At 41.1% G+C, this 72,089-nt stretch overlaps 1 protein-coding gene and 1 non-coding gene across 2 annotated transcripts; both read right to left on the reverse strand.

The window, feature by feature from the left end:
• Positions 1-675: 675 nt before the first annotated feature.
• Positions 676-36,747, reverse strand: LOC145055771 (lipid phosphate phosphatase 2-like). The gene is made up of 7 exons (XM_079004165.1): positions 36,634-36,747; positions 36,469-36,556; positions 36,281-36,390; positions 36,077-36,170; positions 35,808-35,974; positions 1,031-1,088; positions 676-929 (listed from the first exon to the last, which is right to left on the reverse strand). Exons 1-7 carry the CDS (start codon positions 36,745-36,747, stop codon positions 676-678), a joined length of 885 nt encoding a protein of 294 aa, XP_078860291.1.
• Positions 36,748-52,266: 15,519 nt separating this feature from the next.
• On the reverse strand, positions 52,267-52,373 carry LOC145056051 (small nucleolar RNA R71). Its single transcript, XR_013685591.1, has one exon. It is a non-coding gene; the product is annotated as a small nucleolar RNA R71 (small nucleolar RNA).
• Between the last annotated feature and the right edge of the window lie 19,716 nt (positions 52,374-72,089).

Here is a 72,089-nt window from a genome sequence, read left to right on the forward strand (position 1 = left end):
ATGCAACAAGAAGATTGGAACTTTCTTAAAAAAGGAAACAAGAACCACTTTCATCTGATCTAAATAAAATTTAAAATAATTTGCATGATTGATTTTGCATTAGAAAACATTAAGGAAATCTAGTCATAGTGTGACATGAGAATCTAAACTGGCTCTCGATCTTTCGTATGTGTAAAAGACATAAATGCCCTCTTCAAAAATAGCCCCAGAAAGCAGTTTTTTTGAGTGAAAAGATAAAAATAAAATTTTAATTTGGAAACAAACCTCCCAGTTAAAGAGAGCAGTTGCAACCTTGCGTTCTCTTATGTATGGCTTTTCAGAATAATGAGAGACATGTAATTCAGCCAAACTTTTCAAAAAGTTAATGGTGTCTGGAAGACCCGTTACATCTCCATGAAGAATCTCAAACTCATCACAAACTCTACACAAATATATTGAAAACTCATCATCATGTTGAATTAATATGCTTATACACCTGTAATGAAAAAACAAGCTTACGAATTCTGAAAAAAGCTAGAATTATTATTAGCATCATTAGATGATTGTGGTGATCCTGTACGAAAACCAAGTTCATCTTGAGCATTACTATACCATTCTGGGATACTGATATCCATTTAGGCGATTTGATCTAAGGGTTAGAATCTGTAATGAGTCAAATTTTCCAAGTGTGTTAGGTTAAATTGGGCCTTTGAGCCCAATTGCAGGAATTCGAAGGGCAAAGACACAAGTCCCATCTGAAGTATAGTGTATGCCTACCCATGAATTGCAGATTTCAGTGTTGTTGTTCCGGTTGAGCTTTGGGCCATGAGGGACAGAATTGGAAAAAGCTAAAAGCGCTTGTTTATCTAAGTTTAAATCAGTTGAAGATAGAGGTAGAAGGAAAAGTATGAAGAAGATTGACTTAAAGCAGAGTTTCATGAGGAAATTTCCTGACATCAAAAACAGAACAAATTAGATGAGTAAAAGAGTAAAATCATATTAAATAATCTCACCTTGCCCCACTATCCTAAAACAAAAATATATATTAAACCATTCACACTCCCCGTTTCCGAATATTGGCTGCAACCTGAATGTATCTTGGCTGCAACCTGCACGTACATTAAACCATTCACACTCCTTGTTTGCGAATCATGTAGGAGTATAAAGCCTAATTTCCAACCTCTTTTGTTTACTGCACAACTATGAAGACAAAAGAATAATAAGAACCGAAAAACAGAGGGTAAATACTCAATCTTTGCACACTTTATTCATATTTGAGAAGGGCTATATATAGCCTTCTAGACACCCACGTGATGCATGAAAATAGCCATGCTAACTACTCTACCTAAAGACCAGGTACCACTAATGACTCATTCTTTAAACTCCACAAAATATACGGTCAAACTATATGGAGACTTATTCCAACTAATAATCTATCTACTAAGACAAAATAAATAAATCAAGATTAACCCAACACATCATTACTAGACTATGCTAAATCTGAAAATAAATGTGGGGCCCCCAACCTGTATACAAATCAAAACAACTAAATTAAATAAAATAATTTACCATCAATGTCATAAGGTGGTGGAAAGAATTGTAAGTAGCAAAAGGAAGCAACTTGTGACAACCAAAGTTGTTCCGTTACATTTCCCCGTTACCGTTAACGGAATATTCCAGTTTATAAAAGTTCCATTAATTAGAGGTCGTCAATTAAATAAACATTTCATTTTTTTATATTTAATATGTCGTTAAGTTGTGATAAAGGACAATAAAAACACATAACACACATTTCCATTTAATTGGAAAAAGTTAGTGTTTATTATTGCGACCACTAAATCGGGTGTGACCAAAAGCCCTGTATAACGGCAGTATTGGGTAGAATTCCACTGAGCTCCGACTCCCACCCATATATAAGGGGGAGTAAACTCCATTTGGAGCTTTTCCACCCTCTCTCTCTATACTCTCTCTCTAGACTCGTTTTCGACCCGAATCCGCAACCAAACGCTTTCAAATCATAAGTCCGCTTACCCTAGCTTATTCTAAACATATTGATTCATGTTTATAGCCCAAAAATCGGACTTAGAAGCTGTTAGAATGGAGTTTACGGCCTAAGCTCCTCCTTAGGCCGTAAACCCCTAAATAGAGGTCAAAATGACCCCAAAATGTCCCTAAAGGCTTGGAAATAAATTAAGGGAATTGCCTAGGAGTGTTTAAACATTTAATCACATGATTTTAGGGGGTAAAAGAGAGTTTACGGCCCAGGCATATGCCAAGGCCGTAAACACCTCTAATCCATGCTAAAATGCCCCCAAAACACTCCCAAACCACCCTTAGGCTTCATACATAATTTAGGGACTTGGTATTTTGGGTTTAGAACATTTAAACACAAGTAAATATGGGGTAACATGGAGTTTACAGCCCAATCAAGGGCCTAGGCCGTAAACACCCCTAAACATGCTAAAATGATAGTAAATGTCCCTTAAATGGCCTTAGACTATTTCTATAAAATGCTAGGAAGGTATTAGGGGCTTGAAACTTCACTTAACTCAAGGCATAGGAGTTTACGGCTATAAACTCCCTTAGGAGTTGTCCCTGGGCCGTAAACTCCCTAATGAAGCCCTTAAAGACCTTAAACTCACTCATGCCTTTTGGATTTGGACATAGAAAAATTCCACTAACAAGATAGAGCCTTAAAACACACTAGAACCCCCTCACCATGAGTTTATGGCCGTAAACTCATGGTGAGTAGTCCCTGGGCCGTAAACTAAGAGATAAGAGATTACTCTCGGAGAGTAAACTCCATTCCTAAGCCATACACACCCTTAAATGTTACCCGGGACACCCAAACACTTATCTAAAGTGTTTTCTGCTCCTTTGAGTGTGTATACTTGTTTAATTAGTAATAAATATACTAATTGTATGTGAACATATGTTATCATATGTTAAATAGGTCTTTGAGTGTGTTTGAGTCTTTACGTGACACCGAACGCCCAAACGGCACCTTCGTCAGACCTACTTGCAACAGGTGAGTTCATACCCTTGAATGAACCTTTTAAATGTTTTTACATGTTTTATAGCGGGGGATACTAGTTAAATATGCCAGTTATCACATCAATCACATGTGATTGATAACCCGCATTCACAAGGATTTACCACACTGTACACTGTTTTACCGAGTAGGATACTATAAATGGTTTTCAAAAAGATTTTCACTTGTTCAAGTTCTTACTTATACTGCTTTATCAAAGTTTCACTTCAAACTGATTTATGATAGGTTTCCAAAGAATTTCTAAAGGTTTTAGATCAAACTTATTTCACAAAGGAATACCAAGTCGTGATTTTCTTAATATATAAAGGTTTTTCCAAGGTTTTCACCGAAGTTCCCTTTTACAATGTATACTTTTACTTGTTTGTTACTGCTGCTTCGCTTTTACTTATTTTAAACTCCTACTTGATAACGCTTTCACTTCGTGATGCATTTATACCTGTTATTGTCTCTATTTCACTTATACTTGTAGACGCTTATACCTGATAGACGCTCTTACTTCACTTATTGTCGTCTCTACTTCGTGATACGCTTATACTTGTTCGACACTCCTACTTCACTTGCGACTGCTCCTACTTCACTTGTTAGACATTCCTACTTCACAAGAATCACTTCTACTTGATACACACTCAGTCGTAGTTAGATGTATGTCGGTACTTATATAGATGCATATAAATAATGATTGAAGGACTTTGGAAGCCTTGTCCGCCCTATTTCCTTTTCTTCGTTGAGATGTGGTCTGGTGGGATCGGATGGCCGTCCGAAGGTCGTTTGGTTCATATATACTATGTATATGAGTATGGACATACAGGAATTCTCTAGTCAGATCAGTTAAGAGTCTCTACCTCTAGTCTACACTTACATCAGAAACACACTACCCACTATTTGGAAGTCTCTACCCACTATTTGGGATGCATCTTCAGGACACAGCCTTCTCCGTCGTCTAGTTGGTAACCAAAATCTCCTGTAGGGAGAGCGGACATTGTGTGTATAGATCTATACGGGATTGACAACCCCGCACCCAGGCTGCTAGCTACATTCTCGGCCTACCAAGCCAACGGGTGACAAATGTCATATTTTGGACGCTTGTAGGGCGTCTGGTACTCTAGTCAGTACGGTTACGAGTATCCCGGGTTACCTTATAATTCATTGGCCTTAAGGTAACAGTATTTCGCCAGCAATTTACACTGTATGCTGGTAATTCATTTTCAGAGTCACACTGCTTTGACCATACAAGACGTATCTTTCATTTGATACTGTCTGGGGTCTGTCTTCTCTGTTTTGACCTTACAAGACGTATCTTTCATTTAATACTGTCTGGTGTCTGTATTCACTTTGACCTTACGAGACGTATCTTTCATTTGATACTGTCTGGGGTCTGTATTCATTGTTTTAGGCCTTACCAGCTATACCTTTCATTTGGTACCTTCTGGGGTCTAAGTCTCTACTTGTTAGACTGAACCATGCGTGTCGTTCGTTCGATACTCTCCTGGAGTCTATGATTCCTTTGCCTTAGTCAGCAGTCCTCACTGTTGAGGCATATGTTATTTCCCTGTTGTCTCTTGCTTTCTTTAATAATCAAATTCAGTATTTTGATAATGATAGTGATTAAGGGAAAACTGCTTTTTACCACATAACACTGACCAGTCTTAGTAGAAGACTACTCTGATAAAAGAAAATATAGGATTTTCTGGAAAGAACTCTAATACACAGTAAACACTTAAACTACTACTTTATAAAGTTATTTAAATAAATGTCACTAAATACTTATGAACTCACCAGCATTTGTAAAAATGTTGATACTCGCTTTTCAAATAACTTGTATTCTCAGGTCAGCAATTAGACAGGTACACCCCGGGAGCTGTTGATGAAGTTGGCTTAGTACCTTGCTGTACTTATTATAATTGTTTGTATACTTTGATTCACTGTAATGTAACTATGTAAAATTATTACTATTAATGCAATGTTTTGTTGTACTTTGATTACTATATGCATGTGTTGTGATACTTGACATGACGTCATCCACCCCAGAACGTTTCTGCTGTTCCGGTTTTGGGGTGTAACAGATTGGTATCAGAGCATTGTTTATAGTGAGCTAAGTATATCAATTCATAAAAGATATACAAACTATAAACACAAAGGGATAAAACACTCTGAGCAAGAATTATACTTTAAAATATAACCATATTTTACCAAAGTATAATAACATCCAGAATCTAAACACTTGAACAAAAGTATCACAAGAAGAACAAGAATAAAAGTCTTCGGATGTTGAGCACTACTGTCAAACCTAGGCAGTTATGTAATCGTAAGCTGGAATAAATGTAACCTGATCAACTACATTTATTCGAGATGCGATGAACGTGTGCTTGGGAGTGATAGTGGTGTTGCAACGGGTCAGAAACTTTCCAACTAGGAATGCTAGAGCCAAACATAAAAGTTAAAATAATATAGGAGTATTTTAGAACACTAAAAGATTCACACTAATCCCAGAATGATACTTAGAAGATAAGAAATAAACAAGAATTAAAATACCATAGGGGTATTTTAGAATCCATAAACAACCTTGCGTGAATAACTAAAAAGATCCTTATTGATATACCTACAACTACAGAGGGTGTACTCCCAAGGTTATATATAACAAGGATCCCATAGGCTAAGAATGTGTGGTTTCGCTCTATTTCCTTTTCCTTGTTTGGATGTGGATTCCGAGTAGTATCACATATTCGAAGGCCTATCGGATCTAAGTTATATATGATTTGTATACCCTGTGTAATCGTAGCTGGACTCGATATGGATCATCCAGTGAAATGTTAATAATCTCTTAGGATTCTTTAGACATTTCCATTCTCGCACGAACCCGGTAGAAAACCCTACCCTCTTCAGTGCTTGACAGAAGATTTGATTCCGACCCCGAAGAAGTTCATTGAGAAGATTTCCAGTTCAGAAATAAATGAACTGGTTTGGGACTATTGAATTCACCAAGTGCCTATATCTTTTAGGGACAGTGGTGAGAGATTCTCCTAAGCTTCCGAGATTCCAGTCATCTGTCATGGAGCGATGACACCTAGAGTCAGATCCGGAGGCAAGGCGGAGTAGTGATTCAATATGTCCATAAGAGGAGAGAACCCTAGGTAACTACCCGAAGGAAAGCAACACCGATTCTAGCCAAAGATACGAGGCAGACCGAGGGAGCCAGTACATGGAACCCGGGAATTGTCTTTTCCTCGTTTTCGACACACAATTACACCCATAAATTAATACAATTTAGTGAGTTAGTGGTTACACTACTCACGCTATGTGTTAGGTAAATCGTCATTTCCCGTTACCGGATGCACGATTAGAGCGGATCCCCGCACCTTTATTGAGAGTGTTTAGCCATGAGCTTTCATGAGCCTCTCTTTCCGCAGTTTCGTTCCGAACCGTTCTCAAATCTCTCCAGGCCGGAGAGTGAAACCTTTCCCCAGTATAAAGGTAACTTAGTAGGAACGACTCGCATCTTAGAGCCTTTTTCCGACACTCATACACCTACCTCGATTACCAAGACTACATGATAGGGATGTAGGTCGACACTCAGACAATCAGTACCCTAGGCACGGGAAAAATTTATGCCTAATACGTTAAGGATAGAAATGTCTAGGGTTAACCATCGTCTCTCATTGCCTTGTGTTCCTTTCTGTGTAGGAAAACCATGCCACCAAAGAAGCGTAGCCAGCCCACAAGCAAGAAACCTACTCTCTTATTCGTTAAAGCTACGTTCCAAGCTGCAGTCTCAGCAGTTGTAGCAGCTGTCATGGCTCACCTGAGTGCTAACAACGCCAATGTTAGCAAGGGCCCTATCGGGATTTCCGATCCTAGCAATGGACAGCAGAAACCAACACTTTCATACCCAGTCACCCAAGAACCTCACTCAAATCCACTAATGAGAAAACTCAAGATTGAGGAGGGAAGTACCTCGGCTCAAGGACCTTCCGAAGGGCAATGAGCTGAGACGACCAATGCTCCTGTAAATCCTCCCCTCCCGACTCCAAGAAGACCATACCTAGGAGACTTTCCCTATTGCAACAAGTGCAGCTACCATCATCATGGTGTCTGTCGGGAGCTCTATTGTGCTAGGTGCAACATGAAGGGACATACTGCTCGCGTATGCAGAACTCCAGTGGAGCGTATTGCATCAATCACCAATGTGACGATCAATCCAGTTTGTTGTCTATGTGGTGAGAGTGGACACTTCAAGAAGGATTGCCCAACTGAAGGAAACAACAAAGACACAGAAGGAGCCTGACTCTACTGCTTAGGGAGAAGCGTCATGTGACATCCCCAAAATCACGGCCATAAAAGACCGATTTTCATTTATGCTTTTAAATAATTTCAGAGTAAATCCTTTTGATTTGAAAGAGTTGCGGAATTTGTTCCCAAAACAAAACATGATAAAATAATATTTATCAAAGCATTTCATCAAGAGATGCATTTCATTATATAATCAAAACTCGGGATGTCATGTTCCGATACAGACCATAAAGCATAAACGATAACATTACAAGTCATTCAACAAATATATACATATATAGACTTGTAAACAAAACAACAAGATGATCCATCCATCTTACGCCCTTGTGCCACTTCCTGTAATACAAATAAAACTGAGTGGGTCAGGCTTGCGAGCCTGGTGAGCATATAGGGTTTTCAACCCACAATAAATAAGTTATATTTAATTTCACCAACCAATCACTATCCCGATTACCCATTCCCGTTATCCTCACTTTACGTCCCTAAAACAACAACTATCTCAAGGGACCTAATCTAGGATTTTCATCGGGACGGACATCACTGCGAAGGGGTTTCCTCAACAATAGATATCCTAAAGGCAACCATGAGGGGGATAGAGTACACCGGTGAACACATCGTTCACAACACCTACAGGTTATGAACCTGCTAGCGTTCCAGTGGACTGTCTAGAAGGAGTCCGTGGTCGTTATCCATACTCCGCTGAATAACTAGATCAACAACAACAACAACATCGAGGCCTCTCATCTGTTTATTACACACCAACTATCTACCCATGTTCTACCCAACATATTAGTAGATAAAAATATATATTTTCATACATAGTTTAAAACCTGTATATCATTTTCATTCAATACATATTCCATATAACATATGAGGCATACCACATAACACGTATTCCATAGAAAACAATTCAGATCTATGAGATGGAAAAAAGTGAATATCCATTCACGCATACAATCACAAAATATACACATAACAAGTATATCGCATAAAATACTTCATAGTTACTTGTTAGAAGAAAGTAACTACACCCTCACACATATAAACCACAATTTACTCAATACACTCAAATCGCACTTGTATTATTATCGTGTTTATGAAAGGTAGTATACACTCACTTGATCAGAAGACGATCGGACAACACTACGACTTGCAGAAGTAGTAATCCACAGCAGATCTGGAAGATCTCCACAAAAATCGAACTTCTCGCGGGCAGAGCTTCGGCTCGGGAACCGCACTTCTCGGGATCTTCAGGATCTCGGGACTTGCCTCGGGGCTAGAGAATAAAACCGGGGCTTCGGGGTATTTCTGGCACGCAAATCGAGGTAAAACGGGAGAGACAAGTGAAGAAATGAACAAAATAACCGGCTGCCCTCGCAAGCCTTTTATAGGGGCTGAGCCTCGCACATACGCGGGGCGTACAGGTCCGAAAAATGTCATCGCTTACGTATCCGAAGCCACTTGCTGCGATGTCGACACCTTCGGAGTACGCGGGGCGTACTCGAGTACGCGGCGCGTACCTTGGATCAGATCGATGACTCGCCTTCGGATAAGGCTTCCGAATTAAGATTTAAAAATAAATACAAATTAATTAATAAACTTCGGAAATTCATATCTTCTTCATACGAACTCCGTTTTCGACGTTCTTTATATCCACGGAAAGGTGAGACTACGCTCTACAACTTTTGTTTAGACTCCGTCGGCTAATTTTGAATTTATTTTTATTATTTATTTTTAATAGGCCGCGACAGAAAAACTTCGTTATAAATTTATAACTTCTTCGTTTGACGTCCGTTCTCGCCTAACTTTTTATCGCTTCGATACCAACAATGAGATCTTCGATTCTCATTTAGATTGCTTCGGCTAAAAACCGCTCGATCTCAAATCGAGTATTTCAGGCTGCACACCGCTAAGTCGAAACTTCGATAAATCATAACTTCCTCATACGAAGTCAGATTTGGGCGTTCTATATATATTCGAAAACCTCGTTTCAACTACTACAATATTAACCAAAGATATTAAGTTTATTTCACACTTAAATTTTGACGCTTATTTTTATTCTTAATTAATCAGACCACATAATTAAGCAATTAAGCACAAAACACATAATACTCAAATAATAGATTCTTATTATTTCAAAATGGGTTACAAAGGTTAACCTAGACTATTACAATGCTAAAAACGGCAAGCCCGGAAACACAGGCGTTACAATTCTCTCCACCTTAGAATGATTCCGTCCCCGGAATCACACATCAACAAACAAATGCGGATAGCGACCCATCATGTCACTCTCCGTCTCCCAGGTGAGATTCGGCCCGTTCGTGTGTTTCCATCGGACAAGCACTAACCCAACCATCTTGCGTCGCAATTTCTTAGTCTTTCGGTCAACAATTGCCTCCGGTTCCTCAATCAACCTTTTGTTCTCATCAATTCTCAATTCAGAGATTGGAATTATGTCGGGAACTTCTCCCGTGAACTTCCTCAAATAACACACATGAAAAGTGTTATGAATTCCATTCAGTTCTTCTGGTAATTCGAGCTTGTAAGCTTGGTTCCCAATCCTCTGAAGAACTTTAAACGGTCCAATAAACCTTGGACTCAACTTTCCCCTTTTTCCAAATCTTATAAGTCCCTTCCACGGCGAGACTTTAAGCAAAATCGAATCCCCAACCTCAAAAGTTACCGGTCTTCGCTTCTTGTCAGCATAGCTCTTTTGACGATCCTGAGCTGCTAACATTCTTTCCCTAATTATTTTCAACTTTTCAGCAGTTTGATGAACCATCTCTGGTCCCATAAACTGCTTTTCCCCAGCCTCAAGCCAACAAGACGCCGTACAACACTTCTATCCATACAAAGCTTGGTACGGTGCCATCTTAATGCTCGAGCGGAAACTATTATTGTAGGAAAATTCTACCAACGGTAAATGTTCATCCCAATTACCTAGGAATTCTAGAGTACATGCTCTCAGCATATCTTCAAGTGTTTGTATTGTTCGTTCGCTCTGACCATCATTCTGCGGATGGTAAGCTGTACTTAAACACAACTTGGTACCCCATTCCTCTTGTAGACTTTTCCAAAACCTCGATGTGAAACGGCTATCACGATCCGACACAATCGTCAACGGAACACTGTGAAGCCTCACAATTTCCTTCACGTAAGAATTCGCAAGCTTCTCCATAGACCATTTCTCCTTGGCCGCTATGAAATGCGCACTCTTAGTGAATCGATCAACGACCACCCAAATCATGTCGTGACCATCCTTTGTTCTGGGCAGTTTAGTGACAAAATCCATAGCGTCTTCCCACTTACCCATAGGCACAGGCAAAGGTTCTAAACTCCCGTACAGTTTCTGATGTTGTGTCTTGACTCTCGCACAAGTCACACACTCGGCCACATACTTTGCAACATCAAGCTTCATCGTCGGCCACCAGTAGTAGGGTTTCAGGTCCCTATACATTTTAGTGCTACCCGGATGAATCGAGTACATGGTCTTGTGAGCTTCTTCCATCAGGAGATCTCTGACTCCTTGTAACATCCAAAATTTCAAAACAATTAAAACTTTTCAAATCACCCATTTTATTAACATTGTTGCAAAAAGGTTTTCAATACATTCTTTAACAGAGTAATTTCCCAGGTTCAAAACATAAAACACCAACGCGAGGAACGGTACGATCACGCCTTTGCCTTGTCACAGACTCTTGAGAACCTGAAACATAAAACCACAACTGTAAGCCCGAAAGCTTAGTGAGATACCCCCAGAATACCAACCACATATACGCCTTTCCAGGCCCTGACCTTCCGGTCCTCAACACAACATAATCGCCTTCCGGCCCATAATATATTGCCTTCCGGCCCATAACATATTTTCTTCCGGCCCATAAGCATACAATGCATACATAACATAACAAATAATCATATAGCAGTTCATAGACAACAATCGATCAACAGATCACATACCATAGCATTACTCTAAACGAGATACCGGTCTGGCCGGTCACTAGCATACCTTACTCTATGAATCAGTCAACATACTAAATGCATACATACGCCTTTCCAGGCCATGACGTTTCGGTCAACATAGTAACGCCTTCCGGCCCATAACATGCAATGACAACTACCCGGATTTCCATCCGATAAAAGGGTCGGCCTTGGTGCCATAAACCCTAGCGATATAGTGAGGATAACTCACCTCGAAACTGCCGACTGAACAGATAGCTCAAGCTGCTCCGATCACTGATACGATCTCCACCTCTGGACAGCCTCCAATACACTGAACTCAAACAATAAACAACAATTACCAAAATACCCTTGGAACCACTGGTAAATCCTTGGTCAAAGACAAGGTCAAGTCAACCCCTGACTGACCCTACTCGCCGAGTCAACTCTATGACTCGCCGAGTCCCCATGCTCAGAACTTCACTTAACCCGCGACCTAACTCGCCGAGTCACCCCAAGACTCGCCGAGTTCAACGACTCTGAGTCCACTCGCCCTTGACTCACTGATTCCTTAAGATTCCTTTTCTACACGTCGAGTATCCCCTTTTTGCTCGACGAGTTCCTCCTGGAAGAATCGCGGGGCCACCCCGACTCAACTCGCCGAGTCTGACGAACAACTCGACGAGTCCCAGATATTCTTCAAGCTACTCGTCGAGTCTGTTCATCAGACTCGTCGAGTGCATGCCATGCAGTCGATCAAACTGCTTCCTGGGACAATTATGGTTCCGAAATACACAAGCATGGAACCTTCTGGACCTCTAAGGTCCTAATACAGGGTTATATCCGTTTGATTAATAAAGTAATAATCCATCTAATCACCAAATGGGTTCCATAAACCCTAAATTCATGCACACATTAATATAACAGAAATGATCCGGATTATTACCTGAATAACACACTCTCTGTGTCCCCAAACCTCAGAACTCGAATCCCTTGCAGTTCCTTTAGCCAAAACCCTTCCCTCCTTGCACCACAATTTCTTCAAGTCACCAATGGCCTTCAATCTTGCTCTAGATGCCCACAGCCGCTTAGGGTTCTTCTCAATCAACCAAAAGACGGACAATGACGGCCTAAGAGGCGTTATATACGACCCAAAACCAAACGGTTAGGGTTTCTGCTGAACAGCGTCGACTCGTCGAGTCCATATCTGGACTCGTCGAGTCCAGTCGCGAACCCGCGACCAAGTCTGCGATCCTACTCGGCGAGTCTAGGCTCCAACTCGCCGAGTCCCCTCTTAAAACACCCCCAAAATCATAATTATATCAATATTTGAAATTCCGGGCTGTTACAACTCTCCCCCACTAGAACTAGACTTCGCCCTCGAAGTCTCACTCTGAAAATAGCCCCGGATGCTGCTCCCATCTCTCACGTTCCAGATCACAGTTCATTTCCGATCCCCTCCGGTGCTGCCACTGGCTTCTCGGTATAACTCCGGCTCGCGTCCCCCTGAATGTCTTCTAATGGAACCACTGCCGACACATCGGCTATACACTTCCTCAATTGTGACACATGAGAAACGTCGTGGATTTGTCTCAATCCGTGGGCAACTCCAACCGATAGGCCACCTGGCCTACCCCCGCAATTACATGAAAAGGTTCAATATACCGGGGCCCCAACTTGCCCCTCTTCCTGATTCGAATCACTCCTCTCCAAGGAGAGGCCTGCAGGGATACGAAGTCACCGACCTGAAACTCAATCTCGGACCGGCGTCTGTCTGCATAACTTTCCTCTCGGCTCTGGGCGGTCAATAACCTCTATCTAATCTGTTGAATTTGCTCTGTCGACTGAAGCACGATCTCTGTACTGCCCAACACTCTGAAATCGAAAATTACCCAAGATGCAGCTCTGCTCTAAATCTCAACGATCACTCGACCCATAAAGGTTAGAAAACCATGAACCACCGGATCCCCGATCCAAAGCCCACTTTGTCCATTCCGGACCGACTGAGAGATCCATTCTCACTCTCAGAGCAACTCTTACAAGTTCTCCTCTTGCCATCACATACACATAATGAACTAGTCCCAACACCCGCAGGTTGAAAGACCCGATACACTGTTGATATCCTCGAACATCTCCCAAGATGAACCACTACATCCACCCTACACTCTGATCATAATCACACTGGAAATTCAAGATTCTCTCTCCCCCTGCACCCCTTCTGAGTCTCGACAGCCATCCCAACCCGGATGGGTTCCTACTTCACTGCCGCGAACGCGATGCTCCAAACCATACTCGAAATACTTTAACCATAACTCTGCTCTACAGCTTTCACTTTCGTGAACTTGCACCCCTTCGGAGTTACACACCTTCCTCTTTTCCTTTTTCCAAGGAACCCTCCTGGCCATAATGCCACTCCAACCGGTGGCACGGTGCTCGCCCCAGGCGACACCACCCTTTTTGCGTAACCGTTATTCACATACTCTGGTTCCCATTACAGGGGCTCTCAATCCCATGCACTCTCTCCACTCATCAAAATCACTTCCTCAGCTAAACAAGATCACTAACCCGGGGCCAGACCTCCCAATGCAATCACACTGCAACATACACGATCCGCAATCTCACACTGATCCAGCAATACCAACAGAGTTTCCAACATGACTGGACCGACTCTCATAACACATACTAGCCACTCGAGGCTATATCTCTGTGGGTCCGTAAACCCAAACTCTACGAACCCTCAGGTTCTAACTCTGGGAACTGTAACAGCCAAAATTTCAAAACAATTAAAACTTTTCAAAATCACCCATTTTATTAACATTGTTGCAAAAAGGTTTTCAATACATTATTTAACAAAGTAATTTCCCAGGTTCACATCATAAAACACCAACGCGAGGAACGGTACGATCACGCCTTTGCCTTGCCACAGACTCTTGAGAACCTGAAACATAAAACCACAACTGTAAGCCCGAAAGCTTAGTGAGATACCCCCAGAATACCAACCACCTATACGCCTTTCCAGGCCCTGACCTTCCGGTCCATGTGTCTCAGGGGACTTCCGTCCCTGCTGGGTAAACCTTCCGTCCTACCCACGCCGACCTTCCGGTCCATCACACAACATAATCGCCTTCCGGCCCATAACATATCGCCTTCCGGCCCATAACATATTGCCTTCCGGCCCATAAGCATAAAATGCACATATAACATAACAAACAATCATATAACAGTTCATAGACAACAATCGATCACAGATCACATATCATAGCATTACTCTAACAAGATACTGGTCTAACCGGTCACTATCATAACATTACTCTATGAATCAGTCAACATACTAGATGCATACATACGCCTTTCCAGGCCATGACCTTCCGGTCCACATAGGAATGCCTTCCGGCCCATAACATATATTGCCTTCCGGCCCATAACATATAACAACTGACAACTACCCGGATTTCCATCCGATAAAAGGGTTGGCATTGGTGCCATAAACCCTAGCGATATAGTGAGGATAACTCACCTCGAAACTGCCGACTGAACAGATAGCTCAAGCTGCTCCGATCACTGATACGATCTCCACTCCTGGATAGCCGCCAATGCACTGAACTCAAACGATAAACAACGATTACCAAAATACCCCTGGAACCACTGGTCAATCATTGATCAAAGACAAGGTCAAAGTCAACCCCTGACTGACCCTACTCGTCGAGTCAACCCAATGACTCGCCGAGTCCCCATACTCAGAACTTCACTTAACCCGCGACCTAACTCGCCGAGTCACCCCAAGACTCGCCGAGTTCAACGACTCTGAGTCCACTCGTCCTTGACTCACCGATTCCTTAAGATTCCCTTCCTACTCGTCGAGTATCCCCTTTTTACTCGACGAGTTTCTCCTAGAAGAATCGCGGGGCCACCCCGACTCCACTCGCCGAGTCTGAAGAACAACTCGGCGAGTCCCAGTAAATCTTCAAGCCACTCGCCGAGTCTGAAGAACAACTCGGCGAGTCCATGCCATGCAGACGAGCAACTGCTTCCTGAAATACGTATGGTCTCGAAATACACAATCATGGGACCTTCTGGACCTCTAACCATCCTATTACTGGGTTACAAACGCTTGGGTAACAATATAATAATCCATCTAATCACCAAATGGGTTTCATAAACCCTAAATTCGTGCACACATCAATACAGCCGAAATGATCCGAAATATTACCTGAATAACACCCTCTCTGTGTCTCCAAACCTCAGAACTCGATCCCCTTGATATTCCTTTGGCCAAAACTCTCCTTCTTCTTGCCTAACAAATTCTTCAAGGTTCCAAAAGCTTTCCCTCCTGCTCTAGACGTCCACAACGATTAGGGTTCTTCTCAATCGGCCAAAAGACGGACAATGACGGCCTAAGAGGCGTTATATACGATCCAAAACCAAACGGCTAGGGTTTCTGCTAAACAGCGTCGACTCGCCGAGTCCATATCTGGACTCGTCGAGTCCAGTCGCGAACCCGCGACCAAGTCTGCGGTCCTACTCGGCGAGTCTAGGCTCCAACTCGCCGAGTCCCTTCTCAAAACACCCCTAAATCATAGTTATATCAATATTTGAAATTCCGGGCTGTTACAACTCTCCCCCACTAGAACTAGACTTCGCCCTCGAAGTCTCATCCTGAAAATAGCTCCGGATGCTACTCCCGCATCTCACGTTCCAGCTCACCGGTGATTTCCGGCCCATCCGGTGCTGCCACCGAATTAATACTAGAGGTATCTCCTTATACCTCATAGCCTCGATCTTCCGATTTCTGATGACCACTGGTCTGTCTGCATAATTCCGGCTCGCATCCCCTGAATATCCTCTAATGGAACCACTGCCGACTCATCGGCTATACACTTCCTCAGTTGTGACACATGAAAAGTGTCGTGGATCTGCCCCCACTTCGCTGGCAACTCAAATCGACAGGCTACCCGGCCTATCCTTGCAATCACCCGAAATGGCCCAACCAGTGTCACAGTGCTGGCTCCAAGCTACACCACCCTTTTTGCGTAACCGCTATTCACATACTTTGGTTATCATTGCAGGGGCTCTCAATCCCATGCACTCTCTTCACTCATCAAAATCACTGCCTCAGCTAAACAAGATTACTAACCCGGGGCCAGACCTTCCATTGCAACCACACTGTAACATACATGATCCGCAATTCCAAACTGATCCAGCAATACCAACAGAGCCTCCAGCATGACTGGACCGACTCTCATAGCACATACTAGCCACTCGAGGCTATATCTCTGTGGGTCCGTACACCCAAACTCTGCGAACCCTCAGGTTCTAACTCTGGGAACCTTCCGGTTCCAGCTCTAGAAACATGCACAACATAATCCCGTGGGATTAGTGCAGTACAACCCATCACGTACCTCAAATATACCAATACTCTGATCACATAACCTTGGTTACTTACTCAAGCTTGATCCCGGCCTTCTCTCAGGCCTCCACAATCAAACGCCCTAGGTCTGTATCCCGCCCCGCATACCCGACACTCGCTCTCGTCGGCCCATACTCTGAGCTGACAATCACTGCTGAATCCCAACAGCTAAACACCCTCACATACTCATCGATCTCCCGGGGAATTCTCCAATTCTCCCCCACTAAAGCACTGACTAACTGCCACCGATCGTCATTTACGACCCTTCCGAACAATCTTGCACAAAGAGCACATTTACCCATCGACTGCTTGCCACAAGCATAAGCAACCCTCAGCAAAACACCTCTAATAAATAACTTACCACATATAGCATACATATCACATATCATATCCGATCTTCAACCCGGTGCCGCATCTCCACTAACAACCCTCACGAACGATAACCAACGAGAATTCCCAACAATAACCCGTAACCAAACCCACAACCTGCCAAAGGATGAATACCACCTCGAAAACCGCACGAGGCTACCGGCACCCAAAACACCAGACTATAACCATACCAACCCATCAGGGAACAACGATCGCCAAAGCGAAAACCTGAAGCACCAATCCATAACCATGCCAATCCCGCAAAACAACGAATACCGCATCGAAATCCACACTACCAGCACAAACAATACGCCACAATCAACGCAAGCTCATCAAGCCCTCAAGAAAGCATCATACCCGCAGCTGCCTCCGGCACTGCTCCGTCTCCCGCTGTCGCAAGTAGATAAGCACGACCCCGAGCCCTTGGGGCTCCGCTCCATCCTGTCCTCCTCCTGAACTCCTCAAGGTGGCCGATGCTAGAGCCTGCACCGGTCCTGCAGAAAGCTGTGGACAGTTGACCCTCAAATGTCCAGCCTGCTGACAATGATAACAAATCCTCGAATCCCGAATCGGCACTGACTGCCGACGGTCCCGCGCATAGTGCCCCTCCTTCCGCACTTGCGGCATGCACCACCGGACCAGCAACTCCGGAGGGGTCCCCCTCCCACACTTCCCACAAGTGTGGCCGCCGGTACATTGCAGTCCTGATCGACCCAAACAATTCTGATCGACCCAAACAATTCTGGCGACTCAGCCCGCAACAATGCAACAACCTCATCACGCAGGATCTCGCGAATCCTCGCATCCCGCTCGCTCGTGCTCGTCCGATCGATAACCTCCGACGGCACCGATCCACCCGGAACTCGCTCTCCAGCTCCCGATCCTGATCCGGATCCACTATCATCATGCCTCGAAATCTCCATGTCGAAGACACCCTACCCATCTCAGACACTTCCCAAAATCCTGGGATCCAACTCTCGCAACCCTACCCTAGAGACCATGGTTTCCCGGATACGCGTATGGGTCCTGTGCTTTCAGTAGTACGGGCCCATACTACCTTCCACACCTACCCATATTTGTATGAAGTACTACCACAATACCCTAGGGAACATGCATAACAACTATCAACTCTCACCACTAGAGAAACACTGAGAACATCCCAAAAGGGACCCTAGGCTACAGGCATCACATATCAGGCAACATTATCATGAATTCCGGAAGATCCTTAGCCTAACTCTAGCATGCTGTGCTATCAAGCTCAAATAAACAATATCAAGTATGGTATCTTGGGGTTACTTACTGGCTCCGGTTGATCGTACCTCCGCGTCCTCCTTTTACTAACTTTGAAAACCATTTTAGTTTCTCATTTTAATTTTTTTTTTCTTTTTAAAATCCTCCTCGATTTGAGACTGGAGTCACACGAATGTTTCCCCAATTCACTTCAAACCAAGGCTCTGATACCAACTTGTAACAGCCAAAATTTCAAAACAATTAAAACTTTTCAAATCACCCATTTTATTAACATTGTTGCAAAAAGGTTTTCAATACATTCTTTAACAGAGTAATTTCCCAGGTTCAAAACATAAAACACCAACGCGAGGAACGGTACGATCACGCCTTTGCCTTGTCACAGACTCTTGAGAACCTGAAACATAAAACCACAACTGTAAGCCCGAAAGCTTAGTGAGATACCCCCAGAATACCAACCACCTATACGCCTTTCCAGGCCCTGACCTTCCGGTCCATGTGTCTCAGGGGTCTTCCGTCCCTGCTGGGTAAACCTTCCGGTCCTACCCACGCCGACCTTCCGGTCCATCACACAACATAATCGCCTTCCGGCCCATAACATATCGCCTTCCGGCCCATAACATATTGCCTTCCGGCCCATAAGCATAAAATGCACATATAACATAACAAACAATCATATAACAGTTCATAGATAACAATCGATCACAGATCACATATCATAGCATTACTCTAACAAGATACTGGTCTAACCGGTCACTATCATAACATTACTCTATGAATCAGTCAACATACTAGATGCATACATACGCCTTTCCAGGCCATGACCTTCCGGTCCACATAGGAATGCCTTCCGGCCCATAACATATATTGCCTTCCGGCCCATAACATATAACAACTGACAACTACCCGGATTTCCATCCGATAAAAGGGTTGGCATTGGTGCCATAAACCCTAGCGATATAGTGAGGATAACTCACCTCGAAACTGCCGACTGAACAGATAGCTCAAGCTGCTCCGATCACTGATACGATCTCCACTCCTGGATAGCCGCCAATGCACTGAACTCAAACGATAAACAACGATTACCAAAATACCCCTGGAACCACTGGTCAATCATTGATCAAAGACAAGGTCAAAGTCAACCCCTGACTGACCCTACTCGTCGAGTCAACCCAATGACTCGCCGAGTCCCCATACTCAGAACTTCACTTAACCCGCGACCTAACTCGCCGAGTCACCCCAAGACTCGCCGAGTTCAACGACTCTGAGTCCACTCGTCCTTGACTCACCGATTCCTTAAGATTCCCTTCCTACTCGTCGAGTATCCCCTTTTTACTCGACGAGTTTCTCCTGGAAGAATCGCGGGGCCACCCCGACTCCACTCGCCGAGTCTGAAGAACAACTCGGCGAGTCCCAGTAAATCTTCAAGCCACTCGCCGAGTCTGAAGAACAACTCGGCGAGTCCATGCCATGCAGACGAGCAACTGCTTCCTGAAATACGTATGGTCCCGAAATACACAATCATGGGACCTTCTGGACCTCTAACCATCCTATTACTGGGTTACAAACGCTTGGGTAACAATATAATAATCCATCTAATCACCAAATGGGTTTCATAAACCCTAAATTCGTGCACACATCAATATAGCCGAAATGATCCGAAATATTACCTGAATAACACCCTCTCTGTGTCTCCAAACCTCAGAACTCGATCCCCTTGATATTCCTTTGGCCAAAACTCTCCTTCTTCTTGCCTAACAAATTCTTCAAGGTTCCAAAAGCTTTCCCTCCTGCTCTAGACGTCCACAACGATTAGGGTTCTTCTCAATCGGCCAAAAGACGGACAATGACGGCCTAAGAGGCGTTATATACGATCCAAAACCAAACGGCAAGGGTTTCTGCTAAACAGCGTCGACTCGCCGAGTCCATATCTGGACTCGTCGAGTCCAGTCGCGAACTCGCGACCAAGTCTGCGGTCCTACTCGGCGAGTCTAGGCTCCAACTCGCCGAGTCCCTTCTCAAAACACCCCTAAATCATAGTTATATCGATATTTGAAATTCCGGGCTGTTACAGGAACCTTCCGGTTCCAGCTCTAGAAACATGCACAACGTAATCCCGTGGGATTAATGCAGTACAACCCATCACGTACCTCCAACATACCAATACTCTGATTGCATAACCCCGGTTACTTACTCAAACTTGATCCCGGCCTGCTCCCAGGCCTCCCCAATCAAATGCCTTAGGTCTGTATCCCGCCCCGCATGCCCAACACTCGCTCTCGTCGGCCTATACTCTGAGCTGACAAACACTGCCGAATCCCAACAGCTAAGTACCCTCACATACCCATCGATCTCCCGGAGAATTCTTCAATTCTCCCCATTAAAGCACTGACCAACTGCCACCGATCGTTATTAACGACCCTTCAGAACAATCTTGCACAAAGAGCACATTCACCCATTGACTGCTTGCCACAAGCATAAGCAACCCTCAGTAAAACACATCTCCTCCCTGATCAATCCACTCAAAAGAATCCGGTCTTTCAATTATCCACTTCACGACTGCAGATGCTACCCGACACTCAACCCAGTGCCGCATCTCCACTAACAACCCCCACAAACGATAACCAACGGAATTCTCAACAATAACCCGTAACCAAAACCCACAATCTGCCAAAGGATGAACACTACATCGAAAACCGCACAAGGCTACCGGCACTAAAACACCAAACTATAATCATACCCAACCATCAGGGAACAACGAATGCCGAAGCAAAACCTGAAGCACCAATCCATAACCATGCCAATCCCGCGAAACAACGAATACCGCATCGAAATCCACACTACCAGCACAAACAATACGCCACAATCAACGCAAGCTAATCAAGACATCAAGACAGCATCACACCCGCAGCTGCCTCCGGCACTGCTCCGTCTATCTCCGCCGCAAGCCGATAAGGACAACCCTGAGCCATTGGGCTCTGCTCCATCCTGTCCTCCTCCTGAACTCCTCAAGGTGGCCGGTGCTAGAGCCCGCACCGGTCCTGCAGAAAACTATGGACAGTTGACCCTCAAATGTACAACCTGCCGACACTGATAACAAATCCTCAAAACCCAATTTGGCACTGACTGCCGACAATCCCGTGCACCGCCCCTCCTTTCCGCACTTGCGGCATGCACCACCGGCCAACAAGCTCTAGTGTAACCCCTCCCACACATCCCACAAGTGTGGCTGCTTCGATCCCCCATTCTAACCCTACGGTCTTGGACCGTTTCGGCGCCGACTGCGACTGCATCGGGCCTGCCTCAGCTCACGCAACTGCAAGTCAACCTCTAACTCACGCCACATGGCGGCCTCCTGCAACTCCAACAGGGTCTCACACCTCTGCGCAGACACGAACTGTCTGATACCCCCTTGAGCATACTCAGATATCTGGGCATCTGAGCCTGCTCCGAAACGAACTCAGGGCAAAACATCGCCCTCCCAATAAACATCCTGGTGATCTCAGTCACCGACCCCAAATCCTGCTTCCGCTCAAGGAACTCCCGAGCCAATCTCTCCTTTTCATCTCGCGGAACATAGCGAGTACTGAACATCTCTTAGAACTGATCCTCTGAAACCGCAGTCCTCAGTGCGTCGAAATATGACCCTGTGGTCAATCTCCACCAATCCTTCGCCCCGAGCCTCAATAGGTTCAGAGCACACCTCACCCTCTGATCAGCACGGCATAAACTCATGGAGAAATACCCCTCCACGTCTGATAACCATCTCATAGCAACAATCGGGTCCTGAACCCTATCGAATGTGGGAGGCTTCGTGCAATAGAAGTTCCGATACTGAAAACCCCGACTAGCTCCTCTCTTTGCCGTTGCTACAGCCGCTGTAACTGCCGCGGCAACCGTCTCCGCGAGAGCCGCATATCGCTCATCGAACTACTCAACCATGGCGGTCCTGATCGACCCAAACAATTCTGGCGACTCAGCCCGTAACAATGCAGCAACCTCAGCACGCAGGATCTCGCGAATCCTCGCATCCCGCTCGCTCGTGCTCGTCCGATCGATAACCTCCGACGGCACCGATTCACCCGGAACTCGCTCTCCAGCTCCCGATCCTGATCCGGATCCACTATCATCATGTCTCGAAATCTCCATGTCGAAGACACCCTACCCATCTCAGACACTTCCCAAAATCCTGGGATCCAACTCTCGCAACCCTACCCTAGAGACCATGGTTTCCCTGATACGCGTATGGGTCCTGTGCTTTCAGTAGTACGGGCCCATACTACCTTCCACACCTACCCATATTTGTATGAAGTACTACCACAATACCCTAGGGAACATGCATAACAACTATCAACCCTCACCACTAGAGGAACACTGAGAATATCCCATAAGGGACCCTAGGCTACAGGCGTCACATATCAGGCAACATTATCATGAATTCCTGAAGATCCCTAGCCTAACTCTAGCATGCTGTTCTATCAAGCTCAATTAAACAAATATCATGTATGGTATCTTGGGGTTACTTACTGGCTCCGGCTGATCGTACCTCCGCGTCCTCCTTTTACCAAATTTCAAAACCATTTTGATTTCTCATTTTAATTTCTCTTTTTAAAATCCTCCTCGATTTGAGACTGGAGTCACACGAATGTTTCCCCAATTCACTCAAACCAAGGCTCTGATACCAACTTGTAACATCCAAAATTTCAAAACAATTAAAACTTTTCAAATCACCCATTTTATTAACATTGTTGCAAAAAGGTTTTCAATACATTCTTTAACAGAGTAATTTCCCAGGTTCAAAACATAAAACACCAACGCGAGGAACGGTACGATCACGCCTTTGCCTTGTCAAAGACTCTTGAGAACCTGAAACATAAAACCACAACTGTAAGCCCGAAAGCTTAGTGAGATACCCCCAGAATACCAACCACATATACGCCTTTCCAGGCCCTGACCTTCCGGTCCTCAACACAACATAATCGCCTTCCGGCCCATAATATATTGCCTTCCGGCCCATAACATATTGCCTTCCTGCCCATAAGCATACAATGCATACATAACATAACAAATAATCATATAGCAGTTCATAGACAACAATCGATCAACAGATCACATACCATAGCATTACTCTAAACGAGATACCGGTCTGGCCGGTCACTAGCATACCTTACTCTATGAATCAGTCAACATACTAAATGCATACATACGCCTTTCCAGGCCATGACCTTTCGGTCAACATAGTAATGCCTTCCGGCCCATAACATGCAATGACAACTACCCGGATTTCCATCCGATAAAAGGGTCGGCCTTGGTGCCATAAACCCTAGCGATATAGTGAGGATAACTCACCTCGAAACTGCCGACTGAACAGATAGCTCAAGCTGCTCCGATCACTGATACGATCTCCACCTCTGGACAGCCTCCAATACACTGAACTCAAACAATAAACAACAATTACCAAAATACCCTTGGAACCACTGGTAAATCCTTGGTCAAAGACAAGGTCAAGTCAACCCCTGACTGACCCTACTCGCCGAGTCAACTCTATGACTCGCCGAGTCCCCATGCTCAGAACTTCACTTAACCCGCGACCTAACTCGCCGAGTCACCCCAAGACTCGCCGAGTTCAACGACTCTGAGTCCACTCGCCCTTGACTCACCGATTCCTTAAGATTCCTTTTCTACACGTCGAGTATCCCCTTTTTGCTCGACGAGTTCCTCCTGGAAGAATCGCGGGGCCACCCCGACTCAACTCACCGAGTCTGACGAACAACTCGACGAGTCCCAGATATTCTTCAAGGTACTCGCCGATTCTATTCATCAGACTCGTCGAGCCCATGCCATGCAGTCGATCAAACTGCTTCCTGGGACAATTATGGTTCCGAAATACACAAGCATGGAACCTTCTGGACCTCTAAGGTCCTAATACAGGGTTATATCCGTTTGATTAATAAAGTAATAATCCATCTAATCACCAAATGGGTTCCATAAACCCTAGATTCATGCACACATCAATATAACAGAAATGATCTGGATTATTACCTGAATAACACACTCTTTGTGTCCCCAAACCTCAGAACTCGAATCCCTTGCAGTTCCTTTAGCCAAAACCCTTCCCTCCTTGCACCACAATTTCTTCAAGTCACCAATGGCCTTCAATCTTGCTCTAGATGCCCACAGCCGCTTAGGGTTCTTCTCAATCAACCAAAAGACGGACAATGACGGCCTAAGAGGCGTTATATACGACCCAAAACCAAACGGTTAGGGTTTCTGCTGAACAGCGTCGACTCATCGAGTCCATATCTGGACTCGTCGAGTCCAGTCGCGAACCCGCGACCAAGTCTGCGATCCTACTCGGCGAGTCTAGGCTCCAACTCGCCGAGTCCCCTCTTAAAACACCCCCAAAATCATAATTATATCAATATTTGAAATTCCGGGCTGTTACACTCCTCCTGTCTTAGGTATCCAAATCCGATCTTGGAACACCTTCAGCCCATGACTGTTTACTCCGAACACCAACGTTTTGCCCAAACGTTCCTCCTTTCGGTCATTCTTCTCAGAAGCTTCGCTCTGAGCTTTCTTTATACTTTCCAAAATAGTCGAGACAACTTCAATTCTCAACGCTCTTGGCCTTTTCCTTTCAAGATTGACTTTCCGACTGAGAGCATCAGCAACAACATTAGCTTTACCGGGGTGGTAATGTATCTCGCAGTCGTAGTCCTTAAGTAATTCTAGCCAGCGTCGTTGCCTCAAATTCAATTCTTTCTGATTAAAGAGATATTGGAGACTCTTATGATCAGTGAAAAGTTTGCACTTCGTGCCATAGAGGTAATGCCTCCATATTTTCAGAGCGAAAACTACCGCCGCCACCTCCAAATCATGAGTCGGGTAGTTCTTTTCATGCTCTTTCAGCTGTCAAGACGCATATGCTATCACCTTTTCTCTTTGGGTCAAAACACAACCCAATCCAACCGCAGACGCATCGCTATAAACAGCGAAGTCTTCAAGTCCATCGGGTAGAGAAAGTATCGGTGCCTCGCATAGCTTCTTCTTTAGCTTCTCGAATGCTTCTTTATGCTTCTCATTCCAAGCATAAGTAGCTCCTTTGTGGGTCAAAGCTGTCAACGGAGTAGCGATCGAAGAAAAGCCTTGGATAAACCTTCGGTAATACTCGGCTAATCCTAAAAAGCTTCGAATCTCCGTGGGACTTTTTGGTTGTTCCCACTTCGTTACAGCTTCAATCTTTGCTGGATCAACCATTATCCCTTCTTGGTTGACCACGTGACCCAGGAATTGGACTTCACGAATTCAAAAATCACATTTGGAGAACTTTGCATACAGCTTCTCCTTCTTCAAAACTTCTAACACTTCTCGCAAGTGTCTGCCATGCTCCTCCTGGCTTTTCGAGTAAATCAGAATGTCGTCTATGAACACTATCACAGATTTATCAAGGAAAGGATTGCAAACCCTATTCATCAAATCCATGAATGCTGCTGGAGCATTGGTTAGTCCAAACGACATATCCAAAAACTCGTAGTGTCCATATCGCGTTCTGAATGTAGTTTTCTCTATATCTTGCTCCCTTACTTTCAGCTGATGATATCCTGACCTCAAGTCGATCTTTGAGAAATAACTTGAACCTTGTAGCTGATCGAATAGGTCACCAATCCTTGGCAACGAATATCTATTCTTTATTGTTGCCTTGTTCAGCTCTCGGTAATCAATGCACATTCTCATACTTCCATCTTTCTTCTTCACGAATAACACCGGAGCTCCCCAGGGTGAAGAACTAGGTCTAATGAAACCTTTGTCCAATAACTCCTGAAGTTGCATCATTAGCTCCTTCATCTCCGTTGGTGCTAATCGATAAGGTGCTTTTGCAATTGGCGTCGTTCCTGGCAACAAGTCAATACGGAATTCCACTTGTCGATCAGGCGGTAATCCAGGAAGATCTTCGGGAAATACTTATGGATAATCACACACCACTGGAATATTCTGCATCACCTTATTTTCCTTCTTAGCATCAATCACGAATGCTAAATATGATGTACACCCCTTGGTCAAACATTTTCTGGCTTTCATCAATGAAATGATTCCAGAATTCACTCTGCGTTTGTCCCCGTACACCATAAACGAATCTTTCCCAGGCGGGTTTACTTTGACTATTTTCTTCTTGCATAAAATTTTGGCGTCGTTGGCGCTATGCCAATCCATTCCCAATACGATGTCGAAACCATTTAGTTCGATAGGCAATAATTCCTCGTGGAACTTATTCCCATTCAGATCAATTAAGATGTTTTTATGCGGTAGCTAACAGGTACAAACTTGCCACTAGCAACTTCGACTAATATGGCATTATCTAGTCTAACAACAGGCAATGCTAGCTTTCTACCAAATTCATGCGATACAAAGGAGTAGTTGGCTCCAGAATCAAATAAAATTTGGGCAGGAAATTCATTAACGAGAAAGGTACCTGAAGCGACATCAGCTTCATCTTTAGCAGCTTCCAGTGTCATCTGGAATGCTCTCGCCTTTGGCTTTGGCGGAATGTTGGGTCTAGCTGCCTCCTTCTTCTTCGGGCAGTCCCTCGACATATGACCCTCCTCACCACAACCATAGCAAACTTTCTTTGTGAGGGTACACTCATTGGCATAGTGCCCTGGCTTTCCACATTTGTAGCATGTGTTCGCCGCCTCACATTTTCCATGATGCTTCTTCTTACATTTGTCGCACCATTTCGCTTCACCTCCACTTCCCCTCGAACCAGACTTCGAGAACTTGCTTTTCTTGTTGGACCCTGAAGTTCCATCGAACTTCCTCTTTTCACCAACATCAATTCTTTCCAGACCCTTTTCCTTCTGCTGGGCCTCCACATTCTTAGCTGCACGAACAACCGTTTTCAAAGTGGTTGCCATCTTGACTGTCGGACCAAATTCGGCAGGCAGTCCATTAGCAAACCTCTCAATTTTGGAGAGTTCCGTTGGCACTAGGTACGGAAAAAACTTCATCTTCTCAGTAAATGCAGTAGCATAGTCATCTATGCTCATCTTCCCCTTCTTTAAGTTTTGAAACTCATTGTTCAGATCAATCAGATCTATCTCTGAACAATACTGCACCCTTAACTGTTCCAAGAACTCCTCCCATGTTATTTTTAGGGCTTCTCCTCGTGGCATAGTATCTGCCAACAACTTCCACCAATTCAAGACTCCAGTCTTCAGTTGTCTAACCGCAAAGACGGTCTTCTGTTTGTTGCTACAGTTGCAACTTTCAAATACCATCTCCATTTCAGAGATCCAATCCATTATCTCAACAGGCTTTGGGCTCCCAGAAAGACTTGGCGGTTTGGCGCCCAAGAAGTTCTTGTACATACGCCCATCCTTGTTGTTTCTCCTTTCCGGATCGTTCCTTCGTTCTCCTTGAGTCCCAACTTGACTCATCATGCGACTATTGTTCCCTTCCTCTGATTGCTCGGGAATCAATTCAGGTTCCTCAATAGGTATGATAGGTTCATCCCTATTATTATGCAACATTTGTCGCATCTCCTCCCTTTGTTCGGCTAGCATAGCCCGAATCATGGCTTGCACCACAGCCATTGTTATTGGTTCTGGTGCTGCTGCTATAACATGTATCTGCTCAATCACTGGCAGTTGATTCCTGTTTTCATCCGCGTTTCCAACGCCACTCCTTGTTCTCACCATTTTTGATCTACACACCAAATAAGGTGAAATTAGATCCTTATTCACGATAGATATTCAAATCATCCTTATTACTCCGAAACGTTTACATGCTAGTTCTAATAACGTAGATGCACGCTTAGAATCCTACACACATAAGGTTTCCAGATCCGGTCGGCAATAGACCGTAGACCCGAACAATTAATATCATATATGGCAACATATAACATTTAGCACATAAAGCATTTTAGGCAACTTTCCTAAAATAAACTAGTGCTCGTGTCTAAAATCCAACAGACACACATCTTAAAATTCCACTTAGCATTCTAAGTTTAAGTCTAGAAATCCTACAAATTCCTAGTTTGCTTAAACTAATGCTGTGATACCAACTGTGACATCCCCAAAATCACGGCCAGAAAAGACCGATTTTCATTTATGCTTTTAAATAATTTCAGAGTAAATCCTTTTGATTTGAAAGAGTTGCGGAATTTGTTCCCAAAACAAAACATGATAAAATAATATTTATCAAAGCATTTCATCAAGAGATGCATTTCATTATATAATCAAAACTCGGGATGTCATGTTCCGATACAGACCATAAAGCATAAACGATAACATTACAAGTCATTCAACAAATATATACATATACAGACTTGTAAACAAAACAACAAGATGATCCATCCATCTTACGCCCTTGTGCCACTTCCTGTAATACAAATAAAACTGAGTGGGTCAGGCTTGCGAGCCTGGTGAGCATATAGGGTTTTCAACCCACAATAAATAAGTTATATTTAATTTCACCAACCAATCACTATCCCGATTACCCATTCCCGTTATCCTCACTTTACGTCCCTAAAACAACAACTATCTCAAGGGACCTAATCTAGGATTTTCATCGGGACGGACATCACTGCGAAGGGGTTTCCTCAACAATAGATATCCTAGGCAACCATGAGGGGGATAGAGTACACCGGTGAATACATCGTTCACAACACCTACAGGTTATGAACCTGCTAGCGTTCCACTGGACTGTCTAGAAGGAGTCCGTGGTCGTTATCCATACTCCGCTGAATAACTAGATCAACAACAACAACAACATCAAGGCCTCTCATCTGTTTATTACACACCAACTATCTACCCATGTTCTACCCAACATATTAGTAGATAAAAATATATATTTTCATACATAGTTTAAAACCTGTATATCATTTTCATTCAATACATATTCCATATAACAGATGAGGCATACCGCATAACACGTATTCCATAGAAAACAATTCAGATCTATGAGATGGAAAAAAGTGAATATCCATTCACGCATACAATCACAAAATATACACATAACAAGTATATCGCATAAAATACTTCATAGTTACTTATTAGAAGAAAGTAAGTACACCTTCACACATATAAACCACAATTTACTCAATACACTCAAACCGCACTTGTATTATTATCGTGTTTATGAAAGGTAGTATCCACTCACTTGATCAGAAGACGATCGGACAGCACTACGACTTGCAGAAGTAGTAATCCACAGCAGATCTGGAAGATCTCCACAAAAATCGAACTTCTCGCGGGCAGAGCTTCGGCTCGGGAACCGCACTTCTCGGGATCTTCGGGATCTCGGGACTAGCCTTGGGGCTAGAGAATAATACCGGGGCTTCAGGGTATTTCTGGCACGCAAATCGAGGTAAAACGGGAGAGAGAAAAGAAGAAATGAACAAAATAACCGGCTGCCCTCGCAAGCCTTTTATAGGGGCTGAGCCTCGCACGTACGCGGGGCGTATGCCTGTACGCAGGGCGTACAGGTCCGAAAAACGTCATCGCTTACGTATCCGAAGCCACTTGCTGCGATGTCGACACCTTCGGAGTACGCGGGGCGTACTCGAGTACGCGGCGCGTACCTTGGATCAGATCGATGACTCGCCTTCGGATAAGGCTTCCGAATTTAGATTTAAAAATAAATACAAATTAATTAATAAACTTCGGAAATTCATATCTTCTTCATACGAACTCCGTTTTCGACGTTTTTTATATCCACAGAAAGGTGAGACTACGCTCTACAACTTTTGTTTAGACTCCGTCGGCTAATTTTGACTTTATTTTTATTATTTATTTTTAATAGGCCGCGACAGAAAAACTTCGTTATAAATTCATAACTTCTTCGTTTGACGTCCATTCTCGCCTAACTTTTTATCCCTTTGATACCAACAATGAGATCTTCGATTCTCATTTAGATTGCTTCGGCTAAAAACCGCTCGATCTCAAATCGAGTATTTCAGGCTGCACACCGCTAAGTCGAAACTTCGATAAATCATAACTTCCTCATACGAAGTCAGATTTGGGCGTTCTATATATATTCGAAAACCTCGTTTCAACTACTACAATATTAACCAAAGATATTAAGTTTATTTCACACTTAAATTTTGACGCTTATTTTTATTCTTAATTAATCAGACCACATAATTAAGCAATTAAGCACAAAACACATAATACTTAGATAATAGATTCTTATTATTTCAAAATGGGTTACAAAGGTTAACCTAGACTATTACATTGCTAAAAACGGCAAGCCCGGAAACACAGGCGTTACACGTCAAGGAACTCGGTAGATTTATGGTACGTCTCTCGATCTCGGATAACCAAACTAAAAACAATAAAAGACTAATTCAAATGTAAATACTTCTCCAATAAGGCGAAAGTCGCAGCACTGTTATAAAATTTAAAAACTCATCAGGTAAAACTATAATGGCTAAACATATACGTTACAGCCGTGTATATTTAAGATGGACAGACCTAGAGTGAGCGAATGTCGCCTCATTTCCTGTTCCTCGTTTGGTTGTGGATTTAGGCCGGAGTCGCTCAGTCAACAGTCCTCCCCATCTTAACTATACATGACTAGTATATGTGAGGCGATTATAGAAATGCCTTGTGAGAATCCACTCATGAAAAGGTACTCTATTCGGAAACACTTAGGACTCTCTATAGTTCCGCGTCGACTCTATTGGTCAAAGTATCCGCGGTAGTGATACACAGGACGAAACTCGAGACGCCTACAACTTGTGTGCCTGTTCGGCGCATGACTCTATCGACCCTCACTTTATATCATGTCGGAGTGTACCAACTTTGACGACTCTATTAATCATGGTTTGACTTCGTGCAACCATGTGTACATCCTTAGTGTTGTGTAAAAAGAACTTTCTGCATAGCCATGTCGGCAAATAAAGGTTCTTCCGAACCTAAACCTCACACAAATAATCAAACCTAATGCAATCCGCCAATCATCTCTCTTATCTCAAACTTTCCGAAGTACCCAAGAGAGGGTACCCCGCGCCGTTGACCGACCCCTCGTAGTCAGATGGACACCAAAGTGAACGACACTCTAGATACTCTAGAAGATGACAACCATCCGAAGCATACTTCGTAGATTCCCCAGAGAGACCCTTCGCACCTTGCACATCCGGTTCGTGAACCTAGAGAAAAGAACTCATGAGACTGACCACTATAACTAGGTATATGCATAAAGGTGGTATATAAATGAGATCAAAAAGATTTAAGGTGTGTGTTTCGTACCTATTCCTTGTTCCTCGTTGGGTTGTGGGTTTGGGGTGGAGTCGCACAGCTGACATCCTGCCGACCTCAATTATATACTGCTTGCATACACCCGGTATTTGTAGATAGGCTACGCATGAGCTCTACCATGAACCTCTTAGAAAAACCCTCCATCCTATTCCATAAAATAGGAGCTGGAGTCAAGAGAATCGCTATGAGTTGAGCTATTAAAGTTACAAGTGATGACACTCTATACTCACTAGATTTGACCTAGACCGAGAAAACTCAGAACCTTCGGAAGAGTAGTGGCAGTAGATGCTCGCACTACTCAGGAACTTCGTCCATCCTGTTATAGACAAGTAGTTCCTATCATCCTCCACCCTCTCGCATGGAGGAAATCGTCGTCTCCCTATAGACGATAAAATGCATTCTCCGAAGTGAACACTAGGATACCGAGAAACACAGGAGAACCTTCGCAGCCAAGAATACTTGGTCAAGTGCCAAAGTCTTGGAGAATCCTTCGACTATTAGGTGTTCCACGAATACCGTCTCACGCAGAGATAGTAGAACCACCTCCCGAGATAGTCCAACACTTGTCTGGAGAAACCCTATCTCCCCGACCCTCAGGGTTTCCGTATCTCAAGATTCTTTAATGCAGGTCCATTTTGCACAAGCTTGAGATAGGCACTCTATAGCAAACAGATAACCATAGCCACGCAACCCACTCGATGATCTAGAAAGTCTCTAACAGCTAGTTGATAGGAAACACGGAACCAAAGACCACTCGAGCTTCCTAAAAACCAACCTGAAGGACTACACACACGGTACGAGAGAGAACGTTAGGAACTTCGGAATGGCGATCACGCCAGTGATGATCTTGCCATAGAAGTACACTATGTTCTAAGTACCGAAGAGCTCTGCCATTCTGATAGCTTAGGACCATCCGAGATCCTCATGGAGATTTGGTCCAACCCTTTTCAGGCCCCTACTACCTTCGGATATACCACAAGATTCACACCCGATCGATCCACTTCTTAGACTTGATATGCGATTACCCGACGTCACTCTTCGTGCCTCACTCATCTCGATAGAATCCATTGAGAACCCTAACCTTGTAGATACACCAGTTGGAACCCACTAGCTACACTACACGGAATCTGCATCCCGTACGTGAAGGTCTGTCGGAATGACAAACACAGACTAGAGTTCACTTGGGAATGCGAGGACAACCGTATAGGAAGTACTCTCTTACCTCTACTTGGCCGTTCATACCTACTTCCTTTCCTAGACCTGAATTTCGGGACGAAATTCCCTCTAACGGGGGGATGATGTGACAACCCAAGTTGTTCTGTTACATTTCCCCGTTACCGTTAACGAAATATTCCAGTTTATAAAAGTTCCGTTAATTAGAGGTCGTCAATTAAATAAACATTTCATTTGTTTATATTTAATATGCCATTAAGTCGTGATAAAGGAGAATAAAAACACATAACACACATTTCCATTTTGATTGGAAAAAGTTAGTTTTTATTATTGCGACCACTAAATCGGGTGCGACCAAAAGCCCCGTATAACGGCAGCATTGGGTAGAATTCCACTGAGCTCCGACTCCCACCCATATATAAGGGGGAGTAAACTCCATTTGGAGCTTTTCCACCCTCTCTCTCTATACTCTCTGTCTAGACTCGTTTTGGACCCGAATCCGCAACCAAACGCTTTCAAATCGTAAGTCCGCTTACCCTAGCTTATTCTAAACATAGTGATTCGTGTTTGTAGCCCAAAAATCGGACTTAGAAGCTGTAAGAATGGAGTTTATGGCCTAAGCTCCTCCTTAGTCTGTAAACCACTAAATAGAGCCCAAAATGACCCCAAAATGTCCCTAAAGGCTTGGAAATAAATTAAGGGAATTTACTAGGAGTGTTTAAACATTTAATCACATGATTTTAGGGAGTCAAAGAGAGTTTACGGCCCAGGCATATGCCAAGGCCGTAAACACCTCTAATCCATGCTAAAATGCCCCAAAAACACTCCCAAACCACCCTTAGGCTTCATACATAATTTAGGGACATGGTATTTTGGGTTTAGATCATTTAAACACAAGGAAATATGGGGTAACATGGAGTTTACGGCCCAAGCAAGTGCCTAGGCCGTAAACACCCCTAAACATGCTAAAATGATAGTAAATGTCCCCTAAATGGCCTTAAATGTTTTTACATGTTTTATAGGGGGGAATACAAGTTAAACATGCCAGTTATCACATCAAACACATGTGATTGATAACCCGCATGCACAAGGATTTACCACACTGTACACTGTTTTACCGAGTAGGATACTATAAATTGTTTTCAAAAAGATTTTCACTTGTTCAAGTTCTTACTTATACTGCTTTATCAAAGTTTCACTTCAAACTGATTTGTGAAAGGTTTCCAAAGAATTTCTAAAGGTTTTAGATCAAACTTATTTCACAAAGGAATACCAAGTCGTGATTTTCTTAATATATAAAGGTTTTCCAAGGTTTTCACTGGAGTTCCCTTTTACAATGTATACTTTTACTTGTTTGTTACTGCTGCTTTGCTTTTACTTATTTTAAACTCCTACTCTATAACGCTTTCACTTCGTGATGCGTTTATACCTCTTATTGTCTCTATTTCACTTATACGTGTAGTTGCTTATACCTGATAGACGCTCTTACTTCACTTATTGTCGTCTCTACTTCGTGATACGCTTATACTTGTTCGACACTCCTACTTCACTTGCGACCGCTCCTACTTCACTTGTTAGACACTCCTACTTCACAAGAATCACTTCTACTTGATACACACTCAGTCGTAGTTAGATGTATGCCGGTGCTTATATAGATGCATATAAATAATGATTGAAGGACTTAGGGAGGCTTGTCCGCTCTATTTCCTTTTGTTCGTTGAGATGTGGTCTAGTGGGATCGCATGGCCGTCCGAAGGTCGTTTGGTTCATTAGTTATATACTATGTATATGAGTATGGACATACAGGAATTCTCTAGTTAGATCAGTTAAGAGTCTCTACCTCTAGTCTACACTTACATCAGAAACACACTACCCACTATTTGGAAGTCTCTACCCACTATTTGGGATGCATCTTCAGGACACGGCCTTCTCCGTCGTCTAGTTGGTAACCAAAATCTCCTGTAGGGAGAGCGGACATTGTGTGTATAGATCTATACGGGATTGACAACCCCGCACCCAGGCTGCTAGCTACATTCTCGGCCTACCAAGCCAACGGGTGACAAATGTCATATTTTTGACGCTTGTAGGGCGTCTGGTACTCTAGTCAGTACGGTTACGAGTATCCCGGGTTACCTTATAATTCATTGGCCTTAAGGTAACGGTATTTCGCCAGCAATTTACACTGTATGCTGGTAATTCATTTTCAGAGTCACACTGCTTTGACCATACAAGACGTATCTTTCATTTGATACTGTCTGGGGTCTGTCTTCTCTGTTTTGACCTTACAAGACGTATCTTTCATTTGATACTGTCTGGGGTCTGTATTCACGGTTTTAACCTTACGAGACGTATCTTTCATTTGATATTGTCTGGGGTCTGTATTCATTGTTTTAGTCCTTACCAGTTGTACCTTTCATTTGGTACCTTCTGGGGTCTGAGTCTCTACTTGTTAGACTGAACCAGGCGTGTCGTTCGTTTGATACTCTCCTGGAGTCTATGATTCCTTTGCCTTAGTCAGCAGTCCTCACTGTTGAGGCATATGTTATTTCCCTGTTGTCTCTTGCTTTCTTTAATAATCAAATTTAGTATTTTGATAATGATAGTGATTAAGGGAAAACTACTTTTTACCACATGACACTGACCAGTCTTAGTAGAAGACTACTCTGATAAAAGAAAATATAGGATTTTCTAGAAAGAACTCTAATACACAGTAAACACTTAAACTACTACTTTATAAAGTTATTTAAATAAATGTCACTAAATACTTATGAACTCACCAGCATTTGTAAAAATGTTGATACTCGCTTTTCAAATAACTTGTATTCTCAGGTCAACAATTAGACAGGTACACCCCGGGAGCTGTTGATGAAGTTGGCTTAGTACCTTGCTGTACTTATTATAATTGTTTGTATACTTTGATTCATTGTAATGTAACTATGTAAAATTATTACTATTAATGCAATGTTTTGTTGTACTTTGATTACTATATGCATGTGTTGTGATACTTGACATGACGTCATCCACCCTAGAACGTTTCCGCCGTTCCGGTTTTGGGGTGTGATACAACTGTTAAGCCTAAAAGGCCTCCTGAAAATACATCTTGCCAATGATGCCAATAGTCATCAACACGTGAGACACCAACTAAAGTTGCAATGAGAAAAGGGAAGACAATGATGCAAAGCTTTGCCACGTGGCCTCTTTGGTCAAATGCCCTGATTTTTCCAGCTGTGTACCATGAGAGAAAACCAAGTCCAGCAAAGCACCCTATATATGTATTGTTTGGAGAAAAACTTATTATTATAAATTAACAATAATATAATATAAGGATGATGATGTTTTTTTAAATAATTATAATAATGAACTTACAAGACGTGTGTCCACTCGGGAAGCTTTTGTGTCCTTCTTTGATAATGGATTTTAATCCAATACACATCACATTACATGTAACGGGATCAAAAAACTAACATAATTCAGATCCGTGAGAGATTTCTAGGTAGTGTTTGGAATGATGGAATCAGAGAAGGAATGGAATTGACGATTCCATTATAAGGATTCAGAGAACTCACTCACCCCTTTGTCATCAGGAAAGAAAAGCCAGAAAAAGTCAGGACGAGGTCTCCCAACTACATCTTTGATTGCATCAGTCAAAACTCCTGTAACAAGTACTAAAAATAGAAGACCTGAACAACAAATTAAAATAAAGAAATTAACTCATTTCTCGTTTTCTAATATATCTTAATGTTAAATATAACATTTACCTAGCACGGCTTGATGAAGATCATAAACATCCTTTCTGATAAAGTAATATATGAGTATGACCACAAGTGGCAATAATATTGCAATAGTCTGTTAAATGAAAAACCAAAAACAAATTAGTATGTAACGATTTTAAAGTTGCATAACATTCATCAAAGATTGCTTACTGGGACAGCCCAAATGGGTACAATGTTGTCTTGTAAAGGGTATTTTAGGTCATCCATCATTTCTGCTCCAACAAGGAGGTGGAATGGTTCTATCACATTCAGAATGATCTCCATGATCACAAGAAATATGAAAACAAACCAATCATGCATGTGAGCCCTTGCCACTTTAGTTCCATGGCTCCTTATGGTATGCGCACCTAAATGGATTTCTGGTATTTCCCCTAAATTTTATCCATGGTATGAATGAGTATGAGCAATTGAGCAGGAACAGAGGAAAATGTATGAAAATTAGTTGTCAGCATGAACCCGGTGATGAAGAAGCAAACACAAACATGAAATATTCGTCTGTTTTCAATTTTTTCAGTAGATAATTTTGTGGCATGAGTTGGTGCGCAAAAAGCCAAAACAAAAAACAAAAATCAAACGATAGCAAGTGCCATAGCATCAAAAAGTGCAATTGCAAATTCTCCAGAGTAGATGCGGAACTCAAATCAGTTACAAACTTACAATCAAGCATATTAGGTACGAATTAGTTTCTCACGAGTGAATTAGGTGAAAACCTAACAATTGCTACCTATAATAGAATAAACTGTGGCTCGAGAATTATGTAAAATCTATACAAATGTCTGTTCTAGCGAAGAATCAATACATAAATTCAAAATCTTAGAGAATTGTAACCGTGATAAAGAATAAGAATAGTTGTAGAGATTCTCACAACATCGATACCTGAAATAACTTGAGGAGTGAGGGAGGAGTGTCTCTAATTTGGTCTTGCAGAGTACACTAGAACCACACATTCACTTTTAATACAAGAAGAGTTGAGACAACGGAGTTGTGAATCTGTTCTTTTTGCTTGATCTCACAGGGGCAAGTCCGTCAATTTCATCAAAGAATATAATCGAAGGTTGGTTTCTTTGTGCTTCTTCAAAGAGCAACTTCAATTGTTTTTCAGCTTCACCTACCCATTTCGAAAGCACATCGGCTCTAGTAGTGCTTGTTCCATCTTACGTGAATTATTTAGAGGGAACCAATCGGAGATCACTTTTCTGGTAGCGATCTCCTCCTCAGGTATGTGATGGTGCGAGTTTGTTGTGGAAGAAAAGAGGAGAGTATATCAGGGTTTTTTGGGGTATTTGAGTTAGGGAGAGAAGAATGGTGTAAAGAAGGTAATAACATGGCGGGCCTTTCAATCTTTTAGCAATTTCGTTTCCCCTAAAAGAAGTGACCCCGCGTTTCATTTAAAAAATATAAAGCGACATACTTAAAGGACGTGCATTTTATGTTATGTGCCCTTCGTATTTTTTTTCAATGTGGCACTTATTTTAGGGCACGCAAAAATGCGTGCCTTAAATCCTTCTAATTTTTGGAGAGCCGACATTATTTTTAGGTCACACACTACTGCGTATCATAAAACAATGTGTGTCATGGTTTGTGTGTCATAAAAGGTTGTTTTTCATGTAGTGGTCCTTGATTCATTCTGTTGTTCGAACCTCTAGCCCCTTTTCCATTACCTACACTATTGATACCTTGATAGATTTGCACCATGGCTGCAGTGACCGCAGCAAATACAGCTGCTTAGAATGCAACTGAGTTGACTTCGGGTGGGGTTGGTCCAAGGTTTCCTCGGGTTGGTCGTTGAGGCATCTTTCTGTCATGAAACGGAAAGATGTTGAGTGCCTACGATTTTTGTGAGTTTGTGTTCCTATAAACTATGGGGATTGCATGTGCTTAAGTAATTTCTCATACAATCATAACACATAACAGATAGCAACATCACAATAGAAAACAAATATTTTTCCACTAATAATATCCATACTTTGATACATGAAAATTTGCTCGAAAGAGCATAAATAAGTGGTGCAAGTTCAGCAACGTAACGACTCTATGAGTAGTGTAATCACTTAAACATAGAGTCGATGGTACATAGCATAGGTCATAGTACTAGTAGGGTAAGACTAGTCCTAACACTCCAAAGAGCGCTCGACGACGGTGGCGAGGTCATATACCGAAGTGTTGTGCCAACAACTGGGCCATCTCAGTGATTTCTCCAATGAATTCATCTCTTTCTTGTCCAGTATGCACCGCTCGTGCTTCCATGGCGAATAGTTGTTGCCGCAGAGCGGCAATCTCAGCTTCCGGAGAGCGATTCTCTCTCGCTAGATTCCCTGGTGGGGCGGGGTGGTCCTGCTGCGTCTCGCTGGTAGGTGACGTGGCAGAATCCTCGCCTATGTCTCATTCTTCCTCCATGTCATCATCGGTCCCATCAAACTCGTATTCTGTGTCCATGTACTCATCAGGCCCATCGCCGTGTGCCCCCACTAGATCTCCCTCGGGCTCATCGTCAATCATCTCGTGGGCCACTAAGACCTGATGAAACTGAATGCCCTGGTGCTCCCCTTCCATAGTGACTGAGAGGAGGTATATGAATAAACTATTATTACTCCTAAGATGTTTTAATTACTATATAAATTGAGTTGATGTTCTCCTCTTGGTAACAAAGGTGTATGTTATTAGGTTTACCGTCACTCGCGATTTCCCCAGGGCATGTGATAGTTGTACCTCGGAGGAAATGTAGTTGATCTGGCTACATTCACCCCTTAATAACACTATGAACAATCCCGACTTAACCGAGATGCCAGCATTATCTTATTTGATTTGGTATTATGTTATTTTCCCTGTATCGTACAAGTAGGGGTGTTTTATCGTTGTGTTTTATTCCTTTTGTTCAGAGTTATTTTTGGTCCCTCTTTGGTTTATAGTTGCATATCAATGTGTGGTTAGATATGCTAGTTCATTATAAACAATGCTTTGATACCAACCTGTCACACCCCCGAAGCAGACGGCGGAAACGTCCGAGGGCTTACCTGACTTAAATTGAATATCATCACAATGAATACTGATGGGTTTTAGCCATAAGAACTATCCTATGTGCGCATGCAAAACCCTAATGCTTGGATCTAGGCTTTCTAATTAAACATGCTTTGAATCCAAGACTTCTAATGAATAATTATGTGTAAGAACAATACTAAATCAAATCTAGAATCATACCTTTGAATCTCTTGTTTGATCTTGTTATCTTGGAGCTCTAGAGTCACAATCGTCACTCCTCTAATGGCTTACAAACACCAAATAGCAAGGAGGATGATTTGGGAGAGAGGAGAGGGGAGGGAATTCGGCCAGGGGTTCTCTACTTTAGATCAAGTGTTGATTTCCCTTTGCCATAGGGTCTATTTATACTTGTAGACTCCTTAAGGGTTACTGCTTAAACCCTAGTTGGATAATCTTCTCTTAAAGCAATCCAAATCCATTCCTTAGATAGCCTTGGACGATTTTAAGCTATCCCTAGCTTCTAGAATTCGTCCAACCCCTATCCAATATGGATTACAGTCTAAAGTTTAACTATCAAACAATTGACAGTTTATACCCTCTTATTTAATTAATCTCTTTAAGTCACCAAATTAATACTAATTAATTTATGACTTATATTAATCAAATAACAATATTATTATTCTTTATATTATTCTCATAATATATTAATAATATTTATTCTCTCTTAATAAATCATCCTGTCAAGTTGCTATGGTGAAGGCAACTCAAAAGGACCAAGCACAACCGGGTCAAATACTTGCCTAATATAGTTGCAGCCTTAGACACTATTCCAACAGTCTCCCACTTGGATAAGTATAGTAACTATATGCACAAGTACATTTCGATTTGCAATCGTAGCTCTCAAAGACGCTGTCAAACTCTGATCTAATCAATGTTGTCCTTTAGATAAGTGATCGTACAGTCCTCTGTTAGATATCATGCTGACAATTCCATGGAATGATTAGTCAAGCATTTAGGTTTCTTGATCTCTGATTTATTCGACATAGAACTTAATCGAACACATCAATTCAGTTCTGACCGGGTCCGACACATAAGTCAAATCAAATCATCGAGCGGCCGAGATATCACTTCTACCTTCTTAGGATAAAAGTTACAGATAAACTTCGACTTATATGCATTTACTTATTCATTAACCAACTATACACAACAATGCGTTTTATAACACCGAGTTACTGATGCGATTTCGCATTATCAATGTACAACTAATTAACAAATAACAAACCATATATCTAGGTTTTAAGACTATATGGTATTATCGTCTTGCGATCACCCTTTTATATCATATTCCATAAGGTGATTCCAGCAAGCGCAGGTTTGTTCCAATGCTCAAAACTAGGTCATAAGCACTCATGAACGTTGCAGCAATCTTTTGCTATGTCTAACACCATTTAGACAATCTACACACCATTTCATGACAATCTTCATTAATATCTACTTCCAACATATGAACGATTGTGGATAATTTGAATAATTCAATTATTCTTAATAAATTCAATTATTCTGGAAGTCAAAACATGCAAAATGAAACAATGGTTAAACAATTAACATAAGATAGTAACATTACTCATAAATAAAACTCCTTTATTTAATCATCAAATGTTAATTACATTTATCTATTACACGTTTCTAATACTATCTATCTAATCTATGCTAATATTATCCTTCAGCCCAATACTCTTAGCATGCTGCAAGTGCTTAACCCTACTCAATCCCTTCGTAAGCGGATCTGTTGGGTTATCTTCTGATGATATCCTCTTCACTACAAGTTGTCCTTCTTCTACACGATGTCTAATGAAATGATATTTTCTGTCGATATGCCGTGATCTACCATGATCCCTCGGTTCCTTGGTCAAGGCAACCGCTCCTTCATTATCACAGAAAATCTCCATGGGCTCCTTTATGGCAGGTACGACTCCAAGATCACTGATGAAGTTCTTCAGCCATATTGGCTCCTTCGATGCTTCGCTCGCTGCAATGTACTCTGATTCACACGTTGAATCAGCTACGGTTTCTTGCTTGGAACTCTTCCATGTCACTGCTCCTCCATTCAGGGTAAAGACCCAGCCCGACTGCGAACGGTAGTTGTCCCTGTCGGTCTGAAAGCTGGCATCACTATACCCTCACACCTTCAAGTCATCACTCCCTCCGAGGACTAAGAACCATTCCTTCGTCCTCCGAAGGTACTTAAGGATATTCTTCACCGCAATCCAATGGGCTCTGCTAGGATTCCCTTGATATCTGCTAACCATGCTCAAAGCGAAGGCTACATCAGGGCGAGTACAAGTCATAGTGTACATGATTGAGCCAACTGCGGAAGCGTATGGTACTCGGCTCATTTCTGCTATTTCAGCGTCGGTACTCGGACTTTGAGTCTTACTCAACTTGGCATTACTTTGTATCGGTAATTCTCCCTTCTTTTAGTTTTCCATACTAAAACGTTTTAGTACCTTCTCTAAGTAAGTGTTCTGACTAAGTCCTATTAGTCTCTTACTTCTTTCTCTTACTATCCTTATTCCCAAAATATAAGTAGCCTCTCCGAGGTCCTTCATAGTGAAGCACTTCCCGAGCCAGGACTTAAGTTCCTGTAGAGTCGGGATGTCGTTTCCTATGACTAATATTTCATCGACATATAGAATGAGGAAGCTAACTATACTCCCACTGGCTTTGACATATACACATGATTCATCTTCGCTTCGTACAAATCCAAACTCTTTGACTTTCTCATCAAAGCAAAGAATCCATCTGCGAGATGCTTGCTTAAGTCCATAAATGGACTTCTCAAGCTTACACACTCTATTCGGATGCTTCGGATCCACAAACCCCTCTGGCTGAGCCATGTAAACATCCTCAGCCAACTTCTCATTAAGGAAAGCGGTCTTGACATCCATTTGACAAATCTCATAATCATGAAATCCGGTAATCGCTAGCATCACTCTAATAGATTTTATCTTCGCAACCGGTGAGAAGGTCTCATCATAGTCAACTCCGGGAATTTGAGTAAAGCCCTTCGCAACTAATCACGCTTTATATGTGTGTACGTTTCCATCCACGTCGGTCTTCTTCTTGAAGATCCATTTGCACCCAACGGTCTTACGTCCGGGCACATTATCAACCAAATTCCAAACTTGGTTATCATACATGGATTGGATCTCACCATCCATTGCCTCTTTCCATTTCGCAGACTCCGGGCCTACCATGGCTTCCTTATAGCTGTTAGGTTCATCAAGGTTTATTAGTGTACCGTCACTAATATACATGTCCCCTTCGGTAGTAATATGAAAACCATAAAACTGGGGTTGAACTCTAACTCTATCGAAACGTCTAAGAAGTAAGGACTCGTCGATCGGTTCAACCAGAGGTTCCTCCTCGGGTTGAGTGCCAGCGGTAGAGGTTCCTTCATCTATCGACTCTTGAATCTCTTGAAGCTCGATTTGCCTCCCACTGTCTCCTTGGCCTATGAGTTCTTGGTCTCGGAAAACTCCTCTCCTCGCAACAAAGACAACATTGTCCTTCGGTCTATAGAAGAGATATCCAAAGAATTTCTACGGGTAGCCGATGAAAATACATCGCTCACTTCGAGGTTTGAGCTTGTTGTGAGTATCTCATCTTACGAAAGCCTCGCAACCCCAAACCTTGATATGTGCCAACGAGGGAGCTTTCCCTGTCCACATTTCGTGAGGTGTTTTGGCAACCTTCTTAGTACGGACTCGGTTAAGGATATGGGTGGCAGTCTCCAAGGCATACCCCCAAAAAAGAGATTGATAGTGAAGCACGACTCATCATAGAGCGAACCATATCCAATAAGGTTCGATTACGCCTTTCTGCCACACCATTGAATTGTGGTGTCCTAGGTGGCGTCAATTGTGAAACTATTCCACACTCCTTGAGATAATCATGGAATTCAAGACTTAGGTACTCTCCTCCTCGATCGGATCGAAGCATCTTGATTTTCTTGCCCAATTGATTCTCCACTTCATTCTTGAGCTCTTTGAAATTTTCAAGTGTTTCTGACTTTTTCTTGATTAAATAGATATACCCATATCTACTATAATCATCGGTAAAAGTCACGTAGAAGCGGTTCCCATCCTTCGTGGTTGATCTAAACGGTCCACATACATCAGTATGTATTAGGTCCAATAAACCCTCACCCCTCTCGCACGTACTTGTGAAGGGTGATTTAGTCATCTTTCCAAGCAAACAAGACTCGCACGTGTCATCTTCCCTAAGGTCGAATGACTCCAACACTCCATCCTTTTGGAGTTGGGCTATGCGTTTCTTGTTGACATGTCCAAGACGACAATGCCACAAGGATGCTCTATCCATACTATTGGAAGAATCTATATTTAAAACATCATTTCCTAAGTTATCAACAATCATAACAGTTTCATAAATTCCATTACATGGTATAGCTTCAAAATAAAAGACACCATTTAGATAAGCCAAAATAGAACCATTCTCATTATTAAAAGAAAATCTAAAACCTTGTCTATATAAACCATGAAATGAAATGATGTTTCTAGCCATTTCTGGCAAATAGCAACAATTGTTCAAATCTAAACATAAATTATTCCTAAGCACTAAAGAATACACTCCAATCTTGGTCACAGGCGACGATCTTCTGTTCCCCATGATTAGATTGATCCTTCCTTGCTCCACATCCTTACTTCTTCTTAGTCCCTGCACATTAGAACAAATGTGATAACCACAACCGGTGTCAAGAACCCAAGAAATAGCATGATTAGAATCGTTAGATTTAATTGTGTATATACCTGCGAAAGACGGCTTGATCTTTCCTTCCGTGATGGCTTGCAGGTACTCTGGGCAGCTTCTCTTCCAATGTCCTATCTTATGGCAGTGGTGACACTCTGCCTCCTTAGGGTTAGGGCAGGGCTTAGCAGGATCAACTTTGGTCCCACTAGAAGAGGCACCATCTCGGGCTTTAATCTTGCGATAGTTCTTAGACGAAGCCTTCCTCTTCTTTCCCTTTCCTTGACCAATAGCCAAGACAGGAGCAGCGGGTGGATTGGGAGTTGGTGCAACAGACTTGTCTTTGAAGTTGCTCTCAGCGACCCTCAAGAGACCTTGGAGTTTACTTAGGGTGACCTCCTCTTTGTTCATGTGGTAGGTCATCCTAAATTGATTGTACATCGGAGGCAAAGAGTGAAGCACCATTTCGATCGCCATGTCTTCCCCAAAGTCAACATTTAACTTGCGAAGGCGGTCGACATACCTTTGTATCTTTTGCAGGTGCACGGTAAGAGATTCTCCATGACCCATCTTAGCGGAAATCATGTTAGTGAAAATCTCATAACGCTCTTGTCTCGCGTTTTGGTGGTATCTCTCCAATAAGTCTTGATGCATTTCGTACGGGTATATGTCCTCATAGGACTTTTGGAATTCGGAGTTCATGGTGGCTATCATGATGCAATGTACCTTTATTGCATCGCGCACATGAGTTTCAAAAGCGGTTATTTCAGTCGGAGTAGCGATTTCAGGGTTGATTTTCTCGAGCTTCTCATCGAGGACATACTCTGTATCCTCATAGCGAGAAATGGTGCGAATGTATCTTATCCATTCGCTAAAGTTCGTTCCATCGAAGGTGACCTTTTGGCAAAGGCTCATCAATGTGAAGGAACTAGCAGCAGTGTTGTTTGCGTTCGACATCTACAATTAGAAAGGACAAAGATAGATTAGAATATGAATCCCTAATTATCACCAAATAAGAAAAATTAGGGCTAGGATCCAACAACAATATTTACATATTTAGAAAAGGGATGCCGTAATCTAACATGCAAATAAATTGAAGGTAAGTGAATGACGATTCACTAATTCTCCACCATAAAAAACTAAATATAAGCCCTAAATGTATTGAGAATTCCTAGGTTCGGATGAGATTCATTGAAACTGTTCAATGGCATGTTTAAATCTCAATATGCCCCTCTAGTTTGTGACTGGGATACCGAGGATCACAAAGCGGGTGTGAATTACCATGCAAATTCACATGGTGCCTTCATTGTAACGATCACCTATTCGATGTGCCGGTAAACCACACACGCTCCATCGAACAATGATAAACAATGAATCACCCTTTTCCACCTTTGCTTAGAACCAATTAGTGTGCCGGTAAACCACACACGCTCCACTAACTTCTTAGCAAGGGTGTAAAGTGTAATTTCATGGGATTGCATCAATTCACTTTTCCTAAAGTAACTAAGATTGGGAAATTTCAAAAATATGTAGTTACTTTATATTTCTTATTATACTTTTAATGAGAGGATGAGGTTGCCCTATCCTACCCGTTCGGCTAACGACGCTCCACCGATCAAGCAAGCGGTGGGTGTGAGTGTACACCCATTAAGCGCCATTTTATAGGCCGCAACCTTATACCCACCTTATAGATCGGCTTCGTGAATGAGGCCTACTAACGGTAAGACTAGCATATTTAGTCATATATATATATATATATATATATATATATATATATATATATATATATATATATATATATATATGTATTATTCTTGTAATATTATATTAGTATAGGGTTGTATTTTAAACCTTTTTAAAATCTAGGGTTTGAAATTTAAATTGTCTAAATTAAAACTTTTAATCACAAAATATAAATTTCAAAACTTGAGGACAAGTTTTAAACATTTAAAACATGGAGGATCAAATAACAAATAATTTTAATTAACAATTAATTCCCTAATTATCTATATTTGATTTATTCAAGATTTCATGCAAGATAATTACCAAATTAATCAAAATAATTAATTAATTATCATATAAGGAAATTAAATATTTTATTAGTTGATAAATATCTTTAATTAGATCAAGATTATAGTCATATATATCAAAAAATCAGATTAGGGTTGATCTAATATGATTAAGGTAAGTTTCCATAAGATAATCATGAAGAAATCTCGAATCTGGTCATTCCTGACGCTTGGACTCACCGAGTGCACCAAAGGACTCGCCGAGTCAGGCCAACTCGCCGAGTCCACTATGGAACTCGCCGAGTCCATGACTCAGAAACACAAAATCGAATTTTGCAGTTAAGTTTCAAACAAATAAGCAACAATTTAATAGAAACCAAGCTAGGCTCTGATACCACTGATGGGTTTTAGCCATAAGAACTTTACTATGTGCGTATGCAACCCTAATGCTTGGATCTAGGCTTTCTAATTAAACATGCTTTGAATCCAAGACTTCTAATGAATAATTATGTGTAAGAACAATACTAAATCAGATCTAGAATCATACCTTTGAATCTCTTGTTTGATCTTGTTGTCTTGGAGCTCTAGAGTCACAATTGTCACTCCTCTAATGGCTTACAAACAACAAATAACAAGGAGGATGATTTGGGAGAGAGGAGAGGGAAGGGAATTCAGCCAGGGGTTCTCTACTTTAGATGAAGTGCCAATTTCCCTTTGCCATAGGGTCTATTTATACTTGTAGACTCCTTAAGGGTTACAGCTTAAACCCTAGTTGGATAATCTTCTCTTAAAGCAATCCAAATCCATTCCTTAAATAGCCTTGGACGATTTTAAGCTATCCCTAGCTTCTAGAATTCGTCCAACCCCTATCCAATATGGATTACAGTCTAAAGTTTAACTATCAAACAATTGACAGTTTATACCCTCTTATTTAATTAATCTCTTTAAGTCAACAAATTAATACTATTTAATTTATGACTTATATTAATCAAATAACAATATTATTATTCTTTATATTATTCTCATAATATTTTAATAATATTTATTCTCTCTTAATAAATCATCCTCTCAAGTTGCTATGGTGAAGGCAACCTAAAAGGACCATGCACAACTGGGTCAAATACTTGCCTAATATAGTTGCAGCCTTAGACACTATTCCAACATATACATGAATCATAACATAAACATCACCATGCATCAAAACATTACAGCTGACATTATTCACATCAAATACATTGTTTAATCAATACATATCCATAATATAAGTTGTTTGATAGTTTTTCCAAAAGCATAATATCCTAACATACTTGGTGTTACTCGTTGGCTTACCTGTTACCTGAGAATACAAGTTATTTTGAAAAACATCAACATATGAAATGTTGGTGAGTTCATAAGTATGGTTGTTTTGAAAATGTTTGTATAGTTTATAAAACCCAGAAAATCCGATATTTTCTGAAAAGACCATTGTTTATACAAAAGTGTGAAGATCCATAGGTTTATGCATGGATGATTTCAAAGCGTGTATAAATGAAAAGTTTTGCATTATAGTTATTGAAAAGCACAAATGAATGGTGTTGATTTCCCCCGAAAAACCCAATGCTTTCCGATAAAATAATAATAATAATAATTGTTTCAAATTGTTATACCGTCACAACGAATGATTATGATATTTCCTTGATTACTCGGATAGTATTGGATTTGTTTATGTGAGTCGTTATAACCATGCATGATAATGACTAGTTTGTCTGTCTTGGCACTCTGGCGAACGTCGAAATTGATCTTAAAATTTTGTCACCCTAGACTGGCCAAGTCTAATTGTAGCGAACACCTAAGGTGTGGGGGAGTCACCCCCGTATAGATCTATATACAAACTCTCGCCCTCCCTCTAGGAGACTTTGATTATAACTACAGACTACGACCGACACTCGTTGGTGCCGCCCGTTATTACTCACCAAATCCTAATGAATTTGATTACTATTGATTATCGACCGGTATTTGTTTACTTGAATTGATGGTGAGCCTAACAGACGAGAAGAATAGGACCACGAGATCCTACTAATCACGTTTGTTATTTAAGGCTGTCGAGTATGCGTCGGACGCGTTGGTCTAGCTCGCATATGATTTATTTGGACCTTACTAGCAATGCTAATGGGCCACTGAGGCCCAATAGCACCTAAAAGCTATTGAGGGTCCCTTAAACATGTAATTGGGTGATAGGAGGCCCAATAACATTTATTTTTATCATTAGGCTCAAAAGTTATGTTAATGGGTCACGAAGGCCCAATAAACATGTTTTGAGACTTTCAAGCCCAAAGATTTGAATGTTTAATTGTTTTAGGTATAATATAATTGTTGGAAACTTTGATTTAACGATTGTTAATTTCGTATCGGCACGAGGCCGGTTAGTTATTTATAACGATATTTGGAATTATACGTATATTCATCTTTCCATTTTCATGAGTTGTAGTTTGGTATTTTTTTACTCAAATATCTTAATAATAAAATAATTTGTTCAAAATATTGGTTTGACCCTTTTCAGCCCTTATTTAATAAAAATGACAATTTTAGTCCCTTATTTTTAAAAAAAGACATTTTAGGCCCTTAAACCATTTTCTTAACATCTTTGACCCCTAGACTTGTTTAAATGATGTTTTTAGTTCAAAATTTACTCTTTGGCAGTTTCAGCCCCTCCAGTAAAGAGTTTTTCAGTTTGAGCCCAAACTTTCGCAACTTATACAATTTTGGCCCAAAATCGAAAAAGTTAACATTTTGTATCCTTGTTTGGAAAATAAATCATTTTAACTCCTAAATTAGTTTTGTTTACCCCTTTTACCCCTGTTTTTGAGAAGTTTACCATTTCAATCCCTTGAAAATTGTATCTTTCATAATTTTGGCTCAATGGGCCGAAAAGCCCAAAATTTGGCCCATTTAGCTACAAATTACATTTTGTAGCCCTTAAAAGAGTATGATATTCATAAAAACATTTATTTTTACTGTTTTAACTCTTTTAGTCCTGAAGAAAACCGTGGATGGCAAATTTTTAAACCAACTTTTGTTTATTTGACAAATTATGTCCAAAAATGGGTTTTATGTTGTAATATGTTTATTATCACCTTAGAGGGTAATTTTTCTTGACTTGTTTAGTGTAACATAACTTAAATCATGTCTATCTTACTCCTAGAGTCATAGATCTCGAGATTTCTCTTATTTTGTTACATATTTACCACATAAGCACATGAAATCACACATAACATACAACACACACATAGATCTACACATTTTACTTGTATTCTCCCCCATAAAACTTGTGAAAACCGAAAAGAGAGGGGTATGAACTCAACTTAGGTTTGTGGGTTCGGTTTTGAAGAAGAATAGAGAAGATGAGGTTGTTTTGGCTTGAATGCTTTCTTAGAGGAAGTATTTAAGCATTGATGGTCCTAGAAGACATGATCACAAAATGTAGCCATATGAAGGAGTGTTCTTAGCTTATAGATAGAAATAAAAACTCATGTATGACAACAACTTACCAAGAATTGGTGATGTAAGTGAAGATTCTCTTGAAGCTCTTCTAAATTTTTGAGATTTTTGAGGAATGTAAGGAGATGTTCTTGAAGATTTAGAGAGAGTTTGAAGTGTTTTGTGTGTCTGTGTGTGTGTGTTGATTCTCGACCGAGAGTAATAGGAAGAAGATGAGAGAGTTGAGTTGACCATTATAGATGCATGTTGGTCCATGCATGGAAGTATGTGGTGTATTAGTGAGGTGGTGATATTTCCATATTTATACGTAGTTTTAGGCAATATTGATCTACATTTTATTAAATATTTTGCTTATTTGCACAGAATTATGGTAGTTATAAGGATAAATTGTTATGTGCAGCCAAATAAAAGTATTTTCAAAGAAAGGGACCAGAAGTGACAATACTTGGAACTTTGGGGGGCTTGAAGAAAAGAAGAATGAAAAAAACACCCAAAAGACGTACTCACGACGTGAGTAGAGGGAGTTTGAAGATAAGTATCCGGGTGAAGGAATCCTTGCCAAATAAGATTATCTCGAATTCATGACGTGAGACTTAAATTCTCACGACGTGAATGGTAAATTAGAAGATATTAAATACCTTTGCCCATTACGATTTGGGGGACTTTTTGTTGGAGGAAGAGGTTCCAGGAGGCGATTTACAGCAGAAGAAAGGCCCTGGAAAAGGGTTTTAAACATCAAAAGAGTAAAAGTTCATAATTTGTTTACTTGATTAATATTTATGAACATGTTTTCTTATTTGAATTATGTTATCATGTTAGTTGCCACTATGAGCAGCTGAATCTAGCTACTCTTATCTAGCTAGATGAAGCTTCAAACTTATGAATAGCATAATTGTATATAGATTTATTAAGTTGGTGAATTGCTTGTCTTTGATTTATTGTTACCTACCATGCTCATGTTATTGCTTTAGTTGCTTAAATTCATGTTATGTGTAGCTTAGTGACCATTAATTGCATGAACTTGATAACCTAGTAATTTAGTGAACATTTAATTGCTAGAGATAGGATCAACCAAAATCTTAGTTAGTAATTGAAGTAATTAACCTTGTTGTGCTAAAGAACATAGATTATGACCATAAATGTGTTTGCATGATAAATCTTACATAGCATATTCATAAACATAATTGGTTCTGTGTTTAATTATGTGTGACCATACATAGTTTTACATGAATTAATTAACTATTGGTGAATTTAGACCTAAATTACTAATATAATGATAACCAACTTAATAATCCATAATTATAAGCTAACCATAAGGAAGAAGTGGATTTGAACTAGATAAGAGTGTCTTTAAATTATTGATTGAAATTGAGTTAAATTAGTCTGATCTTGCAAAATCAGATAAAACCCCCTTTTTAGCTTGTTAGTAATTAGATTAATTTAGTAGTAAATAAATTAATTAATAACACAGTTCCCTGTGATCGACACCCGACTTACCTAAGCTATACTGTAATCTGACTAGGTAAACTGCCTACAAGTTCATAGTTAGTCTAAGTTTGTTAGGTTAAAAATATTAAAATTAGTGGGGTACTTCCGTGCAGATCAAGTTTTTGGCACCGTTGCCAGGGAGCGGCTTAGTTTATTAGTCTGTTTGCTTTAATTTAATCGACCCTTTTTGTAGGATCAAACCTGCAAGAAGTTACTTTTCTGTTTTAATTTTTTTTCTTTTTCTGCATTATAGGACTTACGACATGAACTGTTAAGATTCACGATGTGAGAACTGAAGTCCTTAGTTTTGTTTATTTCAGTTTGTTTTTCTTAGTTCAGTTTTATGTTTTATCTTTTTGTCTCATTTCAGGAGTTCATGACCAGAGGTTCTAACACACCTTTGGTACCACCACTTGAAGATCCCGAGTCTACACTTCACAAAAAGAAGGATAAGAGCGTGAAAGAATATCAAACACCAAACAAGACACCCTTACAAGAATTCAACTCAGTGTTCTCAAAGAAGTCAGGGAAGAAAACAGAGGAGTCACGTTCATCTTCAAAGAATAAGAGAAAGCTTGAACACTTAGATCAAATACCCGTCCAGTCCGAGTCCAAGTATGATACTGAGCCTGAATTTGAATTACATACAAGTGAGCCCGAGAATGAGCTGGAGATCGAAATGGCGAACATTCATGAGATGGCCATGGGGGACTACAAGAAGCGCATTCGTGATGATGTAGAGTCGGGTTTAGTACATCCTACGATTCCTTCCAATGCCACATTCAAGTTGAAGGGACATATCCTTACTGCACTTAAGGATATCCCATTCTATGGGAAGGATCACGAGGATGCTTTCAAACATTTAGACGGGGTGAACGATATTGCGGATTATTTTAATACTCCTAATATCCCAAGGGAGATAGCTTTGCTAAGGATGCTACCAGTCACTTTCAAGGGAGCAGCAAAAGACTGGTTAAAGGCACTCCCACCTGGTACGATCACCACATGGGCCCAGTTGCGCGAGAGATTTCTAGATTAGTTTTGTCCACCCTCCAAAATCTCTAAACTCAAGAAGGCAATTGCCAACTATGAGCAAAATCCGGTAGAGTCATTATACGAGGCCTGGGAACGTTACAAGGGGTTGTTAAGGAATTGTCCTCAACATGACCTCAATATTTAGCAGGAGATGTCGATATTTTGTGATGGGGTGAATATCATGACCAGACAACTTCGTGATTCGCAAGGACCACTAATGAAGAAGAACCCAAATCAGGCCAAGGAAGCTAATTGAAGAGTTTTCAAGGCACTCTCGTGAGTATCACAACCTAGGGAGTGATCGAATAAAAGGTAGTGGAGGTACACAAACTAAAGAGATGGCTAATGTGATGGCAATGCTTAGCACTATGGATAGGAGATTGACTCAATTGGACCAATCAATTCATGCAATTCAAGTTGGTTGTGAGAGATGTAGTGGCCTACACTTGACAAAGGATTGCAATATGGATGAATATGGAAACAAGAAAACTCAAGTATGCTACTCAAGCAGGGACAAATATGATGAAGATTGGAGAAAACCAAAGAAAGAGTGGCTGCCTTACGAAGAATACAAGAAGCAACAAGAAGAGAAATTTAGGCAAACTGGCCGAGGCTTCTACCAAAGAGAGAAACCACTAGTTGAGAAGAAATCAGAATTAGAGACCATGTTGATGAAATTCATGGAAGCTTCAGAAAAAAGACATGATGCTAATGACGCTACAATGGAAGAACAAAGAAGTATAATGAAGAATCATCATGCAATGATGATATATCAGCAAGCATTAATAAAGAATCAGCAAGCCTCCATCAACAACCTTGAAGTACAACTTGGTCAACTTACCACTTTGGTTAATGAGAAGATGTTCCCGAAAAATCCTGAAAACAAAACCCAATCTCATGTAATGGCCATATATATTGAAGAAGAGGTGATTTCTGAGTTCATAGAAGCCTTAGAAATGGAGCCACAATAGCCCGATCCAAAGCCAAAGAAGCCAAAGCTCGAAATTGAAGAATCTGTTGGAACACTCAGTTCACGTCGTGAGCCCGCCATGCTCACGTCGTGGGCTCAGTCTTAACAGAAGAAATTCATATTTGTTCCAGTTTATCAACCAACTTTGCCATTCTCGTCTAGAGCTAATATCAGTCCATTCGAGAGAGAACATCTGGAGTTTATCAATCAATTAAAGGGTATTCCTATCAATACTCCTTTAATTGATTTACTTGCCAAAATTCCAGAATATGCTAAGTTCCTACAAGACTTATTAGACACTCGTCAGCAATTAACGAAGAATTCTAAGGTGATTCTAAGTGAGCAAAGCTCAAAAGCTATGTTGGGAGAAATACCTAAGAAGATGGGGCATCCTAGACGACTCACTCTCCCATGTGAGTTTGGGAATAATATGAAGATTTATGCTTTAGCCGATTCAGGGGCTTGCATAAATTTGATACCTTACTCGTTTTATCAAAAATTAAATATTCGGAAGTTGAAGGCTATATAGATGACTATTCACATGGCGAACCATTAAGTGACATAACCCCCGGGCATTGTAGAAGATATTTTAGTAAAAATTGGGAAGTTCGTTTTTCCAATAGACTTTGTGGTATTGGATATGAAGAAGATCCCAATGTACTGATTATTCTTGGTCGCTCGTTACTTAACACTGCTGGAGCTCTTGTTGATATTCGGGAGTCTAAGCTCACCTTGAGGGTTGGTGATGAAAAGGAAATTTTTTGGATAGAAGATGGCTTTCAAGGGAATCGTACTCAAGAAGAGGCTTGTAACATTGATGAAGAAAATGAACTTGAAGAATTAGAGAAGCTCATAGAAGAAGAAATCAAAACAATTCAACAAGTTAAAAGAACAAAACCGAGAGCATCTGTTCCGTTTTTGGTTGAAGTCATTGCCTACACGAATCCAACTTCTTGGGTGAGCAAGGAAAATGATGAGATGTCGAGTGATGAAGAGGTGGTTACTTCAAAAGTAACAAGTCCAGTGGTGAAAGAAGAGAAGGATACTTTGGAGGTTAAAGATGATGGAAAATTGAAGACTAAAGGGACCAAACGCAAGCTTGATGGAGACGAGGTCAAAGCTAAACAGGAAAATTCGAAGAAGGCATATAAAAGATGTGTTCAAGCTTACAAGAGGCGTTTTAAGGAGCAAAAGATCCTAGTGGTGGACTCTTCGGATGATTCAACATAGGAGGCACGGAGTCCAGCTGAAGACTCCTAAAAAAGAAGCGCTTCTCGGGAGGCAACCCGAGTTTGGTTTGCATTTTCTTTCTTTTTGTTTTTAGTTTTTAGTATGTTTTTAGTTCTTAGGAAGTCGATCATGTCATCTAAATTTTTTATCTGCATAAGGAGTCATTAAAATCAAGTAGTAACACTTGTTGAATATCCTACAAAATTAAATTTGTAGAAATTAATAAATTTCATGATCAGAAAGTACTCACAACGTGAACCATTATGGGTTCATGACGTGAATTCAGATGAGATACGGGCATGGTTATTCTATATGATAACTATATTTTTTTTTTGCCTGCCCACTTTCAGTAAAGACCCAATATGTGACTTAGCCCACTTTTTATTTAATTGACCCAATTTTATGTCCAGAAAGGACTCACGACGTGAACCATTCCGGCTTCACGACGTAAGTTGTAAATTATTCGGGACCACATATTAAAGGATAAGGAATCAGTTTGACCTACCATTTGTTTATTCCTCACGAAGTGAAAACGGCAGCTGGTCCCCTCCGTCCGATATTTGCCGACAACCCCTCTAGTTTCCTTTGTTTTACGTAATACTTCAATCTAAGGTAATGGTTCTTAACTACTAAATTTAATTCTTCTCTAAAAGTTGAACTTAGGTTTAGGGTTTGTTAGTTGATTGAAATGTATAAAATATGCCCTAGAATTTGTGAATTAGCCTTGGAATGTTGATGATTTATGGTTGAAAATACCATAGGAGTAAACCCCCAACATTGTATTGGCCGATTTATACAGGAACAGAACAAAATTTGACATCGATGAAGAACTCACGACGTGAGTTCTTAGGAATTCACGATGTGAATTATTGGCTGAACAGTTTTCTTTTTCTTTTGTTTCTAAACTTGTGGATTGTTTCTTTTGGCTGTGTTTGTTTCTTGTTTTTCCAGAAATGGGTCCTAGAAGTGAGGAACCTCTTGGAGTTGCAGGTTTACACCCGTTTTACAATTTTCCCACAACAATCTCTCGTGACATCTTAACCCGTTCGAACAACAAATTAGGGTGGCTCTACAACCGAGAGATTTCTGTTGCTCCTACAATTAATTGGACGCGGTTAAGGGAAGTCGGGCTCGTGGAGAGGTTGTCCCCGTTTTTAACAAAAATATTAATTGGAGATGGGTGTTCCGTCACTTGCTCAGGGTGGCTAAACCTATTTCGGATCCAAGAGCGGGTGTATAAGAAATTTTGTGTTGAGTTTTTCTCAACAGTGACATTCCAGGAGACTGTCCATGACCCACACTGGCCGCAAGCTTTGGTATTCTGGTTAGGGGGTGAGTATCGGGAGTGCAGCCTCGTTGAATTTGCTTCGATAATTGGGCTATAAGATCGACAAGAGGCAATGACACCTGAATTTGGTATGTTTTTGAGCGAGGCAGCTAGAGGGCACACGGAGTGTGTCACTGGATATGCTTTTTGGCATAATATTGCATCCGGGATTTTTAATTCCTGAGTGTCTCCCGAGAGTAGTATTCGGTCCCATATCCACCGCTTACTCCACCGTTTCATCACATTATCCATTAATGATAGGAGGCATGTAGATAAAGTAACAAAGCAAAATCTATTCTTCTTGTGGTGTATCATGTAGCCTAGAGTGTGTTGCAACATTCCGTATTTTTTGGCATGTTTTCTGGCCGAGTCTGCAGCTAGTTCTCGCCCGAGGAGCCCCATTTGTGGAGGGCAATTTATTACGCATTTGGCCTGCTCGTATCATTTGGTTGTCCCTGATATTACTCATTTCATGACTTGTGTAGATGAGCATGAGTTTGGCATGGGGTATTTGGAGACTATGCGGGTTGTCAGGAACTTTGGGTCGCATTGACGAATAGTACCTTCAGATGATGAGGGTAATGATAAGGGTGATGAGCAGCCTGATACACAACCAGTACAACAACCACAGCCACGACCCAGGAGAAGAAACATGAGAAAAAGAGGAGAGAGAGAGGGCAGCCAATGCATCCACCCGCACCCATGGTAGGTGCACCTTTTGGGGGTGATATGGTTGGTTATTTTGACCAGTTATCTTTGAGTGTCATTTGGATTGGGGGTACCATGGAGAACGTGCTTCGACACCTTGGGGTGGAGCTGCCGCCTCATTTGTGGTATCATTACCCAATTTGCCTGAGGTGGACGGAGTATCGAGGATATAGAGGCGAGGGAGCGGGCACTAGTGGAGCAAATGAGGAGGATGAAGATGACTAATCATTTAGTTTTATTTTGTTTATTTTAGACTTGTTTGGTTTTTTTTTATTTTGATTTTAAATTTGTTTGGATTGTAAGACATTAAGATATTATGTTACTTTTCTCTTCTTTGGTTGTTGATTTTCAGTTTGCTAAGGAGTCTTGGGGAAGGAGTAAGGTCGAGTCAAGAGTCGTGTTTGTTTAGGCGAGTTTCATTCAAGTTTAGAAGTTGAAAGTCGAAACCCACAATTGGAAATAAGTGTGGGGTGAGTCGAGAGAGAGGTTATAGTTAGAAGAGACATCAAAATACACTGCATTTAGAAAGGTCTTAATTCGTTACGATGTTAACTGGTGCATATATATATATATATATATATATATATATATATATATATATATATATATATATATATATATATATATATATATATATATATATATATATATTACAAGGAAGAAGGCAGTTTTAATTCTGGTTTACCCGGGATTCATGTCGTGACACAATATTTCTCACATCGTGAACAAGGCTTCAAGGAAAATCAGAATGCGCGCTTCAGCGATTTCACGTCATGAGCCTGTACTCATTCACAACATGAGTTGTGAATTTCCACCATATTCATTTCGTTCCATTCTTCTTCCTTATACGGAATTACTACCATTCCTTATGACACTTTTGTGACGATTTGATGGGCTGTTTTCTCTAAATATACAATGTGGCGTATGCTTTCCCACATTGTCTACATGATTTAGAGGCTTGCACCATTCTTTTTGAAGATTGAAGTTTTTATTGATGGCTGGTTTCATAAGATCAAGTACAAGTTCTTATTTTTGAAGAGGTCCAATAGTCGAAATGCATATTTCAACCACACTTTTGGAGAAGATCACACCACTATGCCAGGAGAGTCTGTTCCTTTTTCTCCCTTCTCTTAATTTTTATATTATTTAAGCACACAATGAGGGCATTGTATGAAATAAGTGTGGGGTAGGGGGTAGAAAAGTAAAATTGCTAGATAATTTGGTAAATTTTAAGAATTTTTATTAATTGCATCTAGTAGTAATCATTTGAACTGTACTTGCTAGTGGAATGATCCAATAAGAGCTCAAATGTTTAGTTGAGCCGATATACGTTATAATACATTTGTGGCCTCTCTTATTTTAGTGAAGCCATGGAACAAAAACATGAACCTGCTTAGTTTGAGGAATGCAAAATGTTTAGCAGCCTAAACCTGAAGTGTATTCAGGAAAGATATGTCTTAACCAATAAAGGTTGAAGTTAAGTGCCCCTGCTTAAGCATGTAGGGTTTTGAGTGAAAAAAATTTATGCATGTAAAAAAAAGAGAAAAAGTACAAAAATAAAATAAAAACTCTTGAACAATTTTGGAGCTATCAAAGGTGAAGATCAGAAGATCAAAGTTCTAAAGAATAATTTTTTTTTGAAGATGCCAAAAATCATGAAAGAAGTGAATTCAATGAAGTTAGAGATTAAACATCAAAGAAAAGAAGAATTCAAGAGCTCCAAGTTGTGGTATCTTCTAAAAAGTTGTAATTCTCTAGTTTATGTATGCTTGGGTAGCTTTACAAAAATATCTTGAGGTTAGAAAGCTCTCTGAGGATGGATTCGGAGGGTTGCATAAAATGTGCATTGTTCGAAAGAAGTGGGTAATTGTTTATCAAGATTGTGAGTATTTAAAGTATGGGGGGTCATTTAGGAAAAAATTTAGGCACAAATGCATGTGTTGAGGTCTTGGCATAATGGCTCAGCTGGAATTGGATTGATCTATGAAATGCTAGTGATGAAGGTTTAAGTTAAAAAAAGTAGATTTGCTTGAGGACAAGCAAAGCCCAAGTGTGGGGTGTTTTGATATTGCCATATTTATACATAGTTTTAGGCAATATTGGTCTACATTTTATTAAATATTTTGGTTATTTGCACAAAATTATGGTACTTATAAGGATAAATTGTTATGTGCAGCCAAATAAAAGTATTTTCAAATAAAGGGACAAGAAGTGACAATACTTGGAACTTTGGGGGGCTTGAAGAAAAGAAGAATGAAAAAAACACCCAAAAGACGTACTCACGGCATGAACAGTTGATGGTTCACGACGTGAGTAGAGGAAGTTAGAAGATAAGTATCCGGGTGAAGGAATCCTTGCCAAATACGATTATCTCGAATTCACGACGTGAGACTTAAATTCTCACGACGTGAACGGTAAATTTGAAGATATTATAAATACCTTTGCCCATTACGATTTGGGGGACTTTTTGCTGGAGGAAGAGGTTCCAGGAGCTGATTTACAGCAGGAGAAAGGTCCTGGAAAAGGGTTTTCAACACCAAATGAGAAAAAGTTCATAATTTGTTTACTTGGTTAATACTTATGAACATGTTTTCTTATTTGAATTGTGTTATCATGTTAGTTGCCACTATGAGCAGCTGAATCTAGCTACTCTTATCTAGCTAGATGAAGCTTCAAACTTATGAATAGCATAATTGTATATGGATTTATTTAGTTGGTGAATTGCTTGTCTTTAATTTATTGTTACCTAGCATGCTCATGTTGTTGCTTTAGTTGCTTAAATTCATGTTATGTGTAGCTTAGTGACCATTAACTGCATGAACTTGATAACCTAGTAATTTAGTGAACATTTAATTGCTAGAGATAGGATCAACCAAAATCTTAGTTAGTAATTGAAGTAATTAACCTTGTTGTGCTAAAGAACATAGATTATGACCATAAATGTCTTTGCATGATAAATCTTACATAGCATATTCATAAACATAATTGGTTCTGTGTTTAATTATGTGTGACCATACATAGTTTTACATGAATTAATTAACTATTGGTGAATTTAGACCTAAATTACTAATATAATGATAACCAACTTAATAATCCATAATTATAAGCTAACCATAAGGATGAAGTGGATTTGAACTAGATAAGAGTGTCTTTAAATTATTGATTGAAATTGAGTTAAGTTAGTTTGATCTTGCAAAATAAGATAAAACCCCCTTTTTAGCTTGTTAACAATTAGATTAATTTAGTAGTAAATAAATTAATTAATAACACCGTTCCCTATGATTGACACCCGACTTACCTAAGCTATACTATAATTTGACTAGGTACACTGCCTACAAGTGCATAGTTCGTCTAAGTTTCTTAGGTTATAAATATAAAATTAATGGGTACTTGCGTGCACATCAGGTGGCAACCTTAAAAGCCAACTCTTCCCCTTTCTTTCGTAGTTGGGCCGAATTCTTGAACTTAGGAGGAAGGAAGCAGTTTATCTTGCGCCATTGCTTGATTTTGTTCGAAACCATGAGCCCACTAAGTAGGTTTTCGGCCCATTGGGCCTTTAGAGTTATTCACGGCGTAAATTCATCAAAGTATGAGTTTTATGGACCATTAGGGCTATTTAGTTTTGTTATGGCCCAATAAGGCCCATTAGAGATAAATTAGTCCATTCTAGGCTTTTGAGGCGAAAAATGTTAAGTTTCGTGCAATTGGGTCCAATTAGGGTCCATTTAAGAGTTCTAAGCCCCAAAATTGTCAAATTGGAAGCTTATTGGCCCATTTGGCCCAATAAGAAAATCCTAGTCCAAAATGGACTTAAACTAGGATCTTTAGGGTTTCCAAATTTATTTCGCTATTTGAAGTGTTTGTATAGAGAGTTTGATGAAATTTTTGTTGTCATTGAATAAGCATCATACATGCTTTCAAGTTGTAATCACCATGTTATCATTGTTTAATATTTACAAAGCATCAAAATTCCTAGTTGTGACACTTGGCGATCGGAGCCGCACCACGGCTAGGTCGATCCTGAGCTCTACCTACCTCTCATAGGTATTCCAGGCAGCTCCTCTAGAAATACATTTGCGTAATCTCGTGCCACCGGCACGCCACTCACTGTCGCCTCGCTCGTCTCCCTGGTATCCAAGACATAGGCGATATACCCTGCGCACCCCCACTGGAGGTAGCGTCTAGCCCTCGCTGCTAAACATAAAACCGGTCCACGTTGTGGCCTCTCGCTCTGAATCACTAGCTCTCCCCCACAGGGGGTCCTAACCCGAACCAACTATTACGTGCTGTCGATCACCACCCCATTGGGGCTCAATGAATACATGCCTATAATAACCTTGTTCCCCTGCAATGGTATGGGAACCAAGTCTACCAAGTAGCGCTCCTCGAACGGCCTCAAAAGACAATCCCTGAAAACCTCTGATGCTCGCACTGATCGTTCATCCGCAATCTCGACCTTTAGAGGGCAATCTAACATGCATGAAGACTTAGGGAACCTCTTGTTAAGCGCAAGAAAGAAAAATGATCGGGGTAGCACTTGAATCAAAAAACACCTAAACTGGGATACCATTCACATGGGACGATCCTAAACAAAACATATAACATAATACATCAATATCACAAGCGCCAGATAATAAGAGTTAGAGAGAAGAAACCATACTCGTCACCACATTTGGTGCGGCACGTGCCTCCTTGGTTGTCCATTGAAAAGCTCGGCTCCTCACCACTGGAGCCTCTGACTTGACGTTCTGGCCATCCGTAACCTGTGCAGTCGCTAGAGTCGGCGCCACCACTGGCAGTGCTTCTGCTGCTGTCAATCTAGGGTAGTTAACTTTTTTATGGCCCCTCTGATTGCAATGAAACCAAATCAGGTCTGATGTCTGAAAAGTGGGGGCAGGAGCAGTATAATCCCTGCCAAAGTGCCCCGTCTTGCTGCACATGTAGCAACCTGATGATCCCGCTCTACAAGCTCCCTCATGCGGCCTGCCACATTTCCTGCAGCGGCTCTGTCCCTGCTGGCCCTTCGACCCAGTGTCGGATCCCTTGGGTTTCTCCGACGAAACCCTAGTAACCTGCTCTGACTCTGCCTTCCTCTTCCTAAGGTGTTCCAAATCAATCTCCCTCTCCCTCACCCTGGCAATCATGGACTCCAGGGTAGGGCAGGCTGAGTTACGGAGATGCTCTCGAATGTCATCCCTCAACATGTCATGATAGCGGGTCTTCTGCATCTCCTCATCCCCCGCATACCGAGGCACCAATAAATCCCTCTCTCAGAACTTGGCGGTGATCTCCACCACTGTCTCCCTAGTCTGCCTCATATCTAGAAACTCCCTGGCCAGCTGCTGAAGCTCCAAGGCTGGTACAAACACAGCGCTGAACTTGGTCACAGAGTCCGACCAAGTCATAGCCTCGATGGGTGGGGCTCCCAACGAGTCAGAAACTGACTCCCACCAATCCCTATCTCTATCCCTCAAACAACCTGCATCAAAGCGGACCTTCGACCCCTCTGGGTAGAAGCTCGTCACCTGCGAAGACTCAATGTCTGCGATCCATCTCCTGGCAGCAATGGGGTCTGTCACCCCATGAAAGTCTAGTGCACCACTCCCCCTAAAGTCCTTTAAGGACAGCGTACTAGCCCATACTACCTTCCACATCTATCTGTACTTTCCTCAAGGATTGGTTCATCTTCACCAAGTCCATTCTACTAATACTGCTTTCCAAACGAATCTCATCCTAGGCTTGTCCTTGGGAACTCTCCAACCTACTCTCTGCCATCAGCTGGACAACGAGTCCTACCATCTTTCCCTAACTAGCTTGCGGATACTATTACATACTCGCTTACTAGTTAGTTAAAGCTAGCTAGAACCCCTATAAGCACAAAGCAAGTTGCATTTGTGCATTGAGTAACCATTACCAATCATAACCTAATCAGGCTACCATACTGCAGACTAACCAGCCCTAGCGTGTAGCTCAATAAACTCATACAACATGCATGTAAGGCCTCCTTCCTAGATCCTTAGCCCTAATCTAGCATGCAGTTCTCATAATCACATAACATGCATACAAGGCATCCTCCCTAGATCCTTAGTCCTAGTCTAGCATGCAGTTCTCATAATCATATCATATAACATAACATGTATAGGTATCTTGGGGAAAACTTACTTGAGCTCGGCCGGTCGCACGCATCACACACCTTGTTCTTTCTCAAAACTCCTTATTTTTAAATTTTAGAAAACCATTTTTCTTGTACAAATCCTTCAAGCCCTCGGTTTGAGTCCATACACCCTTGAAGGTGTGCTCGAATTACCTCAAACCAAGGCTCTGATCCCAACTTGTAACATCCCAAAATCGAGACCCAAATTTTTTTGTTTAATTACATTACTTATAAAAATAGTTTACCGAAAACATCATTGCTATCAATTCAAAACATCAAGTAACAAATCACAAATCTCAAAAACCATAACATCTCATAGTAAAATGTCAGAGTACAATCCCAGGGTTCTCAAAACGGAAATCATAAGTGTGCGATGCGTTGCTACCCTGCCAGCTCCTTCCCTTTAGTTGAAGAGGTACCTGAAACCAAAACTAAAAACGGTAAGCACGAAGCTTAGTGAGTCCCCCTAACATACCACATACCATACAATCATACATACTGTCGGGCAATTATGGGATGCCTGACCTACCCATGTCAAGCCATTCTGGGGTGCTGACTATGACATCCCCAAAATCTCGGCCAGAAAAGACCGGTTTCATTTATGCTTTTTAAACATTTTCAGAGTAAATCCTTTTGTTTTAAAAGAGATGCGGAATTTGTTCCCAAACACAAAGTATGATAAAATAATATTAACCAAAGCATTTCATAAAGAAATGTATTTTCATTACATAATCAAAACACGGGATGTCATGTTCCGATACAGACCATAAAGCATAAACGATAACATTACAAGTCATTCAACAAATATATACATATACAGACTTGTAAACAAAACAACTTGATGATTATCCATCTTATGCCCTCGCGCCACTTCCTGTAATACAAAGAAACTGAATGGGTCAGGCTTGGGAGCCTGGTGAGCATATAGGGTTTTCAACCCACAATAAATAATTAAATTAATATTCATCAACCAACAATAACCCGATTACCAATTTCCGTTATTCTCACTTTATGTCCCTAAAATAATTAATACAAGGGACCTAGTATAAGAATATTTCATTGGGGCAACAACACATGCTTTCGGGGGTTTCCCGGCCATATATGTCAAATAAGGCAACCATGGGGGGATGGAGTACAGCGAATGAACACCCAAGTTCATTAACACCTACAGGTGGCGAGCCTGATAGTGTTCCACAAGACTGTCTAGAAAAGTCCATGGTAGTCATCTAAACTCCACTAGATGACTAAATCAAAACAACATCGAGGCCTCTCATCTGTTTATTACACACCAACTATCTACCCATGTTCTACCCAACATATTAGTAGATAAAAATATACATTTTATACATAGTTTAAAACCTGTATAGCATGCTTTAATCAATACATAATCCACATAACAGATGAGGCACACACACATAACACGTATTTCATAGAGAATAAATCAGATCTATGAGATAGAAGACAGTGGATATACATTCACACATATACAACAAAATATATACACATAGCACGTATTTTATATAAAATGCTTCATAATAATATGTTGGAAGAAAGTAACTACACACTCACATGATCAGAAGATGATCAGACAGCACTACGACTTGCAGAAGTAGTGTTTCTCCGTAGATCTGGAAGATCTTCACAAGAATCGAACTCCTCCTGGGCAGAGCTTCGGCTCAGGAATCGCACTTCGGGATCCTCGAGGCTTCGGATCTTGCTTCGGGGCTCGGGAATGATACCGGGGAATCGGGGTATAAATGGCATGCAAATCGAGGCAAAAATTAGAGAGGAAGAACGAAATTTGTAAAAGAAAGAAGTTGCCCTCGTATGCCCCTTTTAAAGGGCTGAACCCTCACATTACGCTGGGCGTACTGCTTCGGTACGCTAGGCGTAATGCTGAAACGTCACTGCATGCGTCATCGGAGTACTCGAGTGCGATGCTTCATCATGCTTCGCTGTACGCTGGGCGTAACCCGGATAAGTCCGGTGACTCCTCTTCGGATAATATCGGATATAATAAATAAATTTAAAAATTAATTATCTAATAAAATTTGAAAATTCATATCTTCGTCATACGAACTCCGTTTTCGACGTTCTTTATATCCATGCGTAGGTGAGACTACGTTCTACAACTTTCGTTTAGACTCCGTCGGCTAATTTTGAATTTATTTTTATTAATTATTTTTAGTAGGCCCAGACAGGAAAACTTCGTTATAAATTCATAACTTCTTCGTCCGACGTCCGTTCTCGCCTAACTTTTCATCGTTTCGCTACTAACAACGAGATCTTCAATTCTCTTTTAGATTGTTTCGACTAAAAACCGCTCGATCTCAAATCGAGTATTCGGGCTGCATACCGCTTAAGTTGAAACTTCAGAAAATCATAACTTCCTCACACGAAGTCAGATTTGGGCGTTCTATATATATTCGGAAACCTCGTTTCGGCCACTACAACTTTATGTAAAGATATCGAGCTTATCTCATACTTTAATTTTGACGCTTATTTTATTCTTAATTCATTAAATTATAATAATTAAGAAACTAAACACATAATTCACATCATTCACATAATACTCAAATATTTCATCATTAATACTTCAAAAGAGTTACAAGGGTTAACCTAGACTATTACATCAACGAAAATGCCTATCCTGGAAACGTGGGCGTTACAATTCTCTCCCCCTTAGGATAATTCCGTCCCTAGAATCACACATCGACAAACAAATGCGGATAGCGACTCAACATGTCAGTCTCCATTTCCCAAGTGAGATTTGGCCCATTCGAATGTTTCCAACGGACAAGCACTAATTCGACCATCTTGCGTCGAAGCTTCTTAGTCTTGCTGTCAACAATTGCCTCTGGTTCTTCAATTAACCTCTTGTTTTCATCAATCCTCAATTTAGAAATTGGAATTATATCGGGAAATTCTCCCATGAACTTCCTCAAATAACACACATGAAAAGTGTTGTGAATTCCATTTAGTTCTTCGGGTAACTCGAGGTTGTAAGCTTGGTTCCCAATCCTCTGAAGAACTTTAAACGGTCCAATAAACCTTGGACTCAACTTTCCCCTCTTACCAAATCTTATAAGTCCCTTCCCCGGTGAGACTTTAAGTAAAACTGAATCCCCAACTTCAAAAGTCATCGGTCTTTGCTTCTTGTCAGCATAGCTCTTTTGACGATCCTGAGCTGCTAACATTCTTTCTCTAATTATTTTCAACTTTTCAGCGGTTTGATGGACCATCTTGGGACCCATAAACTGCTTTTCCCCAGCCTCAAGCCAACAAGACTGTGTACGACACTTTTGTCCGTACAAAGCTTGATAAGGTGCCATCTTTATGCTCGATTGGAAACTATTATTGTAGGAAAATTCTACTAAAGGTAAGTGTTCATCCCAGTTACCTAGGAATTCTCGGTACATGCTCTCAGCATATCTTCAAGTCTTTGTATCGTTCTTTCACTTTGACCATCAGTCTGTGGATGGTAAGCTATACTTAAACACAACTTGGTACCCATTTCCTCTTGTAGATTTTCCAAAACCTTGAGGTGAAACGGCTTTCACGATCTGACACAATCATTAACGGACACCGTGAAGCCTCACAATTTCTTTCACATAAGAATTCGCAAGCTTATCCATAGACCATTTCTCTTTGGCTGATATGAAATGAGCACTCTTAGTGAATCAATCAATGACCACCCAAATCATGTCGTGACCACTTTTTGTTCGGGGTAGTTTAGTGACAAAATCCATAACAATGTCTTCCCATTTACCCATAGGCACAGGTAAAGGCTCTAAACTCCTATATGGTTTCCGATGTTGTGTCTTGACTCTCGCACAGGTCACACACTCGGCCACATACTTTGCAACATCAAGCTTCATCGTTGGCCACCAGTAGTAGGGTTTCAGGTCCCTATACATTTTAGTGCTACCAGGATGAATCGAGTACATGGTTTTGTGAGCTTCTTCCATCAGAAGATCTCGTATCCTCCAGACATAGGTACCCAAATCCGACCTTGGAACACGTTCAGTCCATGACCGTTTGTATCAAACACCAACGTTTTACCCAAACGTTCCTACTTTCGGTCATTCTTCTCTAAAGCTTCTTCTTGAGCTTTGTTTATACTCTCTACAATTGTCGAGATAACTTCTATTCTTAAGGCTCTTGGCCTTTTTCCTTCAAGATTGACTTTCCGAATGAGAGCATCAGCAACAACATTTGCTTTACCGGGGTGGTAAAGTATCTCACAGTCGTAGTCCTTAAGTAATTCTAGCCAGCGTCGTTGCCTCATATTCAATTCTTTCTGACTAAAGAGATATTGGAGACTCTTATGATCTGTGAAAAGTTTACACTTCGTGCCATAGAGGTAATGCCTCCATATTTTTAGAGCGAAAACTACCGCTGCCAACTCCAAATCAGGAGTCGGGTAATTCTTTTCATGCTCCTTCAGCTTCCGGGACGCATATGCGATCACCTTATCTCTTTGGGTCAAAACATAACCCAATCCAACCCCATACGCATCGCTATAAACAGCGAAGTCTTCAACTCCATCGGGTAGAGATAGAATTGGTGCCTCACATAGCCTCTTCTTTAGCTTCTCGAATGCTTCTTTATGCTTATCACTCCAAGCATAAGTAGCTCCTTTGTGGGTCAAAGCTGTTAATAGACTAGCTATCGAAGAAAAGCGTTGGAAAAACCTTTGGTAATATCCGGCTAATCCTAAAAAGCTTCGGATTTCCGTGGGACTTTTCGGCTGTTCCCACTTCATTACAGCTTCGATTTTTGCTGGATCAACCATTATCCCTTCTTGGTTGACCACGTGACCCAAGAATTGGACTTCTCAAATCCAAAAATCACATTTGGAGAACTTCGCATACAGCTTCTCCTTCAAGACTTCTAACACTTCTCGCAAGTGTCTGCCATGTTCCTCCTGGCTTTTCTAGTAAATCAGAATGTTGTCTATGAATACTATCACAGATTTATCAAGGAACGGATTACAAACCCTATTCATTAAATCCATGAATGCTGTTGGAGCATTGGTTAGTCCAAACGACATAACCAAGAACTCATAGTGTCCATATCGTGTTCTGAACGCAGTCTTCTCGATATCCTGCTCTCACACTTTTAGCTGATGATATCCTGACTTTAGATCGATCTTCGAGAAATAGCTCAAACCTTGCAATTGATCAAACAGGTCATCAATCCTTGACAACGGGTATCTGTTCTTTATTATTGCCTTGTTTAGCTCTCTGTAATCGATGCACATTCTCATACTTCCATCTTTCTTCTTCACGAATAACATCGGAGCTTCCCAGGGTGATGAACTAGGTCTAATGAAACCTTTGTCCAATAACTCCTGAAGTTGCATCATCAGCTCCTTCATCTCCGTCGGTGCTAATCGATAAGGTGCTCTTGCTATTGGCATGGTTGTTGGTAGCAAGTCTATTCTGAACTCCACTTGTCTATCAGGTGGTAATCCATGAAGATCTTTGGGAAATACTTCCGGATAATCACACACCACTGGAATACTCTGCATCACCTTCTTTTCCTTCTTAGCATCGATCACGAATGCTAAATATGACGTACATCCCTTGGTCAAACACTTTCTGGCTTTCATTAGAGAAATGATTCCAGAATTTACTCTGGGTTTGTCCCCATACACCATAAATGAATCTTTCCCATGCGGGTTCACTTTAACTATCTTCTTCTTGCATAAAATTTCGGCATCATTGGCGCTAAGCCAATCCATTCCTAAAACGATGTCGAAACCATAAAGTTCGATAGGCAATAATTCCTCGTGAAATTTATTCCCATTCAGGTCGATTAAGATGTTTTTCATACGATGGCTAACAGGTACGAACTTGCCACTAGCAACTTCGACTAATAAAGCATTATCTAGTGTATCAACAGGCAAAGCTAGTTTTCTACCAAACTCATGCGAAATAAAGGAGTAGTTGGATCCAGAAACGAACAAAATTCGAGCAGGTAGTTCATTAACAAGAAAGGTACCTGAAGCGACATCAACTTCATCTTTCGCAGCCTCAAGTGTCATCTGGAAGGCTCTCGCCTTCGGCTTTGGTGGAATGTTGGGCTTCGCTGCCTCCTTCTTCTTCAGACAGTCCTTCAAAATGTGCCCCTTTTCATTACAACCAAAACACATCCTTTTGTTGTTCAGACACTCATTGGCAAAATGCCCAATTTTTCCTCACTTGTAGCAGGTTACATCCTCACTACATTTCCCAAAGTGCTTTTTCTTACACTTATCACACCATTTCGCTTCTCCTCCTTTTCCTCCACCAAACTTTTTCAAATCAGATTTCGAAAATTTTGCTTTTCTTACCGGAACCATATGTTCCCTCAAAATCTCTCTTCTCACCAACCTCAACCTTGTTGGTGGTTCTCCCCTTAATCATGTTCTCAACCGACTTGGCAGCCCTGATAGCTGCCTCTAGAGTATGTGCCTGACGTACCGGCACCTCGTACTCCCATGGGAGTCCCTTCGCATACCGGTCCACCTTTGTCAGCTCATCTGGAACGATGCGGAAAGCAAAATCCATCTTATCTGTAAAGTTATTAGTGTATTCATCAATTGACATGCTGCCTTTCGTCAATGCCAAAAACTTATTCTCCAACTTCAACAAATTTTGAGCCGAGCAGAACTTGCGCTTGAACTGCACCAAGAATTCTGCCCATGACAACTGTAGTGGCTCATTAGGGCTTAAAGTCTTTCCTAGAGTGTTCCACCATCGAACGGCTCCACCTCGGAACTGACGCACTGCATAGATAGTCTGCAACTTGCCTCTACAGCCACAAGTCATGAAGGCTAACTCCATTTCTGAGATCCAATCCATAACTCCAATCGGATCCTCCTTTCCATTGAAGGTTGATGGTTTGCAAGTTAGAAAGTCCTTGTACTTGCATCCCATTCCATCATTCCTTCCATCATGGTTGTTTTGCCTAACTATCGGCGGGTTGGCTTGACTAACAGACCTACTGAAGTTTCCACCTTCCGAGTGCCCTTCATTCAATTCAGGCTCTTCCACTTGAATTGACAGTTCTTCACGATTCTATTGAAGCAACCGCCTAGTCTCCTCCATTTGATGATCCAACATCGTTTGAATCATCAACTGTACACCAGCCATTGTTATCGGCTCAGGTGCTGTTGCTACGACAGGTATTTGCTCAATCACTGGTGGTTGATTCCTGTTTTCATCAGCATTTCCAACTCCACTTCTTGTTCTCACCATTTTTGATCTACACACCGAATAAGGTGAAATTAGATCCTCATTCACGATAGAAATTCAAATCATCCTTATCACTCCGAAACGTTTACATGCTAGTTCTAATATCGTAGCCGTACGCTTAGAATCCTACACACATAAGGTTTCCAGAACCAGTTGGCAACAGACCATAGATCCGAAAAAATAATATCATATATGGCAAACATATAACATCTAGCACATAAAAGCATTTTAGGCAATTTTCCTAAAATAAACTAGCGCTCCTGTCTAAAATATCACAGACACACATCTCAAAATTTCACTTAGCATTTTAAGTTTTAGTCTAGAAATCCTACAAATTCCTTGTTCGCTTAAACTAATGCTCTGATACCAACTGTGACATCCCCAAAATCTCGGCCAGAAAAGACCGATTTCATTTATGTTTCTTAAACATTTTTCAGAGTAAATCCTTTTGTTTTAAAAGAGATGCGGAATTTGTTCCCAAACACAAAGTATGATAAAATAATATTTACCAAAGCATTTCATAAAGAAATGTATTTTCATTATATAATCAAAACTCAGGATGTCATGTTCTGATACAGACCATAAAGCATAAACGACAACATTACAAGTCATTCAACAAATATATACATATACAGACTTGTAAACAAAACAACTTGATGATTATCCATCTTATGCCCTCGCGCCACTTCCTGTAATACAAAGAAACTGAGTGGGTCAGGCTCGGAAGCCTGGTGAGCATATAGGGTTTTCAAACCACAATAAATAATTAAATTAATATTCATCAACCAACAATAACCCGATTACCCATTCCCGTTATTCTCACTTTATGTCCCTAAAATAACTAATACAAGGGACCTAGTCAAAGAATATTTCATCGAGGCGACAGCACATGCTATCGGTGTTTCCCGGCAATATATGTCAAATAAAGCAACCATGGGGGGATGGAGTACAATGAAGGAACACCCAAGTTCATTAACACCTACAGGTGACGAGCCTGATAGTGTTCCACAAAACTGTCTAGAAAAGTTTGTGGTCGTCATCTAAACTCTGCTAGATGACTAAATCAAAACAACATCGAGGCCTCTCATCTGTTTATTACACACCAACTATCTACCCATGTTCTACCCAACATATTAGTAGATAAAAATATACATTTTATACATAGTTTAAAACCTGTATAGCATGCTTTAATCAATATATAATCCACATAACAGATGAGGCACACACACATAACGTGTATTTCACAGAGAATAAATCAGATCTAAGAGATAGAAGAGAGTGAATATACATTCACACATATACAACAAAATATATACACATAGAACGTATTTTATATAAAATACTTCATAATAATGTGTTGGAAGAAAGTAACTACACACTCACTTGATCAGAAGATGATCAGACAGCACTACGACTTGTAGAAGTAGTGTTTCTCCATAGATCTGGAAGATCTTCACAAGAATCGAACTCCTCACGGGCAGAGCTTCGGCTCGGGAATCGCACTTCGGGATCCTAGGGGCTTCGAATCTTGCTTTGGGGCTCGGGAATGATACCGGGGCTTCGGGGTATAAATGGCACGCAAATCGAGGCAAAACTATAGAGGAAGAAAGAAGTTTGTAAAAGAAAGAAGTTGCCCTCGTATGCCCCTTTTATAGGGCTGAACCCTCGCATTACGTTGGGCATATTGCTTCGGTACGCTGGGCGTAATGCCGAAACGTCACTGCATGCGTCATCGGAGTACTCGAGTGCGAGGCTTCGTCATGCTTCGATGTACGCTGGGTGTAACCCGGATAAGTCCGGTGACTCCTCTTCGAATAATATCGGATATAATAAATAAATTTAAATATTAATTATGTAATAAAATTTGAAAATTCATATCTTTGTCATACGAACTCCATTTTCGACGTTCTTTATATCCATGGGTAGGTGAGACTACGATCTACAACTTTCGTTTAGACTCTGTTGGCTAATTTTGAATTTATTTTTATTATCTATTTTTAGTAGGCGCGGACAGGAAAACTTCGTTATATATTCATAACTTCTTCATCCGACGTCCGTTCTCGCATAACTTTTCTGCGTTTCACTACTAACAACGTGATCTTTGATTCTCTTTTAGATTGTTTCGGCTAAAAACCGATCAATCGCAAATCGAGTATTCAGGCTGTATACCGCTTAAGTCGAAACTTCAGAAAATCATAACTTCCTCATACGAAGTAAGATT

Source organism: Lactuca serriola, chromosome 5 (genome assembly GCF_051521515.1).
Source record: "Lactuca serriola cultivar US96UC23 chromosome 5, Lser_US96UC23_V15, whole genome shotgun sequence".
NCBI classification, from domain to species: Eukaryota; Viridiplantae; Streptophyta; class Magnoliopsida; order Asterales; family Asteraceae; genus Lactuca; species Lactuca serriola.

Excerpts from the sequence above, each read along its gene's own strand:
- LOC145055771 (XM_079004165.1), bottom strand. The coding sequence starts at position 36,747 with ATGGAGATCATTCTGAATGTGATAGAACCATTCCACCTCCTTGTTGGA. Across the intron at positions 36,557-36,633 it reads TACCCATTTGGGCTGTCCCA|ACTATTGCAATATTATTGCC; the intron begins GTAAGCAATCTT and ends TTCATTTAACAG. Across the intron at positions 930-1,030 it reads GGAAACGGGGAGTGTGAATG|GAAATTTCCTCATGAAACTC; the intron begins GTTTAATATATA and ends TTTTGATGTCAG.